Source organism: Poecile atricapillus, chromosome 1 (genome assembly GCF_030490865.1).
Source record: "Poecile atricapillus isolate bPoeAtr1 chromosome 1, bPoeAtr1.hap1, whole genome shotgun sequence".
Lineage (NCBI taxonomy): Eukaryota > Metazoa > Chordata > Aves > Passeriformes > Paridae > Poecile > Poecile atricapillus.
In genome coordinates this window covers 78,657,609-78,728,654 of record NC_081249.1, presented here as the reverse complement: position 1 = coordinate 78,728,654, position 71,046 = coordinate 78,657,609, and the positions used below count along the sequence as shown (strand labels likewise).

Genomic DNA, 71,046 nt, shown 5'->3' with positions numbered 1-71,046 from the left:
CAGCAAGATGGCAGCTGAGAGGTACCAGTGCCTGATAAGTGTGGTGGGATGGCTCAGCCACACTTTTCTTCCCTGTGGAGACAGGGCCCCATCCATCTTTTTCTTGGCCTCATTTCCTAGAGAGATGGTACTGGTGTGATGGTGTCCTTCCATTGCTATCTGCCCATTCCTCCCAGGAGTGCCCTGAATTAGGGTTGTGACAGCATCAAATTACAAAAAATTCCTACAAATAATGACAAAGAAAATCATAAGCTGAGTAGTGATGACCAGCTGCTAGTGTGGTGGGTCTCATGAGACTGAAAACAGCTCCATTGCTGCCATTTGGGGTTGGGGTTTGCCTCAGACAGTGCTAGGGAAAATCCTTGTCACCTCCTTTTCAGCATCTTCCAACAGAGGCAAAAACTTGTTGCATCACAGCACTTTTATATGCTTCCTTAATAAATTAAAGGTTGCTGATACTGCAAGGGCTCTATTCCCTTCCAAATCCATGTAATCCAGAAGGATTGCCTTGGAATGTGTATCTGACTGTAACTTCCAGCCTGTAACTCCCAGCCATGGAGGAGCTGGGATGAGGGAACAAGGGCCAGCAGGCCTGCCCACTCCCTTCACTTGCCAGGACCTGATGGCTGGCCACATAAAGCCAAGACACACATCCTCGATGGATGTCCTTGTGAAACATCACCCCACACAGAAGTAAAACACCATCCCTTCAAGTGTCATGATGGATTAGGAATTTCTAAGTGTTGGTCATGCTGATAACAGAATTTAAAAGGTCCGAGTGTTGGTGGCCTTTTGATGCAATGGGGAGGCTTGTTGATGTGATAAGTTGAATGGAGTCAGCAACTCTTTGGTCCAAGTTCCCTGAGAGCCATGTGGGTTTTTCCTCAATATTTTTTAATCTTTTTTTTTCCCCCTGAAATACTGACAGGATTTTCTTCTGCTGAGGTGAGCTTCTCAGCAGCTGGCTATGGTCTGGCAGCATTACAGATGCTCAGTGTGTTTTGGTTATTCCCTAGAGAGAGCAGCAGGAGGCATTACAAGCAGATCTTTGATGCTGCGGATCAGAGATGGACCCTGGTGAAAACTGGAAGCTGGATGAAACAAACTGGTTGTCTCATGGTGGGATCCACCCCTTTTCCAATGTGAAAGGAGGTAGGATATGATTGCTGGCTCTTAATCCACCCAGTGAAAGTGCTGAGAGCCTTTCCAGTGTGCTGCTGCCGTTCACTGTGCTTGCAGTGGTCGCAGGGGTTTTGCTGGGCTATGTCCACAGCCAGACAGTACTTGGTGTGAAGCTGGGAAAGGTCAGATCCAAGCTGTCACACTGACACAGCCACTTGGTCTGCGGCTGGTTTTCATTCTTTAGGGTGGACTAGAGAAAAACAAAACCAAAAACCAAAAAGAAAGAAAAGAAAGAATAAAAGGCCCCATCACCCATCTTTTGGCCAGTTAATGTGCCACTTGTGCTAGATATAACCACCCTCATTCTCCACAAGTAGGACTCTGCAGATGACCATGGCTGGAAAGCAGTGATAGGAAAACTGATAAAATATTCTCTTCCATCGTACCTGTGTGGGACAATTTAGGCTGGCTGCAGGGATGCATGATGTCCTGGCAATGACAGGGGGGCTGCCTCAACTGGAGGTCCCTGTGCAAGGACTGTTCAAGGCTTCAGCCCCCCTTAGCCAGACACAAGACATCCCACTCAAGGCTAGGGTTCATTGCTGTCTAGAAATTCCAGGAAAGCACTTGGTGCAGATACAATGAGCAGTAGCCAGCAGTCCTATTTCCTCTATCAATTCATCTCTACCTAATTTCCAGTCAGCTGCTCTTACTTGCTTTTTAATCCCCATTTGAACATTTGGCAGGAGCAGCCACAAGTGCTCCTTGCTTAGCCCCAGGTCATCTTTTTTACCAGAGGTCCCTGTCCCCTGGGCCAGCACAAGCTGTCCCTCCCTGGGCAAAGTTCCTTCTTTGTCTGGGATGTGCTGTGCCCCAGACTGAAACCAAAATAAACCCACAGCCTTCCAGATGGCAGCACCTTGGGAACGGAAACACTTTGCTTTGGTAAAGCGCTCGCTTATCTCCATCTGTTTCCCTTGGCTTCCCGCTGATAGCCCAGATGCTGGGGGAAGGGAAAGGGACAAACCAAGATGCAGCATCGCCTCCTTTTCTGTGAGAGCTGACTTACATAAGTAGTTTTATGCTTTTGAGCCCTGGGTTCAATATCCCCAGCAAAGTACAACTGGGCAACATCCTTGTGATAGAACATCTGTTGCTTCTGCAGGTACCCAGCCCAGGGTGGCTCCAGGGGAACTGCACAGGGATGCTTGCTGCAGTCCACTCCTTTTCCCCATTAGAGCAATCTCTGCTTCTATTGTTTCTTAAAAGTCTTTGCTATGTTCATGGTCTGTGTTATTGTTTATAACTGTATTGGTTAAATACCTGTAGACTTCAGGACTGCACCATGCTTGTGTCTGTAAAATAGAGGATGGCAGAGTCACTGCCATCAGGAGTTCATAGAAATCCAAACCAGTTCAACAATTGAGTGTGGATATACATTGGCTTTTGATTTTGTGTGCAGCCCATTGCTATCCTAAACTTGTGTCTCACAACTTTTTCTAACCATTGAGCCTAAGAGCATTTCACAACAGGGGACCAGATCTCCTAGGAAGGGCACAGTTATGGGATTGCTGTAGGGCATCATGCACCTGCCCTTCTCAAACGTCCCCCTGGAACCCCTAGGAATACAGGGATCTACAGATTCCAGACCAAAAGTTTTTGAAGTGAAGCCCATTCATTAAAAAAATGCCATGAATCGTAAAGGCAAAAAAAACCACCACAAAACCCCCCACCCTCTGCAATTTTATTTTTTTTTTTTTTAAATTTGCATTGGGTTTTTCAATTTAGCAGAACTTTTGACATTGGGAGAAATGTTTGAAAATAGCAAAATCCCCATGAACTACAAGGTACAAATGGAATTCAACACTTGGTCACATGTTCCTATGCGGTCATGGATCTTACTGGCAGTGAAAGGTCTGTGTGTGTTGTGCTCTGCAGCTGGGAGCAGACAAGACTGGGTGGGCTCATTTATGGGATGCAAAATAAACCCCTACAAGTTTTTGGTGAGAGATGCCACCAGCTCAGGGATTTCCAGAGCCCATGGTCTCACTTGTCACAGGCACTAAGTTACTGCAGTGTTGTTATCAGGTGACTCAAAGGTTTGGTCAGCATCTGAATAATTCTTGCTCCTGCTGGTTAAACCTTCTCCAGCTGCTGTTATTGGAGGAGACTGTAGCATACAAGAAAGCTTTGCTGCAGGCAGGGTGCTCCTGGCCATGCCCTGAGCACCAAGTAAATTGAAGAAAGGGAGTGAAGAGCTGTGGTGTGGACAAAAAGGTGAGCACTGCTGGGGATCCCAGGGAGGGTACAGATGGGGCAGTGGAGCTTCTGCTCTTCAGGGTTCATCCTGACAAATCTGTCTTGAGCTGGTTCTGAGGTTTTTCGGTAACAGCTGAATTAAAAGAAAACATGCAACATGCACATAAAAGCTGTCAGGGTGAACTGGAAGCAAGCTGAGCAGGGGCTTATCTGCAGTGTGATTAAAACAGCGTTGTCACTCCATCTGTTCTCATCTACCTCTCCAGCTGACTTCCCTAGCATTTGTTCTTCTTCCCTCAGACAATGAGCTCTCCGAAGGTGCCCCAGCCCTCTTTGCTCTGGATCAGCTGGGTAAGTCTGTGCATGACACATTTTCCTCTGCCTGGCTTTTTTTTAATGTTGAGTAATTAGGAGAGGACTTAAACGACAGGGCAGCTGCTAAATGTTTTTAAATTTATCAGCACCAGTGCCTCCTTTCTGTGCTCTTTTTGAATGCCATCCATCAGAGGGATGGAATAGCTTGATACTAGAAGTGTTTGATAGCTTTCTGTGTTAAACTGATGCAGGGTTTTTTCCCCTGAGAGAAAAGCTGTTACCTTTCTGGTGCAGAACACTATAGGATGCTGTTGTTTCTTGGCAGGGGGTTTGAGGCTTAGCCAGCAGCTGGTACTGGAGTTTCTCTGACTTTCTGGCACCTTGCAAAATGATGAGGGATTTTTCTCCACCTGGGAGGCAGAAGTAGAGGTGTGTAAAGCAGGAGAGGAGTAAAACACTTGGAGAGAAAACAACCTCAAATGAGGAAGGGAAGCTGAAGGCTTCAGAGACTGAACCAATGGGGAAACCTCATCTGGCAGTGATCTTCCTTTAATCCCAGGGCCAAGGTCAAAAGATGTGTGATCCTCAGGATGAGTTAGAGGTGTTCTAGGTAAGGTGTGGTGGAGACTTGGGCTGCAGGATGGGAAGCTTCTGGCCACCCAGCGCTGGAGTTCTGATGTGCATGGAAAGGGAAAAATCACAGAATCACAAAATGGGTCAGGCTGGAGGGACCACAGTGGGGTCATCTGGTCCAACCTCCCTGCTCAAGTGCCATCAGTTGCACAGAGTTGCATCCAGATAGTTACAAAATATCTCCAGTGAGAGAGATCCCCCAATCTCTCTGGGCAGTCTGTTCCAGTGCTTGGTCATGCACACAGTAAAGAAGTTTTTCCTCATATTCAGGTGGAACTTCCTGTGCATCAGTTTCTGCCTGTTGCAGCTTGTCCTATTGCTTGGCTCTACCGAGAAGAGCCTGGCTTCATCCTTTTGGCAGCCTCCCTTCAGAGACTCATAGACATTGATAAGGTCACCTCTCACTCATCTCTTCACGAGGCTGAACAGGCCCTCAGCCAATCTTTGTAAGAGACGTGTCCCAGTCCCTTAATCCTCTTCGGAGCCCTCCACAGTATCTGCCCCAGGAGCTCCATGTCTCTCTCATACTCAGGAGCCCAGAACTGACCATCTCCCAGCCCCTCCTGAGAAGAGCATGCTGGAAAGTGTGAAATAAGGTGTGCTGGGAGATATGCCAGTCTCAGGACTAGGCACCCTGCTCTGCTCTTTGGCAGCATGGTGGGACTCCTCTGTCACTCTGCGATGTACATCACCTTGGCATGACCGAGCACCGACCCCTCCACGCCAGGAGAAGGCACCTTCCTCTCCATTTTCAGGGGAAGAAATTCTCCATATTTGGAAATACTCCAAAGTTCTTTAGACATGGACCTGGGAAATAGGCTGTAGGTGGCCCTGCTTGAGCAGGGGATTGGACCAGATGAATTTTGGATGTCCCTGCTAAACTGAACCTTTCCGTGGTTCTGTGACTACCCTGCCACTCTTGAAACCCACCTTGACCCCAGTAAAGATGATCCACATGCACCCCCTGGATACTCACCACATATAGCACTGGTAGAAACTTGGGATAGGAGGGTAAAACTGCAGGAGCCCAGAGAGTGGTTTTTATCATATATAACTATCTCCAATGTATATTTCTGCTGCTAGGAGACAGGTTATTGAAAAAAATTCCTAGAAAGACAAAAATACTTAAAAACTGCATGGTGCCTCACTGGTTCTAGAATGGATGGCACATTGAGTGGTTGTCCTCACTGCCAGTGAGGATATACTTGATTACATTTTAAAGTAGTCCATGTGAGCTCTCTCCACTTGGTGTCAGAATAGAGACTGCTCTGACATGCATTCACCCACAGGAGTGTCTTAACAGGGAATGGGAATAAAGCCAAGAGCCTTCCTTTGGTTGCCTCATTCATTACCTGATTGTGGTTAAAACAGGTCAAATAACTTTTAAAATGCATATTCTGTGATAGAACTTAGACCAGCTCCTTTTATCCTCTCGGTGTTCCTTCTTTAATTCCTTGCAGTCTTTCCTCAGTGGCATATGCCCACTTCTAACCTTGGCAAACCCTCTAGATCTCAGTATTTAGTGACAAAGAAAAAGCTCCCTATCCCAAATAACAAGTTGTGGTCGATTTTAAGAGGAGCTCCTCGGACACCACTTTCCTCTGCACAAGAATTTAGACATCCCTCAGTCTGGAAAAGATTATCCAAATCAGTGCTTATATCACCTTACAATTCCACTCTACTTTCCAAACATAGCACAAGATATGATTACTCCATCCAAGGTAGGCAAGACAAAGGATATGAGATAGCAGAACAAGTAATGGAAATATGATTTCTCCTCTTGCCTTCCTCCCAGCTGGTGCGTTTTCAGCTGGATCAGTCTCCTGACCTAAGTCAGGCATAGCTGTCTGGTTTGCAGTGCCAGGTAAGACAGTCAGTAAAACCAAGCACAGGCTGGAGAGGTAGGGGACAAGACAATCCCAGCAGCACCTTGGATTTGTGCTGTGAAATGACTGTGTAACCAAAGAATACCAGGTCAAAAATACTCAGCCCTGGTTAAGCCAGCCACCTGAGCAGCAGGAGTTATTAGCAGAGGAGCAGCAGATAAAGGAGTATTATAAGAACAACATGCTGAGACAAAACATTGATATATTAATGAAGCATCAAATCACAGAAAGGCAGGTCTGAGCAAGACTTCAGGAAGATAGATTCACCCCACTTCTGCCTGGAGGCAGGGATAGTGGTTCCTGTTCACCCATCACCCTGTGTGCTGGACCAACTCATCCTAACAGCCTTCCCAGGCAGCTCATCCCAGTGCTTTGCTGCCCTGGAAGGGTTTCCTCAGCTCCTAATTAAGTTTCTGTAACTTAAGCCAAAGGCAGGAAACAGGCCTTCCATGGGTCAGACTGAGAGTTTCTTTCCCACTCTGAAGGGGGCATCCAAAGGAGGATCAGTGGAATGTATCCCTTTTTTCCTGCTCATCATGTCTTCCCTGACCTCTAGTCCTGTGTCCAGATTTCTGTCAGCTTGTCCCAGCTTGCTGTCAACTGCAAAAGTAAAAAGCTGTACTTGGATTTTGCGTTATTTGTGGAAACACTGATCGGGACCCGAGGTTTTTTGAGGATCATATCATGAGTAACTAACCTCTAAGAAAAGTTTGGACCTGTCATGTATCCATCTTTTCATATTGTATTGTAGGGTGGGTGTTCCTATCTTGCGTGTAGTGACACCATATGACACAATACCAGAAATCACACTTATACACCAACACATACAGCATCTGCACCTTCTTGTTCATCTACCAGGTGTATCACCTCATTGCAGCAGGTCAGATGAGTCTGACAGCTCTGTTCTTGCTGAATCTGTGCTGGATGTTACTCAAACTCTCCTTTTCTACATGGTTGCAAAAATTTTAATGATTCCACAGCTTCCTAGAATTAATAATGAATGGGAAATTCCTTCCTAGCTCTTCTTTCTCTTGTTGTCTTAAAGACCTGTGCTCTTCTTTGCCATGCCTGACCTTTGAAAACCTGTCTTTGGTCTGCTGCTTTGTTAGTCAGTGCATGGCTCACCTGTACCTTGTGCAGTAAGAACATTTCTGATGTTCCCTGGAGAAGTACCCAGCAGGGGAGGCAAAAGTGACTAAAGGAGAGAACAGCTTCCATGAAAGCAGGCTCTGAGTAAACTACAGCTGACTTAGGTGGAAAAGAGATGCTTGAAGGAAGGTACAGTAACAGTACAAGAATTATGAATGGCATAGAAGTAAATAAGTGCAAGAGAGACACGGACATAGCGGACGTATTCCAGCAAAGAGCCACAAGGGTGATGAAGGGACTGTGGCATTTCTCCTGTGAGCAAAGGCTGAGAGAGCTAGGTCTCATCAACACAGAGAAGGAATGGTTCTGGGGGATCTCATCAATATGTATAAATACCTGTAGAGAGGTTGTAAAGAGGTTGCAATCAGACTTTTTCAGTCTGTGAACTAGACTGTGCCTGGTGTCAGGACCAGAGGCAATGGGCACAAACAGAAACACAAGAGGTTTCCTCTGAATATCAGGAAATAGTTTTTTTCTGTGATGGTGACCAAGCACTGGCACATATTTCTCAGGGAGGCTGTGGACTTTCCATCCTTGGAGTTATTCCAAAGCCATCTGGACATGGTCCTGGGAAACAGGCTCTAGGTGGTCCTGCCTGAGCAGGGTGGTTAGACCAGATGGCCTGCAGAGCCCCTTCTGACCTCCACCAGTCTGAGATTCTGTGAAAGAAGAAAAGGCTTAAAGCAGCCCAAAGGAAGTATGTCTTCACTCAGCACACAATTCCATTGCGCAGCTTGCTGCCACAGAATGTCCAGGGTGCCAAAAGTATAAATGGGCTCAAAAAGTGATTAGAAAACATCATGGGAGAAAGGTCTCTCAAACTTGAAGGGCTCTCAATCTTGATGATGCAGCTAAAACTTCTGGCTCAGGAAGGGAAATGGGATCATGTACTAGAGGAAACAGCACTTGTAATGTTCTATGTATTTTCACTGCAGTTATCTACCGGAGAGGACACCAGGAGCTCTTAAAATTTGCTATAATCCAGTGTGGTTCTTCTTGTCTTAGGTCAACAGTGACTAAACAGAAGGAAAAAAAAAACCACCACCCTTTCCTTTCTTCACCTCCTCTCCTACAGCTTTAGCTGCTGGATTTCAGCAGATATGAATCAGATGGTGACTGTTGTGTTCCTTTTGTTCTGTAAATGATTAAAACAGAACATTTCACACTTGCTTTGTGGCCCAGCAGAGAAATGCTACATTTTCGCCTTGGCAAATCCTGAGGTGGAATTTCTGGCTATGGAGAAAATGAGATCAGGGAGAGAAAAACTATCCCAACAGAGGAACATATGCAGACTGCTTTTCTGTCTCTCCCGTGCTTGGCATATCTTCTCCCCATTTTCCATTTCCTCATCCCTCCTCTCTTTTCTGTCTCCTTCCCACCCCACTGGCATTTTTTCTGCTTGCTGCTTAAAGATGATTTAATTGAATATCAGAATAAAAGGAAGCAGACTGAATAAAAAATGCAAGGTGAAAGCCCCCAGCACAGAAATCCCTGGGTAGAGTAATGAGAATGTGATGAAATGGAAAAATAAAGTGGGAGTGGGGGGTATGTACCTCACTCTGCCAGAATCAAGATGAATATGTATGGGAGATGCAATATATCAGTGGAAACCCCTAGGCCCTGTGCCTCACATTTCCCGACAGCCGACCAGAGGAGGAATTAGCTGGCTGTGCTATTTATAAGTGCACCCTGGGCATGGTCAGCTGCTGGAGGAGGTTCCCCATGACAGCAGCTTGCAGGAAATACTGCTTTGGTGATACTGTCTGCCTGGGGAATAAACACGCCCAGAAACAAAATCCCATTGGATATAAAAGGGAAGGAAAGAAAAAGCCCTGGTCCCTGCCCTGCTTCTTCCCACTGCTTTATAACCATCCAGCTGTTTTGTTTTTTTTTCTTTGTTGTCCTGACCTCATCCCATACTGGAGCGAATCCAGAGAGCGAGTGCTCTGCTTAGCTGTCTTCTGCCAGAAACCAAAGAGGTCAAGTTATTAGAGAAAAATGAAAGCTCTTTGGCAGAACTGGAAAAACAGATGTGCAGACATACTCCTGCTGCCTCCAAATACAATGCTGCCTATGAAATGTGTATCAGAGGCAATCTGATAAATACGCACTGTTGTTGTGGTAGAAATCTTAACACTGACTAATTATTTATTTAGGTTTCTTTGGGGCTCCAGGTTTACTGGAGCTGAGTTTACTGGCTGCCAGGTTACAAGGTTACTTAAAAACCTTCCGCAGATGTGATTTAGAAAGGGGTGCTCCAATGCTGCAAGAGGATCTGCCTCTTTCCAGTAGCTAGAAGTCTCTGCAGGGCAGGTTAAGCCTGTGACTATCAAGAAGAGAGAGAGGGTATTCTCCACTTGAGGTATGGTAAGGACATCTTTTATGTCAAATGCTTTGTCCACCAAATTTGCCTGGGTGTAAGTTTCTATGCAGTGTATTCTGATTTCTTGATTCAGCTCTTGCTGTGATCTCTGCATTGCAGGGCAGCTATTTGTGCCATCCCCAGAGGTGGTGTTAATGGGGCTGGAACCCTCTGCCTGCCCATCAGCCACTGTTAAAAGCAGCAGCGACAGCAAGAAGTGGAATTGTGTGCAGGCATTTGGGGTTGCTCTGCAGTGTCAGGCAGAGCAGGACAATTATTTGTTTGCTTGCAGCATTTGGAATCTGTGGGATTACACGCATGGTTGGCTGCAAATGTAACAAGCATCAATACCCGGGTGCACTTGTGGTTTGGGATGGCTACATCCCTGCTGCAGGGCCTCAGGGGTCCAGCCCCAGGTCTGTCAGTAGCAATTGCTCAGAGCTCCCCAGCAAGCAGGTGTTTGGGATGGTGCAGGGATGCTGAGTGATGCAGGGGGTGCTAAGGGGTGTCACCTGGAAATGCCTCTCCCTTCCTATGTAGCTCACCAAAATACTTGGGGTATCTATGAGAAGTGTTTCTTTTCCCTAGCAGGGTATAAGAGACATGGGATGTGTGGATAATGTGGGTCTCCTGAATCCATGGCTACCAGGGAGAAGTAGGAGGGAGGCAGTGAAAAGAGATATCACAGTCATATCATAATTGCTGAGCTTACAACTGGAGTTCTGGTGGCACTTGGTCCTGGTTGAGCAGGTTAGAACCAAAAGGGGTGAAAAATTAACTTCTTTATTTCCCCAAATTCCTTAGAAGAATGACATAAAACAAACACACTAAGAAATATTAAAATATTGGAACTATCCCCAAATTAAGGGAACAATATATTTTAATAAAATAAATAAATAAATTACTAGGTACATATGGAATTTATTATATTGAAATTCAAATATTGAAGCTGCAAAAGGGAGAAGCTTGAGTGGCAGTTGCCTTGCCCTCCTGGGCAGTTACAGCTCCCCAGAGGTTATCAGATGTATTGAACCATAAGGGGTTAGAGAACTCCCTCTCCAGCCTGCCATCCTTTGTGGCCACTCACCAGTTTATCAAATCAAAATGAAATTGAACAGGAAAAAGATTTTGAAAATCATGTGGAAAGACACCAGAAAATGAATAACATGAGAGAAAAAGGAAAAAAATACTTCTACTTCAGCTGAAAAAAGAGTTTTTTCCTTGGGAACACAACAGCGTGGTTCACCAGGTCCTTGTAATTCTACTGAAAGACAAGATGGCAGATAATGTATTTTCTTGATATATTTGTTCTTATAGCACCAAAATCACCACTGACCACCATGCAGCAGTAGGTGAAAGGTGAGCACAAACCCTGCGGTCAGAATGAGAAACCAAATAAGCCTTTGAACAGGCTGGATCTGCTTGGCCAAGGGCAGTACAGCCAGATTGCCCCCAGGCCCCCATGACACAGACTGGGAAGCAGAATAACCAAAATAATGTCTCCCATTTTGCCCAACCAAATGATAAAGTTGGAACATGACAAAAAGCAGTGCTTGAATTGCCACTTTGTACTGGACTCAGTGGACTCATTGGACAGCAGTGCCCTCGTGCCACTTCATCTGCCATGCTGAACAGACGCTTAACGAGCAAGGGCAAAATTTCACCTTCATTTTACAGCTGAGCTGTGCATGGTTCACTTGTGCTTATAAGCAAAGCTAATCTCTCTGGGGAGGTAGGAAAATCTGACAAATCCAAGGCAAATTCTAACTCTATTGTCAAGGTTCCCCATGACTTTGTAGAGGATTTAGGCATTCAAAAACCCGAATTTGGGCTTAATCTTCTCTCATATACTCAGGGTATCCACAGATGACAAAGGAACTGAACATCTATCTTTAATCCAAGTCTGGTACCCTAAGAACTGGCCTGTAGTTTATCTCCTGAAGAGGTCAAGGATATGATGGTGCCCCTTACCCCCCACCTAAAAAACCAGCATATTTGCAATTTGCTTCTCCCCTGTTTGAGCATTACCCCAGCCTGTATTAGGTGACTTCAGGGAGACAGGTAAAAGATACTTCACTTTAAAGTTTCAGAGAGACATTGCAGGGACAGCCCCTGACTGGCACCTCACCTTGCACAGAGGCATAGTGGGAAGGGCACCTCTGAGGATGCCCTCATGACAAACATCGTTCTGAGGTAACTTCTATTGTGGGAGATGCACAGATGCAGGAATTGAGAAACCTGATTTCACCAAGTATTTTTTCCTTCTTTGTCTGTTCCCATATCCTATAGCTTGCCTGTGTCTTGCATCTGAGCAAAACCCAAACTTTGAGCAAAGCTGGTTTTTTTTTATGATGCAAAAGCACAATGCCTCAGACTGCTGTGAACCACAGCACTCTCCCAAGTGCCTGGAGCTTCTGGGAGTCCTGTCTGCATCCATCCGGTCCTATGGCCATGGCGCTGGGCCAGCTCCTGTCTTGCTGTGCCCCTTTATGGCGCTGTGGTGACAGCAAGTGGTTTCTTCTTCAGCCTGTTGCTGCATTTCTTCCTACCTGCCTTTATCCATTTGGCACAGTATTGAGGAGGGAGAAGCCACCATCAGTCCCTGGGGGAAAGAAGTACAAATACAATGGACAATCCTGCCATCACTGGGTAGCTTGCTGGACTGAAGGAGGTTGAAGCATGAGATGGGGAAGCCCAAGCAGTGCCACTCATCCCAAAAGATACCTAACCTACAGGGCAGCACGGGGAATAGAGTGTGTTGGGGCTGCCCAGCCCAGTCTGTGCCCACATGGCTGCAAGGATCGGGATGAAGACCTGTGCAAAAACCAGAGGAGCTCCTCTGCCATGTCCCCTCTGTTGAGCCTCTGGCAGCAGGGCTGGAGTGGTCTGGGGAGACGGAGCAGTGGGTCACGCCAGCCCTAAAGAACACTCATTAATCCGTGGAGCTGGTGTGCCAAACAACAAAGACGTGGAGCAGGTGGGCAGCAGGGCAAGGGGCTGCGCTCAGGGATGGGGCGCTGAGTTAAGGAACGAAATAATCACCCAGACAACCCCCGAACAGCCGGGTTCTTCTGAACCCTCCATACATGAATCGGCTCTTCCATACACAAGGAGAAGCTGGAGCTCTGGGAGACGAGGAGGATGCCCGGGGTTAATTCATGGGCTTGGCACTCGGTGTAACCCCCACCAACTGTCCCTCAAGGGACCAGGGAGCCTGTGCCGGTACCTAGGTCGGAATTTAGACCCCGAGCATCCCCAGACATGAGCCGGGGCAGCCGTGCAGCCACACAGGCTCGCCCCGGGCGTACCCAGCTGTCTTCAGTGGCTGCGGGTGGGTGTGCCAGGCTCCCCCGACCGTGCCTCACCCACATCCCCAACAGGAGCGGCGGGAGGGGCGCGCAGCGGCCGCCCCGCGCCGGGAGGTGCCCGGTCCGCCCCTGGAGCCGCCCCTTCGGCTGTCCCCGCCCCGGTGTCCCCGCCCCGGTGTCCCCGCCCCGGCCCGGCCCGCGGCGGCCGGCGGAGCGCGCCCGGCGGCGGCGGGGAGCGGCGCGGATGGCAGCGGTGCTGCCGGGGACGGCGGGGCGCGGAGCCGGAGGTAATGGCGGGGGAAGGAGACGGTGTCCGTGTGTCCCCGCACGGGTGTGTGTCCGTGCGTGCATGTTTGTTCACACGTGTGCCTGTGCGTGGGGGGGTACTGGTGTCCGTGTCCACGTGTGTGCGGGGTGCCGCTGCGGGATGTCGCTGCTCATGCCCACCCGTGAGTGCTGCCGCGCTCCGCCGCTCTCCCGGGAGGACGCGGGAAGGCCTGGGCAGCCTTCCGCCGGCTCCCGCAGCCAGCGCACCCCGCGGCTCCCCTGGGCTGCGTGGAAGCCGCGGGCGGTGCGGGAACGGGGCCGAGTCCGTGCCGAGCCGGCCCCACGCTCCGTGAGACCCCAGGGCCGCCGCTGCTCCCGCTCCTCCGCTCCCGGAGTCCTCCCCGGGAATCTTCCCCGCTCCGGGGAGGCAGAGCGGCGCGGGGCGAGCCCCGAGGCTGCCCCGGTCAGAGGGGGTGTCCGCAGGATATTCTGAAGGAGGAGCGCGCCGGGGGTCCGCCGCCTCGGCGCTCCCGGGAGGAGCGAAGCGGGAGCGCGGGGAAGGTTGCCCCGATTCCGCAGCGTCCCGGCGGGTCCCCAGCGCCGGGCTGTCACCCGGAGCACCCAGCGGGGACAGCGGCCCCGTCCCGTCCCGTCCCGCGGGTGCGTGGGGCGGCAGCGCCGGCCGCAGGGGACGCGCAGGAGGGGCCTCCCACGCCGGGGAAGCGCTTTCTCACGTTGTTGTTGCAGGGGGGTGGTGAGAGGGAACTTTTTTATATTTAACCTTCCTACCCATGCAGGGAACAAAGATAAACTCTGTTTTAAAGAAAAAAAGTCAGTATTGAAAGAAAAAAAAAAAAAAAAAAGCCCACGACATGAATTTAACCCGAATCTTCCTGCCAGGTTTTGTGATTCATAGCTTTAAGTACAGGAAGGTCGCTGCTTGGGCTTTTTCCTCTTTCGATGGAAAGAGGTGTTTTTTTTTTCTCTTTCCTGGTGCTGTGCGAGCATCCCGGGAGCTGTGGGCAGCTACTGCCGGAGACGGGGATCTGGTGGCTGAGGGTCTGCAAGGCCCTTCTCGTGCATCCACTCAGGTTCAGGTTATGTCTTTTTATGTACAGAAATAAGCCTAAAAGCTTGCCGAGAGAAGGGTGGCAGTGAACATGAGTCCTATGAATTTTTCTGAGCATAGCTAGCTGGCAGAGCCATTCCTGCTAACAGGTGTGCGTGTATATAGTTATATATAGATATTAAATATATATAAAAATATATGTAAATATGTGTTTATTTATTTTTATGTATTTACACATGTGTATATAGACATATGTGGCTGCATGTATTATATATAAATAAAATATAGACCATGGATATATGTTTACTTTTATACATATATATGTGTATATATACATAGTCATTTCTAATGACCAGAAAGCTTTTCCAAGGGTTCTATAAATACCTTATCAAGAAATGTCTGAGTGGTGAGGGCAGGGAGTATTGGGTGGGCAAGAGCTCATAGCAAAACCCTCTCTGGGGCTATTCTGGGTGCATGTTATAGCTCTGCATGGAGGGTCTGTGTCCTGCCTGGCCTCCCTCATCCCCAGCCACGACTGGAGCAGTGGTGTGAGAGGATGAATTTGGGGAGGCTGGTTTTACGTTGTTAAATAGGGGAGGTGTGTGCCCCACAGCATTGCTGTGGCTGGGCTTCCCAGTTTCCCCAGGTTGTGTGGGGCCAGTGGGACCCCCTCAATCACCTGCATGTCCATTCTCATCTGTCCTGATGTCCCCTTTTCTCTCTGTCAGCTTTTGGCAGGGGAATCTTCGCTTTCTCTTTTCTTTTGGAAAGCACTCAGCTGCTGGAGGAGGGCAGCTTCAATCCAAAGGGGCACGTGTGGCCTCTCCGAAGTCCAAATATCTGCAGGATTGGTGACAGGCATGAGGACAGTTTCCAAGTCTTGGCCTCCCACGGCAATCTGGATCAAACGCTCTGCACATTAGTCCCTGGATAGAGGGATGGATACAAGGATACAGCTCTGGTGCTCCTTGCAAGATCTCCTCTGTGAGGAAATGCCAGCACAGAGCCAAAGGCTTTGGTTTGCATTTCTCCAGCAAAGACACACCTAAGGGGGCTGGAAAAGATCCCAGCAGCAGTCCCGGGAGGGTCAGACACAACCAGACTCTGTGGACACGAGCGTTTCAGGATTGTGGGGAGATGTTGCTGCTGACCATTGCAGCTTTCCTTCAGGAAGTGAAAGCCTGAGTCCACAGAGCCTTTATTTCTTACTGATAGGCGTGTAACTTTCATTAAAGGCCAGATCTGGTATAAATGATATTTGGTGCTAAGGCAGGAGTGTGTGCCCTGTGCAGCCTTCTTGTCCTGGAAACCATTAGGAGGACGGCTGCATACTTGGATTTTCACACACAGACTATCTGCTAATGTAATAGTCCCAGTGGAAAGTTTAGTGCTCGGGAATATTTTGTGGATTTGAGAAAAATCCCAGGAGGATTTTTGGTTTCATACAGCAATTGCTTTTTGGCAGCTTTGGGATAGATGTAATCTGGTCCCCATTTGTGTCCTGAATTTCTAAATGGAACAGCCTGCCTTCCACTCAGGACAGAAGTAGAAATAGATGGAAGTAGAAAATAATAATAACAAGAACAACATCACTTCTAAAAAAAATAAATTCTTAGGGCAGCTTTTCTGTTCAAATGTTGCATTTAGGAAAGGTCTATGTCCATTTTTGGTCCTTTTAGTGACTTTTTGAGTAGGTGAGATGCTACTGTGGGTGTAAATTTCAAGTAAATCTGTAGAAGCAGGTGAAAACTACTCCAGATTTGGATTGGTGCATGTGAGAGCAGAATTTTGTCCACACAATAAGGTGTACCCCATTAGCAGTGGGAGGTCCTGCAGCGTTTGCTGGCTTTCAGTGGCTTTGTCCAGGTCAGGTGTGTCCCACCACAGTGTGTGGCTGTGGTTTTCCTGATGCACATCTGTCCCACATCTTGAAGTCGTAGCACGTCATGTTTGTGCAAACCAGGCAATGATAGCCAGCACATGTCAAGGCAGCAGCAGCCGAGGAGAGGGGTGATCTACAGGGGCATGGCACATCTCAAAGACATGTAGCATGGGGTTAAATAATGGAGCAGCACCTGGGATTATCTGCTCTGACCATGTTGGCTAACAAAAATATAAATGTGCTTTAGACAACTTTAGTAACTCCAGTGGTCAAGTCTCAGGCTGGAAAATAATGACGTATTTAATTTAATGAAGGAATTAATGATTAAAAATGCTTTTAGTGAAATTCCTCCCTGTGATGGCTACCTGGGATGGACAGAGGGTCCCTGCTAGTGACATGTCCCATCCCTCTGCTTGTGACCAGAGCACCATTTTGAGGCTGGTTTTGATATGATGGCTCCACACCAGTGGCTGTTGCTGTGGTTTTCTGTGTTCTAAATGTGAGCTGAGCCATCTGGGAGCAAGAACTACAGGCAATTATCTTGTTAGCACGTCTACATAGAATACCTTTATTAAATTTCTAGATTTTAAAAGTGGTTGAATATAAATAGCGTGTAATACTGGAAGGATCATAATTGTAATATATATTCTGGTGGGAAGAAGGTTTAATTTCTTTTTGCATTAAGTTATGACACTTAAGAATTGTGCAAGGACTCTGCTTAGTGTAGGGTTATTGCAAGCAGTTCTTCACACAGATCAAGTAAAGAACTGTGGATCCTTTGGATGGTTTGTTGCTTGTGTTAAGAAAAATGAAAAAACTCTAGAAATCCATACAATAGAGTTCAATGCCCGCCTTTTCAGTTAGAGAGTACTGTACAGCCTTTGTACTATTTTTGTGCTGTCCTTATCCCAGGCTCCTTTGTACGCTGCGAGTTTGTGGGAATGACTCAGGGGGAAAGCTATTTAACCTAAAGGACACCACTGGCAAAAAAAAAAATAGATGGATAAAGAGCAATGTCTGTGACTGTGAGTGGGGACCAAGAGGAATATTTGTGTCTGAGGAAGAGCGATCCCAAAACCTCCTCCAAATGGGGTGAAAAAAATTCCTCTTCTTCAAGATGCTGTTTATTCAGTTCAAGATGGGAATTTTATAACATAGTTGCTTGAAGTAACAAGGAACTAAGACTGAATGATCCACAGACCTAGGTTCTGTTTCACTTCTGGTTAATTAATGGAAGGGCTTAAATATCCAAGTGACACGGATCATGACAGTGCTTTTCTGTAACATGATCATTTTTAAAGGTAATAAGTGCAGCAAAATTTATCATGGCTTAAACTCCTGCTCTACAAGTGTCTTGTCTGTATGCTGTAGCTGACTGATGATTCTGCATTTTTCCCCCAGTGGAAGAAGATTTTCTTCCCTAAGAAATTATGTGATGAATTTTTATCTTGGGTTTTTTTTTTATTGCTTGGAAATCAGAATTTATAGTGTAGTGAAAACGTCTGCAGACAGTTGCTGGGCTGACAAGCGGTGTGGCTGTAGCAGAAGTGTTGTCTCACTTGTGAGCTCCATGTCAGCCTTTGTATTTCATTCTTTTACTGGGAGTTTCTTCCCCTACTTTCAGCTCTAGATAATACTTATCCTTTCATCTCAGAGCAGCAATGCTGACATGAGTCGTCATTGTGCCACTGGCACTTTGATCAAAGCAGGAGTTTCAATTATTGATTCAATTCTTCAAATAAATTTGGGCTGGCTGTATTTGTAGACTCAGTGTTATAGCCGCGAAAGCAAGTGTGTAGCTTATAATACAGAGAGACCTTAAAAATGCACATGTTTTTGCAAAGCCTAGCACAGCTGCCTAAGGAATATGCATCTCTTCCTCCGTCAGATTAATGCCCAGCTAACTTTGGCACCTGGAGGTGAGATGAGAATACTCTGCCTATATCCTGCCTCTCCTCTGGGGTGAGCCTGGGTCAGGGAAAAAACCAGCATGTTATTCTAGCATTATAAAACCTGTTACCATCTGAGATGAAAGAGTGGTGATGGGCACTATTTGCCCCTACACGCCAGCACACCTGATTTCCATCGGGAAGGCGGAGAAGTGCGGGCATCCGAGGGGATCTCCCAGGGAGGCAGGCTTGGCTCCACTCTTTCCTGTATCCATCTGATCTCATGCCAGGTTCGGGAGCTGCTTTCAAAGTACATTTGCTTTGCTTCTCTCATAGGATTTCTTTTCTCCCCTGCCTTGTGTTTTGCTGAAGGGAAGCATATATGAAAATAAGCATGAGAGGCTGAAGTTTCACGGAGAATGTTCATCCTTGTAGGCAGTTAAATCTGGACATGTTAGCGCAATTCTTTGGGAGAGATGGGGTTTGGCTGCCTCCGTTGCCTATACCCATTAGTCTTGCTCGTGCTTTCTTGGACTTTCTGGAGAGTGAAATGACAGTACCGAGGATAGGTGACTCCAGGAACTCTTCTTGAGTGAGGAAGTAGCACAACGTGGATCCTGGAGCTGATACAGGGATGAGGATTTCTTTCCCCAGAGCGGTGAGTTGCAGAGGTGTAGCTCAGTCTGATAATCCTGCCAGGCACAGGGGGGGTGCAGCTTCTCTCGCTTTCATGTGGGAAATGAGAGGTGCTGCTCGCTCACATCTGGTGTGCATTATGTGTGTTGGATTTTTGTCCTGCAAGATATTGCTCTGCTCCTGTGAAAATAATACTAGTGATCCTTGTTCAGTCCTCGCAGGGCTCAGGAGCCCTGGCAGCAGATGTGAGGTTCACAAGCAGAATTATGGGGTGTGAGGATGAGTCAGCCACCCCAGAATTGACCTAGAAAACTTGTGCATTGACTGGGGAGCTGCTGATGGGAAACAATCACCAGTGGCTGCCGAGCCCCTGAACTTCATCGAAGCTGTGGCTGCAAAAGAATCCCTGTGCTGCTGGAGGTCCCAAAAGCATCCCTTGTGACATTGTTAGGAGTCTAATTTTTATACCTAAACCAAGAAGCAAGACATGAGTTATTTTTTTCTGTGCCAAAGGAAATTTAAATCTTCCTCCCAGCTTTGGGAGAGTGGCATGGCTGTGTGGCTAGGGTGTGGCAATCCCCGCTCTCAAGGCTGGGGCAATGCTTAGGAGAGAATGTAGGGTTCGTGGGCCAGGATACACATAGAGGGGTGTCCAGCCTCAGAGGGTCACTGTGACCTACTGCAGGGACTGATTGGTCCACCCTGGCCAATTCATGGCACAGCCTTTGTGCAGCCCCTGGGATCTTGGAGTGCTTTACTGTCCTTTTGTTATTTCCCTTATATAATTCTCTTCCCTTTTTGACCTGAAATTTTTATGCAGCAACAGGACAGAGAAAATATTTTAAATGTGGAATAAGGTATTTGTACTCCTTTTTGGAATGGCTGTGATACAGAAGGGCAGATGTGGGCTTGGAAATGATGTAATTTTCATTCTGTCATTTTTGGACTTCCTTTACATACTGTGGCAGGGTTTATAGGAAAGTGCAAAGCCACCTTACTTACTTTTTAATTTTGGGTGATTGCTTAGGATGATATTTGAAACACCTCCGTCTCTTTTGAACCACTTGGTCAGTAGGGTACAGATGGAAAGGGGAATTTTTGGAGGTCAGCTCTGTGGTTTTGTTTGGCTGGATGGGTTTTGGGTGGTAGAGGAGGAGTCATACGTGCCAGCAGCGTGGGCTGTGCTGTGGGCAGCCACATTATGTCACCTGGGTGGGCAGTGGGGTGTGATGCAGAAACTCATTACCTGGGCTCTGCCTTGAGGTGTTGCCTCTAAATAGCAGCAAGCTGTGTTTTCACAACTGGCATCTTTTTGGTGTTTTAGTGAAGACGAGAGTAGTAGTACAGTTTGGCTGTAAGAAAACCATCTTCTCTGACTGTTTTTGTAAATTTGTTTCTTGGATATGCTGTTATTGCTCTAAAAACATGGTTTTCCTCGCATGTGACAGCAATGAGCTTCCTATGTGGTTTGCTTTAGATCCTTTCTAAAACCAGACTGAAGCCACATCAGAAACAGGAAATATTTAAATGTTGCTCCACTGTCTCTGGGTCCTGGCTGACTGTCTGGTGTTAATCTTAGCAGCTGATTCATTTAAATAGTTCTGAATCTTCAAATGAATTTCACTGCTGTGCAGTAAACTCCAGGATAATATGTCTGCTTCTGTACGGTGGAATGTGTGCTTATCTAAAAGAAAAGGAAAACAAATGAGCTGGTGTCAGGCAGTCACTTCGATGCGGGAGGGTTGGTAGAGATGCAGAAATGAACGCCTAGAGCAGCTACCCAGTTTAGCAAGGACTGAAGTGAAGGCCAGAAATATGGTCATGTCTTACAGAAATGGCTATAAGAGACACTAGATACATGGCAATTGAAGGCATGATGTCTATGGACTGGGCTGCATCTTGGCATTCTGGGGCTGAGGGGGCTGGGCTGGCTTTGGGAAGGGGAGAGGGGAGGGCACAGGACAGCTGGCAGCTGCCCACAGGCACCTACAGACATGATGAGGTTGGTTCTAGGCAGTGGCTGTCACAAAAAATGGGGCAGCAGCTGTGGTTTGTAGCTTGTTTGGGTAAGATAGAAAGCCATTCCCTTGGGACGCGCCCCTGGCAGGGTGATGATCTGCATCCCAAGTTGCCCTCAACTGGCTTCTTACTCCTGGCTGCTGGGCACCACTGCTATGGCACCAGGAATCAGTTATAGGGATGAAAATGGCTCTTCTGGCGAGCATTGTAGAGGAATGAGGAGGTCTGGGAAAGGAACAAGTGCCTGACCATTGGATGGGCACTTTGCACCATGTCAGAGCTGGATTGTAATGAAGCATTTTCCTTTAGAGAAGGGAGCTGGGATTTGGGAGGCTCCAGTGACAGCAAGGGGAGAAAGAAATAAGGCTTGTGCCTTGCTCCAAATGGCTTGTGAGGTTCCACTAAGCTTTCAAGTGGTGCCTTATTGCCCATGATCTGGATTGTGGCTGTGTGCCAAGCACTGATCTCTTGGCAGCTGTTTTCTGTGTTACACAGAAACTGGTTTTCTGTGTCAGTTACAGCTGACATTTTATTAAAACCTACTGTGAATGAACATAAAATATTGTTACATCATTTTTAGCATCATAAAACATCATGACATCATTTTATGGTCATAAAACATCAACATGGGTACAGCACGGTCCAGTAGTTTCTGCCTGGATTGGGGCTACTTGATTTTGACTCTGATATAACTGAGATCAGAAACTGAGCAGTTTGGCAGATGCTGGCATTTACCAGTCCTGATTTTAGTAGAATATTGCTCTGCCACAACAACCAAGGACAAGTGGATAGGTAAGAATTTCTGCTCTTGTTAAAGAAAAAACCACAACTTTGTTCTCCATCTTGTAAAATTTGAAACCCTGACCCAAGGGTGCCTGCAGACTCAAAATGCAGAAGGTGAGGATACAGTTTTACTAACAGTTTATTTCCTTTGAATTCTCTTTGATGAGTGGTGGGGCCAAACCAGTATCTGCTGGCTGCCCAGGTTGTCTGTAATGCTTGAAGCTGCTTATCTTCTTCTTTGGGTGTGCAGGTTTTCTTTGCTTCACCCCACTCTACTTTTTATTCATAAATCAAGCTTAGGTTTGAAATGCACTGCTTACATACAGGATTCCAAATTCCAAGGCAGGACTGTTTGTGTGGAGGAGCAACAGAGGGTGTCTTTAATCCTGTTCTCTACCAGAATAGGCCAATAATTTTGGAAATTAGTGTACTTGAGATTTTTCTTGGATCTGTGTCAGCATCAGCACAATTTACAGACCAGTCTCCTATGCTTGTTTTCACAAACATATATGGCTTAGTTCTACTCCAGCAAGCAATCTTTCCCTCTTGCTCTCTAAATATAGATAACTGCCATACACATTCATGCATAATATGAATGGTAAAGTGATGAATTCATTAACATTTTGCAGAAATGCCTATTTCCTCTCCTCTCGGCACAGGAGAAAATAGTATCTTTGTGCCTGTAGAAATGACAGGCTGGATCCTACCCCTGCTGCCTTGCTCCATGCAGTTGCATGGGGTTAGCAATGACCTGTGTGAAATATGCAGGGAGCAGGCAGTTAGCTGACACAAACCAAGCAGGCAGGATTAATTAATCCAGGTCATTTGTGGGTGACTGTTTTTCCTGCCGAGTGGGGTGCTGTGGATCCCTGTGCTTGTGGGCTTCGTGCCCCACAGGGATTGCTGGATGCATCACTGGTGCTACTTTGAGCACTCTGCCTCCTGCTCAAGCAAGTCCTTGGCAGTGGCTGTTGCTAGAGATTGATGACAATTCCCTTAGCCTAAAACCTGTGACAGCCAATGGGATGAGTGGAGAGTGAGCCTGCTGTGTGCCTGTTGTGCCGGGGTACTTGCAGCCAGGAGATGCTCATTTCCAAGGCTTGAACCTCAAAGAGCCTCTCTTTACAAAAATTACTAAGTTCTCAGAAAAACGAGAAAGTAAAAAGTCATATAAATGTAGATCAGACCAGGTTGGAAGGGATCTCACAGATCATCTGGTCTAACCTTTTGAGGGAAGGAGACAATTTAGATGAGATTATCTAGGACAATGTCTCATCGCATACTGAAATCCTCCAGTGATGGGGACTCTACCACATCCCTGGGGAGGTTGTTCAGTGAGTGTTTTCATTGTAAAAAGTTTCATCCTTATGTCAAGATAAAACATCTCTTAGTGCAACTTGTGCTTGCTGCCCCTTCTCACTGTAGCTCCTTGTGAAGAGAGAGCTTCTTTCCTCTTTGTAGCCTCCCTTTAAATGCTGCAAGACTGTAATGGGAGCTCCCTCACAGCCTTCTCTTCTCTGGGGAGAAAGGACCTAACTCCTTCAGCCTTTCCTCACAGAACAGGTTCTACAGTCCACTGATGGTCTTTGCAGCCCTCCTTTGGACCCTGTACAGTCTGTCTTTCTTGAATTGTAGGATTATGCCAATGTTGCTTGTGGTTTGAAATATAGGGTCAAGCCAATGTCATTCCTGGCTTAACACTGCTGTGATGCATTTTGTATCAGCTTGTTAAAACAAGCACTCCTGAGAACAGATTTAGGATGAGCCTTGTTGTTTGCCAAGTTGCAAGCTGAAAAGGCCTTAATGCTTCTGCTCAGCAGAGACTAAAACATCCCTGTGTTATCAACAATGTTTCCAGCACAAATCCAAAACATAGCTACTGAGAAGAAAATTAACTCTGTCCTAGCCAAAACCAGCGCAGTCCAGCCATCAGCTTCTGTGGGATGCTGGGGCTGGGGCATGCAGCTCCCATGCAGTTGGTCTGCCAGACAAATTCCCATGGCCCTCCAGCTACATCCGCTTCTTACCATATTAAGACCATCTGGACAAAGTGACTTATAAACTCTCTCCCTTGATAGCAGTGGTTGTATTTTATGTCTCAGCAATTTTCTGTATTGCTAAACTATTACTCATGAGCAGATTTTGTGGTAAGGCCTTTCCCAGACTATAGCCATATTTTATGCGTGGCTGTGTCCTCACTTTTCCTTCTTTTTACCCACACCCTAGTTCAGTATTACGCTGGCTCTGTTGGTTTCATGTCCTGGGGCTATGCCTTGATTAGTGAGCTTGTGACTTATCACTGTTAGCTCTTACAAACCTTCCTTTGTACGTGGACTGAGGACCTTGTAGGCCAGGCTGGGTCAGTGCATGAAACAGTACTGGTGACTCCATGTTTTGCCTCTAGTTCTTCAGAGCTAATGCATTATTTGGGAACTGCAGTCTGAAGGTGGTTTGCTCACCAGCCTCAGAAGGGCTTCTCAGCACCTAGCCATGCTCAACAAATTTTTTTGGACTACTATCGTAAGTCATGGCTTTGTATTTTGTCATTCATGCGGTTTCTTTACTGGCATTCCATTCTTCTTTCTTACAGGCTCCACAACTGTTTGTTACAAGCCTACCAGCCCAGTCCAGGTACTGGAAGAGGCTGGCTTCCTTTACCAGGATCACCAGTTGTTTGCTGGCAGGCATGAAGTGTCCCCGATAACGGCTGAAGTGGTCAGTGCCAAAGAAAAAGCTGGTGAGTGCATGGCCACACTTCTGTATGAACCCACTGCATTTACTTCCAGTTTTTTCACAAAGTATAATTTGAGCAGTTTAAACCATCTACAAGTATTACTTAGTGAGTTGAAGGCCAGCTTCTCATTCTTTATAGAGTCAAAGTTACCTTTGACTTGTGTATTGTGACCCACTGCCACTTGTCACCTCTATTTGTGGAGGGTGCATCATTTCCACTTGTCCTTCAGGACACGGTTGCTTTTCGCTGCACAGCTGGACCAATTTCCATGGCTCTTTTGCTGATGGAGCAGGACCATGGGCACAGTGAAAAGTTCACTGTGGTCAATCCTTCTGGACTTCAGTAACAGGCAATGTAAAGTACACCTCCCAGATATAAGGATGATAACATGACTAGCACAGAAGTGGAAATCCTGATGTGTTATAAAGAACTGCTTTGTGTGATGATGGCTTTATCCCTCAGGCTTTTCTCCAGCGTTGTCTAACAACCTAGACTGTAAACTTTCTGGTGTGTTAGGGAGACGTTATTGCTTGTCTGCAAAAATGTCCAATGTGATGAGGCTTCTGTGTGCTGTGGTAACATGAACAAAGCAGCAAGAGTTTGCTGTAACTGCAGGGACATATAAAGCAGCTGGATACTTGGCTTCAGCTGCAGGAGATGCACTGTGTGTCTGTGCATCTTCCTGTCTCAAACACCATCCCGAGGAGCTGACAGACCCTCAGATAGCTGGTGGCCAAGCCACAACCCCAGCAGGTGAGGCTGGCAGGCAGATAACATTGTTTCAGGGAAAGCAGGAGAGGTGAATCTCCTAGGGCAGGTGTGGAGTGAGACAGCCTGGGAATCTTCTCTCCCTCTTGAGCTCCACAATCATCTTTAAGGCTTTGCCATGGAAATGTTAAGGGAAATGACCTTTTATCATTGTTAAGAATCAAAGGCTTTTCTTTCCCTCTGGAATCTAGGTTGTATATAAGTTATCCCACAGCATGTGCTGTAACTGATGAAACCTCAGGGAAATGACCCGACCTCAAGAGAAAGTTTGCTTTTAAACTGCTTTCAAATGCTAAAAAAACAAATATAAGTCCTGACAAACTCCTCTGAGAATTGGGAACAGCAGGAGAGAGAAAGTTGCCAAGAGTGACCTCAAGAAACCAAACTGCAGAAAACACCTCCTTCTTGACTAGGGACATTGGAAGACTCTTTTCAATCTTGTCTGCACTGGAGTCTTTCAAGAACATTCCTCTGAGCTCAGACAGTTTTCAGATAGACATCTTATAGCACTTCTGGGATGGAAGGAGGGCTTCAGGAGGGAGGGATTCCAAAGGTCTCAGCCATGGTTAAGTCATGGAATATGCTGAGTTGAAAGGCACCCATTGAGATCATCAAGTCCAACTCCTGGCCCTACAAAGGACACCCCAAGAGTCACACCATGTGCCTGAGAGCATTGTCCAAATGCTTCTAGATGCTTAGCTCCAGGCAAGCTCCACTGCATATATAGTGCAAAGATGTTGCCATTGACTCTGAATGACTTCCAGTAGCCTGTGTTAGAGTTGTGTAGCTAATCTGTCTGTGCTTTTTTTTTTTAAATGCTGTCATTTCATCTATGACCGTAACGCCTTCCTTGTGTTGACCTAGTGGAATTACAATGGTTATTATTGACTCACTCAGAAATAGTGTTTTCAGCCAGAAGGGAAATTGCAATTTTAGAGGAAGATGCCAGAGCACAGGTTATTCTTAGACTTTTAGGACCATTTAATTTTTAGTTCCATTTCAGTTTTTCTGTGACACGTTTTACATTTTATCTTGTCATGGCACACAGTACATTTACACCTTTGGCCATCAAAAATATAGCAGCTGGTATTGCCATGCAGGCTGCCTCTGTAAGTTGTGCAAGCCATCTCCAGGGAGAGGTCAAACACTGGAACAGGCTTCCTAGAGAGGTGGTCAATGCCCCAAGCCTGTCTCTGTTTAAAGAGGCGTTTGGACAAGGCCTTTAATAAAATGCTTTAACTTTTTGTGAGCTTTGAATTGGTCAGGCAGTGGGATAAGGTAACCATTGTAGGCTCCTTTCCTGTCCTGTCCAATCCATGTTAGAAAATACCGAATTTCCCTGTGACATGGAATGTCCCTTGTTGACTTAAAGGGAGGTTCAGAGCTGTGGGTATGGAGCGCATGGAATATTATGGAAGGGGAGGCCAGGAATGGGACTAGAATGTGTTCCTGGGGGTCACTGCCAAACAGAAGTAGAGTTTAGGGGTGGAGGATGAGCAGGGAGCAGTGCTCTGACTCCTTTGTTGGCTTCCAGCCATGTCCCCTGTGCTGCCAGGAAAATCCTGGCAGGACACTGCCCATGGGGTGCATCCTGGGCACGGGGTCACCATTGTGGGATGTAGGAAAGGAAGAAACAGCAGGGGGATTTAGACCTGCTGGACAGCAGAGCTAATGGCCACCTCTCTCTCCCTGCCCAGCCGAGGAGACCCTCTGCACCCTGCGCCCGCCCAGCTTCCGCCGTGTGCCAGAGGCGGAGATGCGAGGGGCGGAGGAGGTGGCAGCCGGCACCGTCCTGCAGCGCCTGATCCAGGAGCGGCTGAGGTATGGCAACCCCAGCGAGAACATGAACCTGCTGGCCATACAGCACCAGGCGACGGGCAGCGTCGGCCCCTCCAACAGCACTGCCAGCACTCTCTCTTCCGCAGAAAACCTTGCTCCTGAAGACCTGCCAATGGTCCAGCCGTCAGGGCGGCAGGAACCACAGGGGCAGGAGCACCAGGGGGACGGTGCTGCCATGGAGAAGCAGCCTCGGGCCCCGCAGCCCCCGCACAGCTCCGAGGAGCTCCCCACCTATGAGGAGGCCAAGGCCCAGTCTCAGTTTTTCCGTGGCCAGCCCGCACCACCAGCCACGGCCGCCACACCGGGTTTTTATGGCTCCTCCAGCCAGAAGGCCAGGACGGAGGGGAGGCCAACAGTGAACCGGGCCAACAGCGGGCAGGCGCATAAGGATGAGGCGCTGAAGGAGCTGAAGCAGGGCCACGTCCGCTCGCTGAGCGAGAGGATCATGCAGCTCTCGCTGGAGAGGAACGGGGCCAAGCAGCACCCTCCAGCCCCAGGAGGTGGGAAGGGTTTCAAGGCAGCCCCACAACCCAGCAAGGCTACGGACCCACGGGGCCCACCTCCCGAGTACCCCTACAAAGGCAAGGCAGCATCCCCAGGCAGCAAGGCACAGGAGCACGGGCTCTTCTACGGCGAGCAATCATCACAAGATGTCCTCAAGGCCGCCTACGCCGCCCCCCAGCCCGCCCGGGCAGAGCTGGCCCTCGTCCGCTACCAGCCGCCCCCAGAGTACGGGGTCAGCAGGTAATGGCCATTGGGGGTGGGTCTGCAGGACCGCCTGGTCCTGCCCGTGCTGGAGGAGCCGGTGTCTGGGGCTTGGGCCTTGTGCAGACACGGCCAGAGTGAGCTGTAGCTCCAGGCACATGGTGGGGACATTGCACCCTTCAGTGGGAACATAATATCCTGTGGCCAGGATGGCAGGCCTGGCTGGTGGAGGCACCTGCATTCCCAGAGGACTCTATAATGCTTATATTCCACTTATGTGCTACTTAAATCTTGCCAGAGAGCTCACGTGGGGCTTTCACGGTACTGGGCCCCTCATGCCAGGTCTCCCCGTGAGCACAGGTTTATTCCAAGCGCATTAAAAGTAATCCACTCTTCGCTGGCTGTGCGCTGATCCCTGTGAGTGGTGCGGGACCTGCCTTCAGAGAGGTGGTGGTGTGTTAAGGGCTCTTTTTCCTTGCTGTACCCAAATGCAAGTGTTTCTCTGTCTCATCATCCCTGTCTCTTTGGCCTCTCAGACAGTTACTTTGTTGGGTTTCGAAGTCTGAAGTTGTTTGGTGTGAATGTGAGCAGTTTCCATGTTGCAAGCTGCCTCACTGTGTCTTTATTGATGCCAGAATCACCAAAAGTTTTGTTGGCATCACCTTAAGTTACACACGGTTATTTTACCACAGTACAGACACAAAGAAAAGGTGGTGCAACTGACCTGGCTCTTTCTGCCCAAAATGCATAAGGCATGAAATGCAGGAGGGAATGTTCTGCTTTTCCATGTTTGCAGAAAGGATGGGTTTTGTGTCGAGACAGGTAGAAACTCAAAATGTAGTTTTGGTGACGGGGGCAAGGTGGCTGTGACAAGAGGCAGGCCAGTGCTGGGTCTTTCTACAGCTACATGTATGACCATTGTGAAGAGTTTATGCTGTTTTTTCAGAGCAAGATGGTGTTTTTAAGACCTCAGCAAAACTGCCTGTTTATGCAAAGATCTATATGGATGTGAGGGCAGCTGGGGCCATGCTTTCCTGCAGTTGTTTGTGGTGCTAACAAACATCTCCAGCACCAAGCGGATTCATCCCCACAGGAAAGGAGTATTTGGGTATTTTTATCACCCTTGGGAAATGGTGGTTCAATAGCCACAGAGTGTTCTGAGTCTGTGCAAGTGAGTGGAGCTGGGTGCTGCATCGTTTCAGTTAACTGGGAGCCTCAGTGGGGTCAAGTGGGAAACCCTTTGGGGCCACTCCCAGAGCTTTTTTCCCAGTTGCCTGATCAACAAGTTTAATGCTGAGAAACCCCCTTGATTAAGTGCAGATTTCCATGCCTGTCTTCAGCAAATGCTGGATCACCCCAGCAGCTGTGGGAAGAAATCCACTGGCTCGTGATGGTGGGCACTGCTTGTTCTTGGCAAGGCAGCATCGTTTACCCCAAAATCACACTGCAGGAGGGATGTCTGCTACCCCTGTGTGCTGTTTTCTTTGCATGATGCTGGAGAAATCTCCCTCCTGTCAGGTACAGGGGCACCAAGGGGAGGGATATGCAGTGCAGCAGAGGACTGGCAGCGTGACACAGCAGAGCTGCCAAGTTTTGCACGCTTACTAAAAAAAATCTTCAGTGTTATCTTTCTTGCAACTCAGCAAGAGCCTTAATACTTCTCAGTCTTTGTATAACCCTGCTGGCTATGCCAGCAAGCTTGTAGAGACGTAGGTTAGGGGGTTGGCATGGCTGGGGGTAGTTTCACCAAGGCTAGGTTTGCTCTAAGGTGTGTGGTGTCTCTTAAGCTTTATTCAAGGCACTTCTGGATCCTGATATACATGTGGTTATTTTCAGGTCCTTCTTGGCTCCCTTCAAATGGTGCCTGGATTTTGGGGATTTCCTTTCAGTGAATGGGGGAACATTTGGCTGTGTTCAGATGTCAGACAGTGAGCCTCTGGGTCTCAGCAAAGTGATGGTCTTCATCCTCATCTCAGGCTTCTCTATATTTTTTAACACAGGGATGTCAACCTTTCACTTTGCTTCGGCACACTGAAATATTCACTACCTGGGCTTTTTCTCAATTATTATGAACTGCTGTCACTAAAAACCAGGAAATAAACTCAGTTTATTCTGTGTTTATCCCAGTTTATAACTGGTCTCATGGTTTGTAGGATCCCTGTATGGTCCTGTCACCCAGGAAGATTTGGTTGACAAAAGCATTTAGGAGGTGACTGTAGTCCCTGTGTGCTTATTCATCACTTGTCATTTCTCTATCTGCAGCAGCTGTGCTCCAGTGCATCCTTGCATACACCTTGGGCTGCAATGACAGGATGGGCTTGCCCACGTCTGGGATGGTTAAAATGCAAGTTCATAAAGTGGTCTCTGCGCCAAATATTTAAATCTTTGGAGAGGATAGAGGCAGGTTGCCTGTTCAGGGATGTCAGCCCTCTTTTTACTAGAGGATTTGTCTGGGCGCCAGTCACTGTCTGGAAGTGTGGGGTACGGGGTGTGCTGTGTTACACTCCTGGGTTGCTCCCAAGCACAAACCTTCCTGTGGCTGCACTTGCTTACTGCTTCTCCCCTTACCTGGGCTCTGGGGAGGCTCACTGCCAGGCATCTGGCTGGGATGGAGAACCTTGACAGAAGAGGTTGAGATTGGGGACTGCCTGGTTTTTTCATAAGGTTAACAGTAGGGGTAGGGTTTGGAAAGGCTGGTTTTTCTGTTAGAGAAACTAGTGAGGTGAGGAATTTCAGCTTTCATCTCATCAGTGTCTGGGAAAGAAGCTGATGGAAACAGAACTTTGCTCATGGTCAATTGGGAATCTCATACACCCCAGCATCTCCTTCCCTCTGTCTTGGTCATATCAGTTCCGCAGCCCATCCATCCTGGCATCCTCTGGACAGGGACCGTGCAAAAGGCTTCTGTGTTCCAGAAAAGAGAAGAAACAGAGTGCATCGATCCAGAAAAAGCACTCACAGATACCAGGGATGAAAAATACCTTAAGGGTCACTGAGCCCCCACTTCCCCACAGTCATTCTTTGACAAGGGAAATGTGGCTGGAAATGGACCAGTGCTGGCAGGGAACTGATGAAGGATAATGGAATAACTGTAGCTGCTGCTTAACTTCCTTATTTGGTTTGACTTTTTCTTTTGCATATGACTGGTTTTAAAGGGAACATCGCTTTTATAATCATCAGGGTGAAATATTGAAAATCATTGTAAATTTCAAGATAATTTGTGTTGTACTGAAGAATTCCTAGAATTATATGATGTAGGGGTAGTCTCAGCATTTATATAAATTAGATTTAGTGACTTCTGTTTCATAGACATCGCAATTGCAGAGCAGAGTTTGAACATTGAAGCTTAAAGGACAAAACAGCCAGAAGGCAAATAAAAATGAACTAGTATTTTTTCCTTTTAAAATATCAGTATTTTTAAGCCAGTTGCTTGATACTTGGGGTCCTGACTCACAACTTCTGAATGCTTTAAGTTGGCCAAGTATAATAATCTTTAGAAAATATTTCCTTTCCTAGATGTGCAGCTATTCCTGAATGGTGTCTTTGCTAGCTTTCCTTAGGTGCAGGTTCAGAAAGTCACAGCTTGTTAGGTAAAAGGGCTTGGAACTAATCTAATTTAGATTTTTGCACAATGCCGTGAATTAATTCCAGTTTGTGAAATGTTCAGTCCTGGTGAGTATAACAATCTCCATCTGGAGAATCCATCACAGCCCTTACAGCCTTGTTCCACTAGCTAATTGCCATCTCTGGCATAAATCTCCATTTTAGTTTCAGCCTGTATTTTCTAGTTACCAGGGATTTTTCAAAATCTTCATCAGATACAGTGGGGAGACCTGTGCTATCAGTCCTTTAATGCATTTAACAGATGGAGCCCAGAGCCCTGTACTTATTTCACTCTTGTCAAAAGCCCTTTTTTTCGCTGTGGAAAGCCAACCTGAACGCTGGTTCAGTACCATCTGGACCAGAGGCTAATCAGGTGAAGTAACACCTCCGATTTGACTCAGTGTTCCTTGTTTGCATAGCTCATTAACACTTGCAGTTGGCACCCTGGGATCTCCCCATACAGCTCCTTATCCAGTCAGGCATGTGAGGGTTGTCACAGCCCAGGATAGTATTTTTCACCCTTTTACTTTAGCTTGCTGTGTTTATTCCTAGCTGGATGAATTTGGACCAGCTCAAGTCGATACTGTTTCTTCATGTTCTGCTTTAGCAATGATCCAGATCGCTCGGTGCAATGAATCCCCTTCATTGATCCCAGTGGCTCTTGTCAGATCCTGGTATCTTTTATTCAGGATGATTTCTTTCTCTGCACTATTAATAAAAAGTGTGTATAATGCAAATGAAGCCTTGAACTGGAAACTCTGCTTCTTACTGAGTGGAATTAATTTTTGGTACATGCAGAAGACAATCATGCAGGCACCTTTTCATTCTGATTTAATCCATGCGTTTTGAAAGTTAGCATGCAGAATCAATGAAAAGAATAAATCTGGGCTGTTTTTTAACTACATCCCATTTTTTATGTGCCTCATAAAATTCTAGCCTGCCAGGATGTAGAAGTCTGTAATTAACTGCTGAAATAGTGTGCTTCTTCTCCAGTTGTTTGTGTATTTATCCCCCCCCACATATTACTGCTGTTTTCAGACAACCTATTGATATTTACTGATTCAGCCATGTCTGTGGCTGCTGACAGGACACAAGGAGCTTGTTTTCTTCCCTGACACAGCCCAGGCAGGCGGGTTTGCTGGCACTGTGGACAAGCTGAAGGGTGTTACACCCAAAGTGACTTGTCCTGGCTTTTCTCTGCAAGGATAGCCTAAGCGTGAGCGTGGGCTGGAGGCTGCACTTCTATGTGAATGCTGGCAGCCCTGCAGAGGAGCTTTGCTTTCTGTCCTCTCCTTCTGGTCTAATATGCCTTACATTAAAATAAATGAAAGAGAAATGAAGCTGTTTCCACAGCTTGGGTGATGCCCTGTCATTTCTCCTTACCCTTCTCTATTATTATCCCAGCTGGTTCCTCTAGAAGTGCAGAGATTGAGGATGGCACCTTTTCCTTATGCTGAGAATCTGTTCTGAGTGTGAATCTCTGTGAGGAAATACAATGTCCTGTTCCTTTCTTAACTACCAAGGATATATTTGATACAGCATATGTCTTTCTAGATTATAATTTTGCCCTGCAAAATCTTTACATAATCGTGCCAAAGAAGCTGGGCCAAGTCTTTCAAGAACTAACAAATGTCACCAACAAAACAGTGAATTCAAGAGATCTGAATTCAGGTATACAGAATGTTTTTTGAAACAAACACTTGTGTTTACGAGGTGCTGCAACTATTGCTGATTCTATAAGACAGAGAATACCATGAGGGCTGTGTCTGGGCTTTGGCAAATGTTCTCCCATTTCTTTCTGTATCACCAGTTAGTGATGGATCTATAATTGTGTTTCCTTGCACCATGACCATCAGGCTGGGGTTCCTGACTTTGCCAGGATCCTGTTTTATTTTCCTGCATGGTCATAATACTGTTTCTTCCATGTTATTTGCAGACAGACAGAAGAGTGTTTGAAGTCTGCTTCATGACTGCAGAAATCATAATGAAATCAGGTAGACACCTGGTCTGAGGTTAGCATCCAGACTGAAGGCTCCCAGTCAATGGGCAGGAATAAGCACATTTCACACGCTTTTTTACTCTCATTATAAGGTAAAAGCCGAAGGCAACTTCAAAGAACTGCACCGCAAAAACGTCTTATTCTTATTGCTGCCTCAGCCAGACCATCCACAGAAGATGCATGAAGTTGTGAATTAAAGTTCCTTGGGAGGGTCTTTGGAAGACGAAATAGGCCAGTCTGCCCTAAAGACAAAGGAAGGCAGAGTATTCAGAGAAAGATGAGCTAAATAGATTAGAGGAGGTCATTTTAATTATGAATTAATGCTATGGTGTGTTGGAAACAAAGTCCTTCTTCCACTGGCCCCTTTCCATCCCTGGACAGAGGAGACCTTCACTGTATCTGTAGCAAGGCTGAGGTGGAATTTCCTTTCAAGAACATTTACAGGCATTTTCATTTTATTATTAATACTGTGCTGCTTTATCCAACAACAGATCTATTGTATTTATGATTTTCTGGTCATCAACAGCAAGTGGACTTTATCATTAATTTTTCTTTCCATGTTTCTTATTCCTGCATAAAGTTACAAATTCTCCCCAAATTCCTCTGTCTTGGTAATTCTTTCTCCCAGGTGGTCCAATATAAGAGGAGTACTGAAACCATGCCTAAATTTGGGCTCTTGGACAACCCCAACATCTTGAGGGATTTCTTACGAAAGTGAGGTCCATTGTCAGGTATTTTGCTGAAGATATCCTGTTGTGAGCTATAGGTAGTAAGCTATTATGTATGTATCACAAGCTGTATCTGTGGAAAGAAAGAGTAATTGGTGACCCCAGCACAGTAGCCCTTGAAAGCCTCACTGCCTGCTGGTGTTCTTTATTCAAAAAGCTGTTTTCTTTAATTTTTTTCTTTTTCCTTCTTTACAATACGTTGCAGAAGCTTATGGGGGTCCTCCTTCTACAATAATATCAACAACAAAAAAATGTTTTTAATAGAAATATAGCTGAAATGTTGCAGAGATAGTCAAAACTCATAATGTTCCACTGTCACATGCTTTTAAGAAGGATGACTTTCAACTAGAATGTGTTTGGCTGAAAGATTTTAACCTGCCCTAATGCAGAGTAAGATCAACATTTAAAATACAGTAGAAGCATTGTGAGAATGTCATTCTTTACTAAGCCCAAAGGACCTCTGGATAATCCTGGTTGCTGTGTTTCTTTGGAGCTTTACATGAGAATTCAGATAGGAACTAAGCTGATGTTATAACATTCCTATTTTTGCAAATGCTGATTTGTTAATGTGAATTGCTGTGTTTATTTTATTGCATATGTACTCAGAGATTTTGCAGTTGGCTAAGTCAGAACTAAATTAGGACAGATGAAACAAGTAAAAAGAAAGGTAGAAACATTAATTTTGTTTTACAGCTGTGCTTCAAGAGGGATAAAGTCAGTTGTACCTGTTCAGTTTCGAAGCTGGAAAGCACTGGAGAATCTCTCTTGTGGCCGTGGCTGCTGAGACTCTAGTGGCTGGCAGCTGCTATGGGGTGTAAATCTTAAGTAGCTCAAAAAGTCATTTGCAGTTCAAGAAAACGGAGATCTCTGTGGTCTTTCCTTCCTCTGTAGTGTAAAGCTAGATAGACTAAAGGGACAAGAAAAGATTAAATTGATGAAAGTCTAAGATTTCCCAAAAGTACAGTGTCAAAAGTTCATGCAAGGATCTAAAGGATGTATCTATGGGCAAAGATTGCTCTGCTTCATAATGAAAAATTGCTGTATCTCCACTGGTTTAGATTCAGAGATCAATTTTATTCTGTTGCTCTACACTATTCCCATAAAGAAGTGAAAAAATCTGTACTGCAGCAAATCTTCCAAATTTTCTACTTTCTACTAAGTAGGGGTAGTAACTGTGTCCAGACATTTGGGCTTTCACTTGCATAAGGCCAGTGGTGCCTTTTCTTTTGGTAAAGAGGAACAAGCTCACACTTAACTGAATTAATTGCTGTGGTAAAATACGTGAGCACAGACTGTCAGCAGCATGGAGGAGATGTCGTATGTTTGCTTGTCTGAGTCCGCATTCGCTTGTGGAGCATCTTTTGCGCTATGAGTGATATCCCTCACTCATGATGTTATTTATTGGTCAGAATTTTGACCAGTAAGAGTATCCAAGTCCCACGATGGGCATCAGGCCCCTTGCCAGGTTTGCATACTGGAGCACCAGAAAGAAAGGGGAGCTGTGGGGATGGTGTGAGAACTGTGCCCTTGATCAGAGGGCTGGAGCACCTCTTCTATGCAAACATACTGAGAGTTGGAGTTGTTCAGCTCAGAGAGGAGAAGGCTCCAGAGAGATCTTACTGCAGCCCTCTAATTCTTAAAGGGGGCTTATAAGGAAGCTGGAGCAGGACATTCTACCAAGGCCTGTAGAGACGGGACAAAAGGAAATAGCTTTAACTGGAAGAGGGTAGATTTAGATAAGATATAAGGAAGAAATTTTTTTATGCTGAGGGAGGTGAAGTGCTGCAACAGGTTGCCCAGAGAAGTTCTGGATGCTCCGTCATAGGAAGCGTTAAAGGCCAGGTTGGTTGGAGCCCTGAGAAGCCTCATCGAGTGGAAGGTGTTCGAGCCTGTGACATGGTGACTGGACTAGATGGTGTCTAAAGATCGCTTCCAGCCCAAGCCATTCTGTGATTCTATGAATTCCTGTGTTTTGTTGTGAAGTGTCATACAGCACCTCCCTGGCTTCATCTCTTTTGGAAAGTTTTATCCACTTTTAGCTCCTTAGTTATTAGCCTGCACCTCTGCCAGAGGACTAATATGCCTGGGACTGAGAACAGCACTTCTGTCCCTGGGAGCTGCCCAGGGGCAATGGCCCCTCTCCTGTGCTGCCTCTGTGGGTGTTTAATTTACAGCCTTTTAGAACATGTGTCTCAAGGCCAGGCTGAGCTCAGCACAGCTTTCCTCAGTGCTGGCTGCATGAAGCTCTGCTGGGATCTTCTTCCCGGGGACACTGGTCTGTATTTCTGACCAGGTTAGCAGTGTACTTGTGTTCGGTGTTTCCTCCATTTCAGTACCTTTCTGTGTCAGAGTGGATGCATTGGGCAAAGCTGGGATGAGAGTGTGGGACTGTGTATGTGCTCTCTCTGGGGCCCTGCAGAGCCAATTTGCTTTCTCTCTAGTTTGGACAGAAGATTAAGGCTGCATTGTCATCTTTCTTTGCTGTTGTGGCAATGACAAGTTTGTTAGAGCAGTGCTTTTCATTTTCTAGGGCAGGATTTTAAAATTGCCTTCACTTTTCAGCTTTGATCTGCTGCAGTTGAAGGAAGTGATGGGTTATTGTCAGTAGAATTAGGTCAACACTGAAGGCTTTTGAAAACCTCTTTTTGAGAAGCAGTGTAGGTGCTGAAGACAACAGTAACCATAATTACTATGTATTTATACAGCACGAAATTGTCTGTCTAAGAAAAAATACTCATGGATATTTGAGGCCTAGTGGGATAAATACTATTGTTCGTTATGTCTTGTGCCTTGTTTTGGGTACAGAAATAAAGGTGATGATATCAGCAGCAAGCCTAATAGCTTGTAGTTATGTTAAAATACAAATCCCAGGAGGTGCTTGACTGCAGACTTCAGTTGGGGTCCAGCAGCCAGCTTGTTTTCCAGCCAAACTGGGCCCTGACACTGAGGTACCAAGTGGTCTGGGTTGAGTTTCTTTAACAAGATCCGTGTAGAAATTTCAGAATTTAGGCATCAGGGCTGAGGAGTGGCTCAGCCTGTGCACAGTGAGATTTTACCTGGGGCTGCTTGCCCTGGCCAAGGCTTCAGGGGCTGCCTGTGCAGTGGATGGAGGGATGGAGATGGGTTGGGTGAGGGACTCTGATCCCATCTGGCTGTTGGCTGCAAGTTTACCCTCACTGCTCAGATATCCTCCTGGATTATCTTCCAGCCATTGCAAATTATGATTCAGGTGTATTAAAGTGCTGCTTGCTGACAGTAAGCCTAGTTCACAAGCAGATCTACTACCATCTCACTTCCTATTCTTCCCTGATATGAGTCTGGTAAGTGGTTGACGCCCTTAATCGGGGAGTGACACAATGAGGTTTCCCACTGGAAGATGGCTTTCATGGCTCACTGTGAATGAATGGGGCTGTGCCTCCAGCAGTCCTGCAGCAGCACTTTCCTCTTCCACTTGCTAAAGGCACTCAGGGATGCTGCTTTGCTCACATCACTTCCTCTTGCCTCCCAACTCAGCTGATCCGCTGGTCTTGTTCTGGGCAGGGAGTGGTGTTCAAAGGGTGAGTAATGCATCTCTTGTGTTTTCTTCAAGCCTGCCAGCTTATGCTTCTCAGCTATGGCTGAGAAGTGGGAAGGGGAGTCAGAGAGAGGCTGGCTGCTGCTGAAGTATTAGCTGCACACCTTGGCAAAAATGCTGGTTTTGGTCAGTGCTTCCTTTATCCGTTCATACCAGATGTGTACATCACTGTCAAGAGCAGGAAGGAGACAATTTACCCAGTCTCTGCTGCGATTGTTGGTATTTAGGAGTTGTGACTGTCCAGTTATAACACTATTAATAAACCGTGCAGTCATTAGGTGAAAGCTCCCGTAAGCATTTCGAGGGTGTGTGGCTCTAACTCTTCCCCCATGTGTGCTTTCCCACAGCCGACAATGCCAGCCGCCCTTCCCGCCGCCGGCGGCCCAACAGCACAGCCCCATGTCCTCGCAGGCCACCGCTGGCCCTCTGCTCCCAGGCTCCCTGCCCCCGCTGCCGGCCCCTGTGGCTGCCCAGACCCCAACGCTGCCAGGCCAGCAGCTGACACCCGACGCCTTTGCCATCGTGGAGCGGGCGCAGCAGATGGTAGAGATGCTTTCCGAGGAGAACCACGTGCTGCGGCAGGAGCTGGAGGGGTACTACGAGAAGGCAGACAAGCTGCAGAAGGTAGGTGTAGAGACTGGCAGGGGGCCCGGCCAGGATAACCATCTCGGTGCTTCTATCTTTGGGCAGCTGTTCTTCATAGCTGTGTCTGCAACGGAGATGCACCACTGGCTGTCTCTAACCACTCCTTCTCCGTGGTGGTCTCACAGAAGAGTAATCCTGTGCCTTGTGGGCTCCACTGCCTCAGGACAAAACAGGGCAGCCCATCAGATATCTCTCAGCTGGATATTTTCCCCTTCCATCCTTCCATGCTGGCCTCACTGGAGCTTTCCCTGGAAGTCTTTCATGGGCAGTATGTTCCTGTGTAGCAGGGTCCTGCATCATCTACACAGGGGTTAGAGATACAGGTGAGAACTACATGAAGAGCACATTCTCATCTGTCCCAAGCAGTCTTGTCCAGCACAATAAGCTCATGTGGTGCTCTACACTCTTTGGAATTGTAACAGCCACCAGTGGGGCTGTCCATTGTTTGGAAATGGATTAACTGGGTTGTCTTAGAGGCTTTCAGTTATTGCTCCTTGAGTTTCTAAGAACTGATGTTAGACATCCATTTGAACATGTTGGTTCTAAAAGCACTGCCCCCTTATCTGGAAGAACCATTTGATAAAGATTTTTATCAAAAAGATTTTTAAAGAATTTGCTAAAAACCCATTTTTCTAAGAGATCCTGCATCCTCTTTTCTGTAAGCAAGCAGGTGTTTCAGTGGAGAAGGGTGTGATGTCTTGTGCACTGCCTGGGGTGAGAAGATGAAGAGTTGTATCGAATGAAGTAGAAATTGCTTAAAACTGAGGCTCACTGAAGGCAAATCAGAGATGCTCCCCAGAGCTGCTGGTTTTGGATCCCAAGGGCTTGGACCAAAGTACTTATTTAGGGCCCTTCATTACTATTTCATTTATGTCTTCCCACCACTTATACACAAATGAGCTTAGACTGCAGGTCTTTTCTATCTGAGTTTAGGAGTCCATATAGGAGCTCATTTTTTTTGTATGTTGTGTGGATAAGGGTGTTCTTGAAGACATCCTTCATAGAAGAAGCAGCTCTGAGAGACCATGTCCCAGCCTCAGCTTTGGGAAAAGTTTGTGATGATTTGTTCAGACACATTTGAAGAAAGACCAAGTGTTTTGTAGCTGCTGTCTTTTCTGCCTCCTTCTCTGCAGCAAGATGAGTTGAGTTTATACACAGAATTTCCTAAACTTAGTTAAAAAAATGTTTGCAGCAACATTAACTATTCGTGAAGAAATCTGCAAAAACTTTAATACTGACTTCTCTGTGGCCTTTGTGGGCAAAAGGAAATATTCCAGCTGTTAATTTCACAAAAGCTGTGTTGTTCAGTAAAAGGTATTTAAGTGTAATGCCCTATAAATATGCCAGGTTTTTTTCACTCTTGGAAATGGTTCTCTCTTTATCTTGGATGCCCTGCAAGTCTATTGCATCAGACACCAACAGAAAGGTATTCAAGCATGGCTTGAAGTCTCACTTCAGTCAGTAAAGTGTGGACTTGAGTCCCATTGAGTTTGGGGGAATGTAAGCGGAGTATTAAAGTGAAACACGTACTCAAGTGCATTTTTTCTTCAGGAAACCAAATCTCTAACACATGGTATCCCTCCCATGCTGCTTTTGCTGTGTTTGAACCCAAGGTCAGGGCAGGTCTTCCTCAGTTCCCACAAACATTGCCTCTGAAAATGTGATTGAGTTAAATTATGTACTCTGGATGTGAAAACTCTTCCCTCTTGTTGCAAGTGGAAAGGTCAAGAAGAAGTACTTCTTGATTGTTGGTAGCAAATTTATTCTAGGCAGGACCACCTTCCCATCACTTTTATTTGTTACAGAATAGGAGAAGTTAGAGAAAGTTAGCCTGACTTGTAGGACTCCCTGGGCATTTGTATAAACAGATGAGTTCTGAGGGTTGTCACATTTTCAGTTGTGTGTGAACAGACTTTTTTTGTAGAGAGGTACAAGGTGGTGATGAATCCCTGTGCTGTTTGATGAGTTGCCTCATTTTCTTACCTAAAAAGAAGAGGAATAGTGTGCATTTAATTTTGAACTTTTTGCATGATTTTCCCTTTTCTGAGCAGTGTTACTTTGCTGAAGTTTAATTGCCAGACTGGGCTGGCTCTTCCCCGTGCCACATGTGTGGGTTGTTTGAGTGGGTTGGCTCCAGAAGCTACCAGGCAGAGAAAAGGCTGAATTGTTTTTTTTTCCTCCTGCATGGAAGAAGGAGAAGGAAATCCCAGAGCTGTAGAGAAACGCCAACACAATTTATGGCTGTTCTGCTCTCCTTGAATTTTGTTCAATGCTGATGGAGCACTTGCTACAGCAAGTTCTCTGCCTCCAGGGCTGTGGGCTGTGTGGTGATGTGTTTAGGAAAATACCAGCATATAGAGGAGGAAGCAGAGCCCTTGTGGTAACCAGCAGCATTGGGCCAAACTCTTAAGCTGTGGAAACCCACTTTTGTGTTGGCAAATCTGCTTTGCTGTGGTAGGAGCTCTCTGGAGAAAGCATCTTCTGCAGATAGTGGCTTCCCAAATTCCTGAACAATTTGGAGTGAATCAAATTAAAGCATCTTGATAAGGGCATTGTTCAAATGCCTTTAAAGCACTGATGCTTGGGGCATCGACCACCTCTCTAGGAAACCTGCTTCAGGGTTTTACCACCCACTCAGTAAAGAAACACTTTTTCATGTCTAGTCTGAATCTCCCCAGTTGTTTCAGCTTTTGTGCTTCTGAACAAGCTGGAAGCAGAAATTGGGGAAGGAAATCTGGCTTCCCCATCATGGGTCTGGTAGGCTTTCCTTGGTGCATGGTTTGGAGGTGCTGCCTGCCCATGGGCTGAATCTTGACAGAGTGGCTCCAGTATTGTGGGAGGTGCAGGTCCAGGCTGCTGGAGCCTGGTTTCAGGTTCCTACACACACAGTGGGGTTCCTACACACACACTTCAGCAACCTTGGAGCTTTTATTCTGCAAGAGCTGCAGCTGGAAAATCATTCCTGAAGCTTACTGAGAGGGACCTAACTCCTCAGCAAGTGGAGGTGAGCTCACACCCTGGCTTCAAAAATCTTGAATCTGTCCCACCCATGACTCAAGGGGCCAAAAAAGCGCCAGATTTAGAAAGGTGTGTGGGAGGCTGTATATGTGTTTTGGTTTTCCAGCCTGTGCACATTATCAAGCCTTTCTCTACAAACAAAAGGGCCAGGCATGCAGGAACAGATGCCCACATCAGTGTTCACCATCTCTGCAGCAATGATTTTTCCAAAGCCGTATCACTTGACATTATCTTGTTAAAAGTTGGATGGATTGAGCTGAACATCAAAACTACACCATGGACTGTTCTTCTGTCAGTTGGACTCTGGTCTTAAGATGTGAGTTCACCACTAAGTGTTTCTTCTGCTTACCCTGCCTGCAGTTTGCCAGATTTCAAGGAGATGAAGTTAAGAAGATTGAAAACCTGAAACAATTGGTTCTGTCTGTTAAAGAGAGTCTCTCTTGTATAAAGCAATCTTCAGTCAAGGATGGAAAGGAATGGATCACAGTAGCTTAAAAGCAACATGAGGCCAGAGCTGAGCCTAAAATACTTTTGGAGGCATTTGGAGCTCAGAGACAAGTTTTGGATCAGGGATCTGTTGAGTATTAAATGTTGCCTTCTGCACCCTTTCTAGGAGAGAATATAGCCCACATAAGTACACCATTTCCTGGTTTTTCTCCTCTTGGATGGCATTCAAGCAGTCATCACGGTCATAGACTAGAGGCAACCAAGCAGTTCCATCAAGTCTAGCCCACCTCAAGCTTTTTTGGGAGCTGCAAATGGGGTGTTCTGAGCTGTTGTGACATGGTGAGCTGCCCCACAAGGTGTTTACAGGGGATCTCCACTGCGGGAGCCACCAGCGTTGCTCCCATCCTCTGCCAGGGAGATTGGTCATTGCAGAGTTGGTGACTGGCGTGACATGGGACACGAGCATTGCCCTGACCCCTTGTGTCTTATTGGAATGTGCTGGGCAAACACTGGGAGCGGACACATTCCTGCAGGGCTTTAACAGGAACTCTCTCTCCTTTTAGTTTGAAATAGAGATTCAGAGGATTTCAGAAGCTTATGAGGGTTTGGTCAAGACCACCACTAAGAGGGAGTCTCTGGACAAAGCAATGAGAAACAAACTTGAAGGAGAAATCAGGAGACTTCATGACTTCAACAGGGATCTCCGTGGTACGTTACAGTTGCTTGTAGTTTTTTTTCCCCTCCGGTTGACATGGTATTTCCCTTACAAGCTCCAGAGCAGCAGGCTTTAGAGGAGTGGCTTTGTACAGTATTTAGATATCACGATAGATTTAGATATCATGATAATATCATGACATTAGGGCATCATGAGATGCCCTGCTCATTGGCATTAGACAAAACTGCTGTCACACCCCAGTGGCAAAAAAACCTTCTGGCAAAGTGTAGGAATTGGCTCCAGATGGTGCCTTTGTGTTCAGCATTTAGAAATATGGATTTGACATCAAGGCCACCAGTCACAGTGTCCTGTCCACTCCTGAAGAGCTGAAGAGCAAATTGTAATGTAGAGCAATGCTGTGCTACCCGTAAATCTCCAAGGTCAGTGCCTTCACAGACCAGTAGCAAGTATCAAAGGGTGTCTCTTTTTAAAAAAACTTACAATTGAGGGTGTATCCTTTTGAGAAAGGAAATGGAGGATATGTTGGGTAACTGTTGCCCATCCAGGTTCCTAATGGGGGGTACTTTGATACTCACTGCTTATGCAGTCAGTGAGCTGACTTACAGTTTTTGCAGTGGTGCAAGGTGGGCCACGTGGTCTTTTTGAAGGGGGGAGGTTTCTGAAGGCAGGAGGTTCCCAGGGGAAGCAGTCCTTGGCTGCAGAAAATGCCTTCTTTCCCAGGGCAAGGAGTGGTCACTGGGCTGGGGGCTGCCTGTCCCCAGGATGTCTTGCTGCACCAGGGGCAGCTCTTCACTGCAGGAGAGCAGCCATCCCTTTGCAGAGCTGGGTAATTCAGATTGCAGATGCCTTGTGCATTTTGAGTAGTGTGAGAGATGATTGCCTGGGCATGTCAGCTGTGAATGGCAGAGGCTTTCCTCCCAGTTTCTGTGAATCTGAATAACACAGCTTCATGGAAGAGGTCAAAGGCTTCATCTTTTATGTATGTGTCAGCCTCCATTTTAATATCCTCCTTCAGAGAGTCTATTTATATTGCTCTGCTGGCATGCATCTTATTTTCTTGGTTGGCCTACAATTTTATATACATATATTTATACTTGAAGTATTTCCTGTTTTTTGCAGAACGACTGGAGACAGCCAATAGGCAGCTGGCCAGCAGAGACTTCGATGGGCACGAGGATAAGGCAACAGAGGGCCTTTATGCCACTCAGAGTGAGTACTGTGCTTATCTGTTTGGAAGATGCAGATATATATATATATGCATATATACATGGACATATATATATGGGGAAGGTGAATACTTTGCTTTTAATTGTGGCTTGGTTTTACTCAGCTAATTCATCACGTACTCTTGTTTAAGCTGCAGACGGGATTGTTTAGGGTAGGGTTTTTTCTCTGTGAGCACCAGAACCAAGCAGTGGGAGTTAATGGTAACACAACTTAGCTTATTTTTGATAAATATTTATCTGAAGTTGTGAAGTGTTGCTTGCAGAGATAATCTCTAAGGATTGCATGCTTTTTAGAGAAGCCAGAATCTTCTCTTGGCTGGGAAAAGCTCAGAATGAGCTCTGCTGACTAGTTGTCAGTGCCATGGTTTGACTAACAACAGAAAGAGCAGAGCTCAACCATGCTTTTTACAAAGGACTGAAGTGACATAGATTTTACAGCTTCTATCGCTATGGAAGCATCCATTCCCAATACATAGTAGGATCCCAAAATGACTGGCTGTAGTGCTGCTGATTTCCTTGCCATGCATTGATGTGTGTGTGACCATCCAACCCGAGCAGCTGGATGCTGTGTGGCAGTTTGTGGCTTCTTTTGTATCCTAAGCATCTTCAGCATGCTTCCAGAAGGGTTTGGCCACCTGGAGGCTGTGCAGTGTCTTGTGAGCTTAAATCCCGGTGAAGCTCATGGCTGTGTACAGCTCATCCTTTTGTTTTATCGCACCAAGAGCTTCCTTGGAAGATGAGCTGCAACTGCAGTGGAGAGCCATCCACCTCCATTAGCATTGCGGAGTTTGGAATTATTCAGCATGCCTCATCACCAGCCCTGTAATGTCCAGCAGCTGCTTCAAATGCTAGAGAGCCTTCTCCTGGCTCCCACCAGCAGCAAGGATGCCAGCATGGCTGACTGATACATGTGTGCAACAAACCAGAAAATAATCCAGTGATCTTTTCCATGACGTGTTAGCTTTGCCATATTAGCAAATGGCATAAAGATGTGTAGATAGTGCTACAAATCCAACAGGATGATCTCTGAAGGAAATGGCATTGCTGTATAAATTTTGTCATCCTCAGGAGGAGTTCAAATGGGGTAAGCTGCTCAGTGGAAACTGGAGACTGGGATCTGCTCTCTTCATGTAGAGACAGCCTGGCAGTGTTGTTTTATGCTGTTAGCTACAAGGAGAAGTTAAACCCCCAGAATGGACCCAATTTGAGTTCTTTCCCAGTACATAAACATTCTCTGTGCTTCTACTGATAAATAGCTAGCGGTGAAACTTTGTGCTGTGCACTCATCATATTGCTGCAATCAATTCACAGCTTACAAACAAATATAGCTTTTTGGATCCTATCACATAAGAAGGTCTGGATGCTTGGAGTGTCTCCTGGCTAGGCCAGAGAGCTAAATGTTACTAATGCAATGCAGAGTGCTTCCAAGAATAGAAAAATGGGCACATGTAAAGCAGGTCCTCTTCAGTTGTGTTCTTTGGGCTGCTGGGACACGCACAGTACTGACCTCGATGTCAGGGCATCTACCTTAAACATCCCTCTCAGAGTCCATAAAAGGTTCTGCTTGGAAATCCTGTGTTGCTGACTGCATTTGTACACTGATGTCTGTGTGTTTCTGAGTCTTCCAGAGGGGCAGACCGTGACTCGGGTTTGCTTGTACCTCACTGCTGACCTGGGGGGTTTTGCAAGGACAGTTGTATCTTCCTCATGTCATTTAATGGGATGCACAGGCAGAAGACTGAGAAGAAGGAAACTGAGTTTTAGCTGCTTTATATACACTGAGATTGAAATAGTAATTTTTAGAAGAGGAGAAAAATGTTCGTTGTGGAAGTGATGTTTTGTTTTTTTCCTAAGAGTAACAGGTTATTAAGTAAAAGCAGGTTAGTAAATGCAAATTTTAATTTTCATTAGGAAAGCAAAAGCAAATTTCTGTGTTTGTGGAAGACAGACAGGAAACATGACCCAAGTTATATAAGAAGACTCCAACATCAGCAGTTTCCTAAAAGTTGTCATTTTTAAGCCACTCTGGTGATGAGCTGAAGAAACAAAGATAAGATTCTTGAGGCTGGTAATACTGCATACCAATTTTTCTATGATAAAACTCCAGTAATGGGAAAAACTCCCTGAGAAAGAAATCTGGGAAGGCAGGATGTTAAAGGATCATTACTCAGTTCCTTGCAGAGCTTTCCATTAGCAGTGCAACGGTGCAGAGCAGTCATGCGCTCCGAGATGGAGACTGCAGGTGACAAAAAAGTCTTATTGTTTCCAGTAATAATAGACAAAGCCAGGCCACATGCCTCTAAGGATTGAGTGCTAGGCATTTGTGCCTAGGAGAAACACTACTGTTCTATCAGGGGCTGGAAAATACTCACACTGTATTAGTTTGAAGATAATTATGTGATGTTTTTCTAGGGAAAAGGGTTATTTTTAAGGAAAGGCATGAAGCAGTGACTGATGAAGGCATATGGACACATACAGGCAGGAGAGGAGACACTTAGGAGGAGGCTAAGAGATGCTGTGGGAAGGAAGAGGCAGGAAGATTGAGGATGGTTTCAAGGGCATAGGGCTGAGAGACAGCTTAAATTTTGTATCTTGGGAAAAATATGTTCTGGTGGAGTGTGAGAATTTTGTGTCGTTTTTGTGGGGGGTTTCTGAACTGTGGGAGCACTGTTTATTCAGGTGTCTGGGACAGACTGAGGTCTGTGCCCATCCACATGGCTCTGCATCTGTTAGTGGGGATGTGTGGACAGTTTTAGCAGTGTGTTGATAGAGCCTTATGTTTTGTGAGGGTGTTCAGTTCATGTGCCGTGAACTTGTGCATATATCTCTGTCCCAAATATCCCAGGCAAAGAAATGTTCCCATTTCCAGACCGGAAATAATCAGGAAATAATCTACATTGCTGCTCCAGGCCTCCCTTGGCCCAGCTTTGTCAGCATCAAACCACAGCTGCAGAGGACTGAGTGAGGCTTGGACAGATGGACAGTAGCTCTACTGCTCCTCTGGAGGGAAACCTCAATATCTGGGCCTGGCAACCTGGCCCTATTTAATGTGCAGAGAATTTAGTAAAGCTGAACGGTCTTTAGAGCAGGCAACAAGGTCTTGTCCTCATTTCAGATTCCTTCTGACAGTCAGTCTGGGGAGACTGTCAGAGCATGAGGACCCATCCTGTCTGTCTGTGCTGTCTCACAGCTGTGGCTGTTAGGGAAGGTTGGGCCACTGGAGTTCGCTGGGACACAGCTTGATCTAGGTGAGCAGGAGAAGTGGCTCTTGTGCCCCATCCGGGTACATCAGCTGGTCCGAGGGTGACTGGAGCAGCTGCCGTGGCATACACCTGTGACCAGAGACAGTGGATGGCAGAGCTCCTCCACACATGTGCCATGTCAGGAGCTGCAAGACTGACGAGAGGCTGAAGAAGTCCCTCAGGTTTCACTGAGGAAAGACATGGTCCCTGGAAAGCATCTGTGGAATTAGCAGCTGTGAGTGAAGAGCCACCATTGGGAAATGAAAACCTGCATAAGAGAAATTATTGGAAGTGCTGCAAGGGATGTGGTATGGGAGCCACTCTTGTTTGCAGGAAATCTCCTGCAGCCAAATTAGTCTCAGGCTGCCGTAATTTGATATATTTTCTTCTGCCAGCAGTGGTCATTTTGTAGTAGCAAGGACTGTCTTTAAAATATGTCCATGTTGCCACTCTGCAACATCAGAGCAAGGCAAAAATCAGCTTGGGATGTATTGAGATGGTCATTAAATTGGTCAAATAAGTTGATGCTCGGATGTAACGTGTGCTAAGATGGGAGTCACATCTGAGTTACACTAAATCTGTCATCTCATACCTGTATCTTTTTGTCTAAAGTTTCCATTTCAAAGCAGATTCAAGACTTGTCTATTTTTGATGTGCTTACCCAGCCTGACAAGTCAGAAAGCCTGTTGGAGAAGTACTGAAGCAGCCTCCTTGTTTTTTCCCCTTTCTTCTACCCAGCCAGAATACAGGTGTAATATCCACAGTGTGTGGAGGTACAGTAGTCAGAGGCAGGCTGTAGAAAGTTGTGAGATTACAAAAGTAAAGTACTTTTAAAATGTACCTCCAGGGTTTTACAGGATGAAGCTGATGCAGAGAGGTGTTGAGAGCTGTTCAGGAAATTTTTCTTGCCAGCTTTTTAGTGGTGATTATTTTGTGAATTTGTGTATGATTTCTTTTGGTGGGATAGAAAGTTCAATCCAACAGGGTATGCTGAGGGCTTCAGCTTCTGTGAGTGGATGTTGAAAATGAAGATTCCAAGTCCTGTTTCACTATGTGTTATCCCCATGTGTAACGTGAAACATGGGTTTCAAATCCAGAGCAGAGCATGTGTGGTCCCAGCATGAGGTGGTGGAGTGGAGGGCTGAAATAGCATACATCTTCCAGCTTCCTCACCCTCTAATGACATTAGCACCCTGATAATTTGCTCAGATTTACACTTTTCTACAATAGATATTGCTGTTCCTTCTGGCTAATCTGATTGAAATAAATATTTTTGCATTGAAGGAAGAGGTCTGCATGTTTAATGTAAAATCTTTTGCCAACAAGGGAAGAGGAAGGCCCCCATCATACCAAGAAGGCTAATGGTGCGGTGTCCACAGCACTCACTGGGCTTTGCTTGTGGGCTTTGCAGTGACCAGCATGATGGTGTTGCTGCCAGCATTTTTTATGAGGTGCTCTGAGTTCCTCCTTTTAGGACAGATGAGAAGACAGCTGAGTGGGCTCACCTCATCCACTTTTGCCTTGTTCCACATGGCTCAGCTTGTGTACGTCTCACCTCGCTGCAGGCACCTGCAGATTGTGCATGAATTAAACCTGTTCTCATCCCACTTGACATTAAGGACGAATGTGGCCCTGCTTGGGGGAAGGTGGATGGTTGGGTTTCCAGCTTGAGTGGTCACATTTGGGTGGCTTGAACTGGATGTTTGGGGCAGATTTCCCATGTTTCAGTGTTTTTGAATCAACTTTTCACTTCAGTTAAAAAATGATAAATTATGTAATGCTATGTTTTAAAAATCAAAAATCAAAACAACATTTAATTGATGCCAAATTAATTTTTGGAGGAAATTTTCCTTCCTGGAGGCTTCCTAAGTATCTTATTTTTGTTGTCATTCAGAATGAAGGCCAGATTTTGAAATTTCAGATGTCACTGAATGAAACCTCAATCCCCTGCTCACTCCAGTCATTTAACTATTTGTGTTCTGACATCAGGGATCCAGTGATTGGCCCGTGACACTCGTATTCCCAGAAATGGCTTCTCAGCATTGTCAGGGCAGAAGCAGATGAAGCCAAGCATTTCCCCAGGCAGCTTGCCAGCAAAGTCAATGGTGGGCCTGCAATTTGTTGCTGAAGACAAAGATGTGAGCAGAGCTGACCGCATTTAGCCAGTTGTTTATTTTTTAATGTTGTTTTAAATCTTACCCAAAAAAGGGATGATTTTTCAGCCCAGAGGTTATCTACATGCTTTAGTCTCACTTGCGATGCTTAACGGAAGGGGAGCACTGGTCACTGGGTCCTTAAGTCCTGCAGATCTGGAAGGTCACCCAGGACCCCCATAAGCCTGAAATGTCTCCCACAGCCTCCCTTTTCTCTGCATGGTCAGAGAAAGCGTGTACAGAGGCCTTCTATCAAATTCTTCATTACTGTTCTCCCCTCTCTCCATTTTCAGGCTGTCCAGCACAGATTTCTGTTTACTATTTGGCTTCTTCAGATTTTCTCATGATAAAAAGCATGAGGCACAGCACAGCCCACATCCATGGGGCCGAGGTTTCTTGCCCATTACAGAAGGCAGCAGCATTGAAGCTGGCAGCTACAAGCAGCTCTTGATGTATGGTGTTCTGTAAAAAAGGGCTAGCTGGTGCAAGCCAAAATTTTGCTGGGGGATGTGCTAGCAGTTCAGCAGAATGGAAAGCTGCAAGGCAGTGCTGGGGGGCACAAGTTCTGCCAGTGCAGCTGCAGTCCAAGCTGCTGCTCGTCTCTGCTGCTGGTGTAAGGCTGGGCACTGAGGGGCTAAGCCCTGGCAGCAGAAGCTCCTTGCCTGCTGTGTCTCAGTACTGCGTTGTAAAGGCCCTACTCGCTGCTGCTTTTCATAATTTTTGTTTTTCTAGGGGGGGTGACAGCTTACCTCTGGTTTGTGGCCTGGGGCCTGTGAGCTGTCCTCATGGAGTGGCTCTTATTCTTGTCTTTCTTTCAGACAAAGAGCACTTGAAGGAGAAGGAAAAGTTGGAGATGGAGCTGGCAGCTGTACGTTCAGCCAACGAGGATCAGCGGAGGCACATTGAAATCCTTGACCAAGCCCTAAGCAATGCACAAGCCAAGGTTATCAAGCTGGAAGAGGAGGTGAGGCATGGACAATATTTCTGTGCTCTAAGGATAGACATGTCTCATGGTTAGTCCTTTCTCCACCCAAGTCCTGATTCTCTTCTACCCACAAAGTACTAGGTCTTCCTCTTTCCCTTGCACTTGCCCTTTTATAGAGAAAATGTGTGGTTACAAATACTGAGCCAAACAAGCAAGCAAAGGAGACCATAGATGTGTCAGAAAGCAAAGCCTTAAAGTGTAGCCAGGAACGAGATCAAATTCAGCTAGATGGTGGCTAAAGTAATGATAGTATTTAACAGAAAAATTGAATGAAAAACTGGCTACTCACTAGCCTTTGACTGTGATAGAGACATGTGATGTTAGTGCATCCCATTTCTCACCAAAAAGTACCAGAAAGCTTTTGAGACATGCACAGCAACACAGCAGTGCAGGGCTTGGTGACTTCACATCTAAAAATATCTGTCTGGAAGCAGACTGACTGAGCAGGATTTAGATTGACAGGTTTTATCTGAGAGCTGAAGAGAGCCTATCATATTGTGGGACCCAAGAAGTGCAAAACTCCCAAGAGGTCTTTAAGCAGTAATCGTATAAGCCTGATAGTGAAAATAGGTATTCAGATGGGAAGAGAAATTCCAGGCAGAGGGGGCTCTTTAAACTGACAGAACAATACCTGCTATTAGTTGGAAGTCAAAGCTAGACAAATTCAAAGTGGAAATAATGCTCAGTTTTAACTGTAACTAAGAGTGACATTTTCAGTTCTCCATTACTGGTGAAGAAAGTCTCCATTTATTGTGTTCCTTAAGGACCTTCAAATCAGGAGGCGTGGATCTAGTAACTATTTGAAAGTCTCTACATTCTAGCAGATCGGGCAAAATTGTCAGAACAGGCCTTTTTGACCTTTTAGACCCCTAAAATCTTTGTCCCTGGGACCAACAGAGGGAGAATGTTTTATGGGAAGTAAAAGAGCATGGTCTTTACTATCTAAGTGGCCAGGTCACTGGTGATGGGAAGGCCGCTGATAAACCTCTGCCCTGGCAGGTTTGGTAGAGGTTCAGGCTCTGGCACAGACTGTTGGTGTGATTTTGGGCAGCTCTGTTCGCCTTCAGAGCTTCATTTTCTACCTTTGCCCTCCCCAGGGCTGGACAGAGGAGTGAAGGATGCAAGGGGTATTGTGGGGAGCAGAGAAGGCCTTTCCCAAATACCTGCAATTAACTTAAGTGCCATTCATTGTCTTGGAAAGATGAAGGGAGAATTGACCTGTGATTTTTTAGATGTTTTTAATTAACAATAAAATGACAATGACAGACTCCCTGTTAGGCTAGCCAATGGTTACTTAGAGTCTGGAAAATTTGAAGTACTATATGTGAGTGCTGAAGGCATTGCTGGCTTGTACCTGACCATTGGCCCATTCTGACTCCCTGTTTAGAAACATTTTAAAAACTCCATTTCCTCAGATGGATGGACTCAGCAGCAAGAAGAGGATTGCATTAAGTTTAACTGCTCCTTTGTTAGTTAGACGAAAGCCTGCTCACCATCCAGGTGTATTTGGAGCAGTCCCTTTGGGGGACTTTGGGGCCAGCATATCTTTAATCTGTACATAATTCACTTGACGCTCCCTGGCTGAAAGGCAACCTGAGGTTTTCTATTTGCATTTCATTACAAAGGGCTGAATAAAGGAATGTTTTAGGTGGAAATGCCTGCTTCTACATTCATGGCATCATGCAGGGGATGGGAAGAAATAGTGTTTAGCTTGTGTCTGTCACAGACTGTCAGTGTGGTACTGGCAGGTAACATTGGCTTGCTGAGTAGAGACTAATGAAGGCAGAAGTATATACAGTGATTTCCTGGCAGGTGGTTCAAGAACCTGCCTTGTGCCTGCTGTGTTGTAGTAAGTTTGTTTGCAGCCTTTGGGCTCTAAGAGCCTGGCAGTAGTCAGGTTTTTGTCTAGTCATCCAACAGAAATGTGCCTCTGCTGGATCTTGGACTGTGGACTGGTAGAGCTGAGGGGAGGTTAGATGTTCCCCTCTGAGGAACTCTTAACCTGCTCAGGGCATAGCAGGTGTTATGGAGGTGGTAAATTCCTGCCTGAGGCACTTTAGGTGTTAGAGAGGTGGTAATCTCCTGCCTTGGGCATGGTAGATCTCAGAGGTGACATATATATGAAAGTGATGCCATAGTATTTGCCAGAGTAAATCAGAGTCCTCAGCCTGACAAACCCATGTTGATCTGGTACCTTTAAACTTATTTTTTTCATTCTAGGGGCAGTTCAAATTAATTTTAGCCCAGCTGCTGTGTTTAAATTGTTCAAGGCAATGTCAGGTAGCTTGGGTGAAGTGCAGTTAATCTGGGGTTGCCAGCATGTGCCCAAGCTCCAGCACTCACTTTCCCTTTTGTCCTGTTTCATGGCTGAATCAGAGCACCTTTTCAACAGTCTCCAGTGTTTCTGGATCTTAATTAGACACATGCAGAAGATAAGTTGTAGTGTTAAACCTTCATTTTAAACCAGGGATATTTTCTATAATTTGGAATATATTGAGGAAAACATAAATTCAGTCAAATCAAAATGACTGTTATTATTGTTAACAGAGCTCTAGCTCATGCACTGCTTTGTAAATCTGCCCAGATTTCTTCTACCACCAGCATGTAATTAACAACGTTTTAAATCAAGCCTTGAGAAATAAGCAGTAGCTATTAAGTTGAATTAACATAAGATAGTGTTCTATGTAAATCTGCGTTATCCTGAGTGCCTGCTAGTAGAAGGATTTAATTCAAAATGCGTAGGTGGTATTATCACCACATGTCATTTAGCAGACTGCTGCTGGAATCACGTGTCTGTTCCAGTCTTTGAATAGAAAACTGAATAATTGGAGAGGGGTCAGAAAGCAGCTGTACAATTTATTTGGGGTCCAGAATCTGATCTTTGCTGGGAAGAATTAAAGTGAAAAGTTGTCTGAGCTTCGGTCTGTGCACATGAACATGAATCGCTGAATGGGTAAAATTAGAAGGGAGGCAGTGGGTCATCCGGTCCAGCCTTCCTGCTCAAGCATCCTAGAGCACATGGCACAGGACTGTGTCCAGATGGTTCTTGGTTATCTACAGTGAGGGAGACTCTGCAACCTCTCTGGTCAATCTGTTCCAGTGCTCAGTCACCCACATAGTAAAGAACCCCCAGGCCCTTTTCTGCAGAGCTGCTTTCCAGCAGGTCAGCCCCCGCCCTGTACTGGAGTATGGGGTTATTTCTCCCCAGGTGCAGGGCTCTGCGTTTGCCCCTGTTGAATTTCAGATGGTTCCTCTCTGCTCATCTCTCCAGCCTGCTGAGGTCCTTCTGGAGGGCTGCACAGCCCTCTGGGGTATCGGCAACTCCTCCCAGCTTTGTGTGTGTAGGGAACTTGCTGAGGAGGCCTCTGCCCCTTCACTTAAGTCATTGATTAATAGGTTTAACAATGCTGGGCCCGATATTGAACCTTGGGGGACACCACTACTGACAAGCCTCCAACCCTCTGCCACCCTCTGGGATCTGCTGATCTGGGATTTTAGTCCTCCTCACTGTCCATTCATCCATGGTTCCTGAGTTTACCCATGAGGATGTTGTGAGAGACAGTATTGAAAGCCTTGCTGAAGTTGAAGTAGAAGATATCCACTGACAGGGATAGATGAAGAAGGGATTGCTGTCAGAGAGATTAAACATTGCTATTTAACATAAGAGGAAATAATGAGATGCAGTGTTTGGAGGCTGAAGCTGAGCAAATCAGGCTGAAAATAAAGAGTTAAGAGTAATTAACACTGAAACAATCTTCTTAGTGGATTCTCCATCTCTTACAGTCTTTCATTCAAATCTCATATCTATAAAAATCAATTGTTCCAACTGGAGTTACATTTCTAGCATGGATATTTTTCCAAGACCCACTCATCTTTACTCAGATTTATTTGCTTGGATGATGCCCTTTTAGCCGTAGCTCTTCACATTTATTTTCCTAATCCCTGGGACAAGGGCAGTGTTGAGGCAAGTTTACTGATCAAGTGAAGTAGTGAATTCTTTAATTAAATGCTTCTTGCTCTAGATCACAGTTTGGAAACAGAACAAGAAGTAATTTGGTTAAATTGCACAGGAGAAGGCCAGATTAGGCATTAGGGTAAAAGTTTTCGGGCAGTAAAGGAAAATAAGCTGTGAAGTAGTTTGCAGGGATAGATTGTGTAATTCCTACCCCTGGGTGGTTTTGTAAACACCATATACAGATATGTGCCAGGTTTTTTGTACAGTTGATCCTACCATGCAGCAGGAGGATGGATTGGTACCTCCCCAGTTGTCATCCAGTTTTGGGGGATTTTTGAGTCTGTGTGTCTGTGAGGTGTTGGAGCCTGGTGTCACATGTCTCTGCTTGTAGTCACTCCTCCCTTATGGAGCCATGCTTCACTGGCAACCCAAGTTAATTTTAATTGCAGCATTTTATACTTTGTGTTTTAAATGCATTTGTGATCTTTTTGTTGTGGTTTATGAATCTACAAGCAGAATAGAAAAGCCAGAATTGGCTTGAGAACCTACCTATAAATTTATGAATGTGAGAAGTGCATTGTTGTGTATCTCCTGCAAAATTGTTTTTGAAGGCGGTGGGCATGTGAGCATCATCTCACCCACAAGGGCAGAGGTCTGTGAGTGAGCCCTGGGGCCTAGAGGGCTGCTCCAAAGCCAAGTTGTGGCTGCTGTGGTAAACATGGACCCTGCAGCATTTGGCAGGACATGGGGAGAGCAGATGAGGTCTGCTGCCAGAGAGACCCTGGGTGAGCTCCCTAACCTTCTCTATCCATGCTGGTGTGGCTGGAGGTAATACAAACACCTTCCTACTGCCAAAATAGCACATTCAGCAAGAAGCCTCTGCTGTGTGGGTTTTGCCAAGTTGTGAGCTCCTGAGGAATGCAGTCTTCATGCTGCTGCCAGAGACTAGTGGGATTATAATCTCATTAATTTTCAGGGAAAGCCCAGGGAGCTGTAAGCATTAGCCTAGATTGCAGCAGGGCTAAGGAGGTCACTCTGCCTGTTGTTGGTGCCAGGAGTTAGGGAGGTTTGTTTAGACCAAGCTATGCTTTTGCTGTGAGCAAGCCTGTGTTTCACTTCACCTGTGACATGGATGGATTTAGGGTGACAGAAGAGGAATTCGTACCTCTTTTGGGGTATGCTGCATGGGCAATCTCTGGCTGTAAAACCCTGCATTGCATTGTCATGTTTAGCTCTTCAGTAATTGCATTATAGATGTAAAGAGGGCCTGGCTTTAGCTGCCAGGACATCCCATCTACAGATCAGCATGGACAAGCCTGTGAGCAGGACAGAGTAGGTGGAGCACTTCTGACTGCTGGCACTCCGCTTGTTCCACCAGTGTTGAGCAAATATGCAGGAGTGAGGGAAGAACCCCTCTGTTTGGGAGCAGGCAGTGTGCCAAGGGTCAGCAGTCAATAAAACCCATGGGAATTCCTCTTAACTGGGTCTGTCCTGTGTGTTTGCCCAAAGAGTATCCGCCAACATGACAGCTCTTGCTCAGAAATGATCTGGGGGGTTGATGGTTAATAGATCCTCAGTGGGTGGAAGATCTGGGGCAGCATTCCTTCCAAAAAGGGTAGCTCTGCCCCAGCAGTGCCTGCTGTGCACATTCCCTGCCTGTCAAAGAGACACCATCCTTTTCCTAGAGAAACTCTTGAAAGCAAATGACCAAAGCCATGCTCCAGCCCACTGCATGCCTACAAGTGCCAGGGGTCCCAGCGGCCCAGAGTGGGGTACAGTGCCCTCCAGACTGCTGACCCCCTGTACCCACAGCTGCGCAGGAAGCAGGCCTACGTGGAGAAGGTGGAAAAGCTGCAGCAGGCGCTGACACAGCTGCAGGCAGCCTGTGAGAAGAGGGAGCAGATGGAGCGGCGGCTGCGCACACGCCTGGAGCGAGAGCTGGACTCGCTGAGGATGCAGCAGGTGAGGACAGGGTGATATGGGCAGGACCCCAGCACGGGGCCTTTGGTGTTGATTTTAACAGAGATGGTCACTTGCAGCCCTGCCAGGTGACACCTTGCCTTTGGATTTGGGTTGTTGGGCCTTCCTCTATTCCTTTGGATAGGGTTGTGGATCATTGGAAGTGTTCAAGCTCATATTTTGGAAGGGGCTTTGACCTTGTGAAGTTGAATTTAGATGATCTTTGAAAGTCCCTTCCAGCCCAAAACACTCTATGATTCTTATTCCTGACGTTCAGCAGAGGATGGGGCCATTCTGCTGTGGGGCTCTGGATACAGTTGAGGCCTGCCTGCTGTTGGGCTGAGATGTCCTGCCTCCCCTGCCCAAGGGCAGGCAGGGCAAAATGTTCTTCCAGGTTTCTCTCTCTAGCAATGACAGATTGTGAAAAAACCAGCTCCACACAGAAGGAGGAGAGGAAAGGTGCAGTACACATGAGATTCACCCCAAAAATTTTAGCCAATGTTTCATTGAAAAGGCCAAGTAGTATGATGTGGGATCTGGTAGGAGTAAGACCTACGCCCGTATTTGTTCTGTGCCAAGCTTGATGGATGTGGTTCACAGAAACTTCGATCCATAACAGATCTGGAGCCAAGTGATGTCATCTTCAGACAATAAATTGTTTATATATCAGTCCAGTCCAGAATGGGCTAGGAGTATAGATTTGAATTTCTGTGTGTGACCCCTTGTTTTTCGGCAGGCCTGTGTCTTTAGAGGGGTATTGTTATGCTTGAATTTTATGCACAGTTACTCCTTTGTTGCAACACCTTCATCCCTAAGTCACAAAGGCCAGTCATCTTGAAAAGAGAAAAAAAAAAAAAAGAGAAGAAAAGATAAGGTTACAGGGAGAATTTCCAGGCTGTAGCCTGCACCAAATGCCAAATACATGGGCATTGGCTCTGGAGGAGAGTGAGCAGATATGCTAAATGTATCAAACTACAGCTTGGGGAAAAACCAGCAACATAAGCAAAGCATGATGCTCTTGGAACTCCTGAAGGGCTCACTCATATCTGTCATCACATGCATCTGCTACTATAACCTTTACTTATTTATAAGCCATTAGTGGACACCAAAGCAGCTGTTACACAGAGCTTGTGCTGCCAGAAAGCAGAGGGGCTGATCCCGCTGGCAGCATGCCATTGGGAAATAGCTCTACGGTCAGGGTCAGTGGTTTGCAGAGTCATGAGGCAGCCAGACCTGAGAGCATCCCCTTCCTTCTGGCAGGGCCCCCAGCACTCTTCCCAAGGTATCGCTCTGCTGCTGCTCCCTGCAGACCCTTCTCATTCATCTGTACTCCTTCCTGCTGCTATAGAAGTGTTTTAAGTCTTTTCTTGCCCAGTTCACCTTGGGCTTGGTGTTCAAGTTCTCTCAGTTCCCTCTTTTCCAGCTCTCTTCCAATTTAGCAAAGGAATTAAATGGAATATGATATGCTAATGCCATCTGAGAAAAATACAATTAAAATTTAAGTGAAGGTAAAACTGGAACTAAGAAAGGCTGGGATACAGAGACAAATTGATACATTAAGTAACAGGGATGGACTGTTACTGAAATCCTTGTCTTGGGAGTTCATGCTATGTCTGTTCATTTTCACAGAAAATTCCTCTGTAACTTAGATTGTTTAATTTAATTTTTTTTTTGGTACTGTAATTAGCAATTGGCTTTTGGGTTGACATAGTTTTCAAATGCCTGCACCCATTCCATCTAGTAAGTTTTAAGAGGAAATACTCTTAACTTCTTGTCTTACATATCAGCTTTGAGAGAAAACTTCAGGGTATTTTTGCTATTGTTATCTATACAGTTTGTTTATGATCCACAATGCTGCAGAGACTCATGTGGCATCAAAATACCCCAGCTTTTCACTTCAGAGCTGTCTTCTCTGAGTAATCAAAGTTACAGCTACCGAAACATTTTTTCATTGCAGAGAAAAAAAAGGAGATTTTCTTTTCTTATTTTTACTAGAGTCAGCAGAAGAGACCCAGCACATAAAGAGACAGAGAGAATCTCTTCTGTCCCTGGCTTGCTGGTAGTTGAGTCCAAATGGCAAATCTTCCTTATCACTGACGCACAACTTGGGACCAATAAATAAACTCTTTCAGTCAGCACTGCAGGCTCAGTGTGCAGAACTGGCAGATGTTTTGACTCAGAAGATAATAGGCACCCATCATGTCTCAAGATACCATTTGTAGATCAGGACCACAATTCCAAAATACTGCCTTCCTGACAGAGATTTGACAATATTTTTGCAGGAGCAGAGTCACAGCCATTGTTCCCAAGGGCCTCTCCATACTGCATTCCCAGAAAGTATCTTCCAAACATGCTGTTACTGCACCAGAGGCAAAAGCTTCAGCCCTTCCCTGGTACCTCTGGTTTCAGTAGTACAGCTTTGCCAGTGGAACTTCAAGGTGCAGCATGAATGAGAAGCCAGTGCTCCTGAGAAATGGTTTCCTCTTCAGCACAATACTGTTCACCATGAAGTATAACAAATCTCTTGCATTTTTTATTTAAAAATTAATTTATTTCTACTGAGTTCTTCCAGAGCTTCATGCTTCTCCCTTCAATGTGCACTCATCCCTCTACTGAGCCAAGAACTGGATCTCCCTCTGCTCTCTACCAGCAGTGAGAGGAGCTCAGGGTAACTGCCAATGCTGCTTAGGTGACTTAATTAAGTGCTGTAACTGGGTGGAATAAATCCTGCCTGGACAAGCACTTTTCTTGCAGCATAGATGGAAAGTGTTGCACACCCATTGCTGCTTGTCAGTGTCCCATGGGAGCCACCCCACAGGTGCCTGGGGATCTTCTGTCCCTCTAGTTAGAAAGTTAGCTGTTACACCACAGATAGCATCCCCTGAGGGCACAAGACAACTGATGTGCCAGAAGAGACAAGCTTAAATGCATGGCTGGGATATTTTCCCAGCTGCTGCTTTAAACAGGGTACATTTAACTAGGTCACAAGGTACTTTTTTTTTCAGCTTTAATATATAAACCCTCTGGTAATACTGCCTGTTCCATACTAAACATGGCCCAGCCATGGGCATGAGGTCCCAGCAAGAAGATCTTTTAAAACTTTATTGCTTCTTTTCTACCAACTTTTTTTCCTACTTTTGTCCTTGGCTTGGGGTATCCCAGGAAATCTCTGCACATCCAGGGTTTGCAGCCAAATCCCTGCTTCAGTCAGCATGGTCTGGAGAAGCATGTGCTAGGGTTGCACATACAGTCAACTCACTTGTTCTCCTGCAAGCTAAGGGGTTTAGCCTGGGATTTCCACCTGCCTCTGTCAAAAGACATGGGGATGTCCTTGTATGTGCCAGAAAACTGAGGAAAAAAGGGTCAGCTCACCATGCTTGGCAGGGTGTGAACATCTGTCACTGTTTCCACTGGCAGAGGCAGGGCAACTACCAGGCAAGCAGCCTTCCGGAGCATAATGCCCCAGCCCTCATGGAGTTGGTGCGGGAGAAGGAGGAGAGGATCCTGGCCTTGGAAGCTGACATGACCAAGTGGGAGCAGAAGTATCTGGAGGAGAGTACCATCCGGCACTTTGCCATGAATGCTGCAGCTACAGCTGCAACAGAGAGGTAAGGTGATCTTGCTGCAAGCAGGCAGCTCTGTCCACTATGGAAAGCATGGTAAAATAATACATAAATGGGTGTTTTCTTAAGGCTGGATGTTTCTTGCCTTTCCCTGCTGAGTTGTACTGCCAGGGTTAATGCACTTCTCCAGGGTGTCATGCCAGTGAAATAGAATAGTTGGTTGAGACAGAATTTGTCCTTCTGACCAGGTGTGAAAGTTTATCAAATCTAGGCATCAGGTTGAAGCAATGGCTTCTGCCAGTCTCAAGGTGCCAAATTACACAGCACAGGTAAGGCAGCTCCTCCCAGTACCCTGGCAGAGTGAACAGGGACTTGGTATATGGCTGCAGCGAGGTTGTTTAACCTAGTTTTAAAAGCCTGTAATAAGGGAAATTTTGTTACCTAAGTACCCTTTTTCACCATTTCATTAATCTTCAAACTAAAATGTTTTTCCTGATAGATAAGCTAAGCTTCTTTAGTGCAAATTACCTTGACTGATTCTTGTCCTTTCCAGGAATACAGGATGAACAGACTACTGTTGATGTTCAAACAGCCTTGTAAATATTGGAAGACAGATATCCCCTGTTGCATTTTCCCTGGTCTGAACTAGCTTCCTCCCCTCAGCCATTCCTGACGTGCCCTAGTGTAAACCCTTTCCCATTCACATTGCCTATGTCTGGACTATCTGTCTCCAGTTTGTCTGTGTCAAAGCGAGGCGACCAAATGCACCAAAGGCAGTCATACTTCCCACCCATCAGGAGGATGGGGTAGTTAACTTCTCACCCCAGTTTCTTAGGAACCAAATCCCCAGAAAACATCCTAAAATGAGTTTTCCCTTTGAAATGCATTTAGGTGTGTGACTCAGGATGGACTTTCCTTTTGCACTCCAGTCTAGGCAGAAATTCCTGTGCTGTTTTTCAACTTTCAAAGAGCAGAGCTCTTGTTACTGGTTCATGATGTAGTCTTGTTGACTTGGGATCTGGTGAGTCGGTCCCTCTGATATCTGACCCTATCCTTCTGGGTGGCTGTTAGTCCTGTGGATCACCCATGGTTCCAGCATGCTCTCTGTTACTTTAACCCAGTTAAATGAGTGGCATTAATGATCCAGCCCAAGACAAGAGAAGCCTGCAACAGGATGCCCTGATGCCAGGTAGGCATCGCTTGACAGACAGCCATTGCTGGCTTGCTCTTTGAGCAGGGGTTTGGGGTTTTCTTTACAAGTTTCAATCTCACTTGCAAAAGCCACCCTCACAGTCTCAGGAGCCTGACTCACCATAGTGAACCTCTTTTCCAGGGATGCCTCGGCCCCGAGCCACTCACACAACGGCAGCTACGGCGAGATGGCGCTGGAGGTGCGGGGCTGGCAGGAGGAGGAGGAGATCGTGCAAGCCAACCGCCGCTGCCAGGACATGGAGTACACGTAAGAGATACCGTGCCATTCCTGCTTGTTGTGGTGTTGGGGCTGGATTCACATAAACCAGGATGCCCTTCTGTTCCTTCCTACATGCCTGGAAAGGATGGGCATGGCTTCACTTTGACTTAGTTTTGCTCTTTAGCATTCAAACAGGGATTAAAGACTTGTCATTAGATAACTTCCTCTTTACCTTCCTGTTAAGCCTTCTGTGGCAAACTCAACATTTTTACAAAGCAGAGGCTGTTCCACTATTAAAAGTAGTCTGGCATCCAAGGACACAGAATTGCAGACACTTTTATAAAAAAGGTGTATTTGTTGCTTGTGGAAAATACTGGTGATTATTTTTACTGGGTTGGGTTTTGTTTTTCACTCACAGATGCAAGTTAATCCTGCTTCCAGGGAAGCAGTGGAGTTTGCCACTGCCTTCATAAATATAAATTAGCATCTTGTGTTTACACTGCTAATTAAATGTATAAAACTAATGCTTTTACTGCTTCACAAAATGCACCTGCATTGTATTATATATTGTACAGCACAGTCAGGCTAGTCATTTGACTATCAAAGTCTACAAATTTTTTGAGAAATATAGTTTTGTATCTGCTCAGTATGATTTGTTGTTAATAATTTCTGAAGAACAGTTCAGACAACCACATTTTTTTAGTGATTTGAGAGTTTTCAGGGTTTGTATGAGAGAAGAAGTGAGCTTTTCTCAGCTCTGAACACTATGTGCTGATTGTTTTTGCAGCAGTGAGGGTGAAGGAAGAGCCCAGACCACCTCTAAGAGAAACCAAAAGGAACTCACTTCAGCAGGTCTTTACTCCAGCTGACAACAGACCTGAGTCCTGGGGTTAACTCAGTCTGCCAAAGCATAGTGTTCAGATTTAGCCCTGATGTATTACAGGAGTGAAAATTGCCTACGTACTTGTATTGTAAAGGTAGCAATGTGCAGCCTGGTCAGGATACTGCCCACTGGTTCTGCTGTGTTAGTAAAATCATAGCATAGATGGGTTCAGTTAACCTTGCACGAAAGTTTTAGCTTAATAGGTAGAAATACTGTCTGTTTTGAAGTGCATGGTTATCTTTGGAGGAACTTCTGGGAGCTGTCTTGTCCAAGTATCCATAACCAGAGAGGACAGAGCAGCAGGGCATCTGCTTGGGGACCTCCCTGCTGCCTCCAGGTGTGGAGACCTGCCCATATGAATGCTTTTTCCATTCCTGTAAGCAGAACATTCATATTTTGGCAGAATAAAGAATCTCCATGCCAAAATAATTGAGAAGGATGCCATGATCAAGGTCCTTCAGCAGCGGTCACGCAAGGACCCTGGGAAAGCTGACAGCGCCAGCCTGCGACCGGCTCGGTCCGTGCCGTCCATTGCCGCTGCTACAGGCGTGCATTCGCGCCAGACCTCGCTCACCAGCAACCAGATAGCTGAGGAGAGGAAGGAAGAAAAGCTCTGGAAGGGAAGCATAGGTGAGTTCAGCTTTTGCTTAAGCTTTGTGTCGTGGTTTTAAACCAGTAATTAACAAAAAGGGGAAAAAAGGAATTATTTATTTCTTGCTGTGAGATATGGATTAAAATAAGAGCAAACCAGGCATAAAACTTAAAAGGAATAAAGAAGAGTTTATTGACAAACTACAAGAATAAGAACACCAGAATAAACTTTTAGAAAAACCTTTTCATTTCTCACTGCTCACTATTCTTTTGTTTACATGACAACAGAGACAAAAACTGTATAATTTTGATGGTTTAAACAGTTCTAATTCTTTCCATAGTCTTTTCCTCAGTTTCTGTAGAGAAACAGAAGTTCCTTTCTGTTAATTTATGGAGTTTGTCACAAGAAAACTATTTTTGTTATAGTTTCTCGTTTCTCTGATATCAGCTGCTCAGAGCTACTGTTATTAAAGCCCACCCCTCCCATTCTACATCACTCTGAAAATGTGTTATGGGTCATGAGTTTGAAGATAGCATTTTTAAGGATAAGTTAGTCAAAGGCAAAAAAAGTATTCTTCATCTGCTTCTGTGAGCTTCACTAAGAAACAGTTTTTCTCATTGCCTCTCAAGGCTTCAAATTTCTCAGCACTTCACTATACCACAATTACTTCACTTATTACTTAAATTTACACTTTGAACACCTTATTCCTCTCCATACTCTATTATGAATTAAAGGGGTTTTTCTCAAGACTTCATTGTCCATTTCCATAGTTTTAACAGAAAGATATTTCAGCTTAATTAAAGCATCTCCTTAATTCTCTACCTTTCTTGAAGTCTCTTTTCTTTCTTGCCACTAGTAGTTTATAAAGTCTCTTTTCATGTTGATCACTCTCCTTTTCTCTCTCTGGATGAAAAGATTAATCCGCAAGTCTCATCTGGATAAGAAAGAGTTAAAATCTTGCCCAAGCTTTTGTAGATGGTTCGGTGATCTCTGCTGAACAGGAGCTGGAGCCGTCTGCGCTGGAAAGTTCTTCATAGCTGCTTTTAGAGAGCGTGGTCTCTGTCTTTGCTTGCTGCAGGCTCAGAGTTCCTTTCCTCTTTCACTCAGCAGTTTTCTAGTGAATGTAGTTACAGCAAAACCTCCAGCTGAACCAGAGATCGGGCCGAGCCCGGCCCAGCCCGACCTAGCTCGGGGCAAGCCTCATCTCCCGGCCGGGAGACGAGAGACGCGGCGGGCCCGGCCCGGCCCCTGCCCGGCCACATGGCTTGGGCAGGGAACCGGAGGCCAGCCGGAGCTCCGCCACGCTTCACAGTCAGGAAAACAAAAAAGCACTACAGACTTCTGGGTGTACACTTTAAGGTGGGGTTCACGAGTTGATTCTACTTTTCAATGGCTAAAACTGCTGTCAATTCTCAGCAATGACCGATAATTGGTCAAGAGAAAAGACTCCCAGGAGACCCCAGCAACTTTAACTTTCTTAAAGGTAAAGGAACTTTATGACACTTTGGTTCATCCATCACTTCATCCTTAATCCTTCTGCCTAAGCTTAGCAAAAGTGCCTTGGCACGCATTGCCCTGACAGCTCATTTCCAGAGCACTTTCCATGGGCAGAATGTGTGTCCTTGTGCTTAAGTGAAAAAACAGACATTCTTTAACCTCACATTATATCTTAATTACATTTTTAATCCTATTAAATAATTCTGCACTGATTATAGAAAGCCATAGTTGAGGGAAGTTCTCCCAGATAAAAGCACATAATCTTTGCAACTTTATGGGAATAAATAACGAAGTTGGGCTATAAATAAAGCCTGAGTAAAATTAATCAAAAGGGTGAGCATCCTGTTGGATAGGGCAGCATGATGTGATGTGGCAGTTGAATGGGAAAATCAGTGCAGGACTGCCCGTTGTTTGGGGCCACGTGGGATGGGGGTGTGGAAGTGTGCAAGGCTGTGTTGTGATTAAGTGCCACGGGGATGGGTGTGTAGAGGGGGAGGCAGGGGGGGGAAGCTGCTTTCAAAAAGCTGTTTTAAAGGAAAGTACCATATGGATGCCAGAAAAAGGGGAAAAACTAAGCTGAACTGAATGACTGGAGCCATACCCAGCATCTTGTAGCTCCGGGGTGGGACGGGGGACATCACATACATTTGAGCCAAGATGTAACTGATCTCTATGTGTTTTCAGGGCTGCTCTTGGGAAAGGAGCACCATGACCACCCATCAGGCCCCTCACTGCCTCCGCCTCTGCCCTCCTTGTCTTGCCTGCCTGTCCCAGTGCCGGCAGCCTCCCACGCAAAGACAGGCAGCAAAGACAGCAGCACCCAGACAGACAAAACCGCTGAGCTCTTCTGGCCCGCCACTGCCTCCTTCCCTGGCCGGGGACGCCTGGGTACCACCCCGTCACACAGCCCAGCCCCACGGCCCCTGGGGACACGAGTGGCCAGCGAGAAACTGGGTGAGCTCTGCCAGATCCCCCATCAGTGCAACATGTCAGCACCCCTGGGGCTATTAACAATCCCCAGAGACACATCATAAATGGGGGCAAGGTGTGGGTATGTGGTGCTGCCACAGTTTGTAAGGTATGGTGGAGGTTTCTTCAGGGAAACTGAAACTCTAAAGAGAGAACTTTCTAAGGCTGTCCAGAGTGGTTTTGCAGAGCTTTGTGCTTGGCAGCTTCTGTAAAGCTCCATTAGTTTGTGGCAGGCAGAATTTGCAATTATTCATGCTGCCAGGTATAAAATTGTAGTTTCACACCTTGAAAACACTCCACACCTGCTCACAGACTCTTCACCTTTTTTTCCACTGAAAACATGATTAGTTAAAGCACCATCTTCTCCCTAATTATTAAAGGAAAGCTGGGGGAAATAGTAAGGGGAAAGTGGAGATATTTTTGGGGGGGGGGATGATGAAGTACAATTTTAGTTATTTTTGAAAGGTGTAAACTGCTGGTTTGCAGCCCCAGCAAAGGAGACATTTATTTTGTGCACATTATTTTGAAAAAGCCTGTTTCTTTCCTCTTTCCTCTCAAAAGCAAGTTTTCCCTCTAAAATCATGCTATGTATCATTAAAAGGGCTGACTATCACAGAACTAGGTGGTCTTTAGCATCCCTTCCAACTCAGACCATTCTGTGATTTTAGCTAATGAGGTTCTTTGGTCTGTACCTCTTAAATACCAACTCTGTGCCTGTTCACAGCATCTGTGCACACCGGCACACCTGCTGTCATTGTGCAGGGAATTCAGCATCACACGTTCTTAGTGTCCTGAACAAATTTGGCTTTCAGTGTGTAGGATCTACAGGCAATACATGCCCCACCTTCAGGGAATGAGTTGATATTTTCTTTGAACAAATTGCTGTTGAATTTGGACTGAAGATGGACTTTCCCTTCTTTCCTTTGCAGAGAACTCCAGCCATGGGAAGCTGCCTGACAGCAAAGGCAGAGTGAGCAGCCTGCTCCACAAACCTGAGTTTCCAGATACAGACATGATGGAAGTCCTCATCTGAGCAGAGGACAGCATCTCTGGGATTTTGTGTGTGTACAGCCAGCCCAAGATGGTCCTCAGCGTGCCAACCTTGAAAAGTAACCTTGAGTGTCTGAAAAAAGACAAAGTTTATTCCCAAATTGAAGCTAGAGCCTGGTATGTTGGGACTTTTGACCAGGCGAGAAGTCGAGAGCACTGAAGAAGAGTGATGATTTTCTGAAATTGAGATTTTCTGAACAGAAAGGGTTGTTGAAAATGGAAAGTGGTGTGAGAAGGGGAGTGTTGAGGAAGAAGGATACTGTGTTTTCTGGCATAAAGAGAAAATAGTGAAGTTACAGACTGGTTGCATGCTGCTGTTTTCCTGCCTCTGCAACCAGGACAGGGAGTGAAATCCTGTCTCTCTGGAGGCCAGAGAGAGTTTCTGAGTAATCCAGGAAAAACTTGCATCTTCCTCAGTATCAATGCATTTCTCAAAAGTTTTAGTCTCAAAAATTTCACTTCTTAAATTTTTGTGAATAACTGGTCTGTAGATGTTCATGGCAGGTTCTTGTAAGTATTTGTTTGAAGTGGCATTGGTGTGGCTTTCCTGGGCAGGCAGGTCAGGTGCCTCTTTCCTGGCTGGACAAGTGTTTCTCTTGGAGCCGAATTTACAGTACAAATATTCATGTCTTGCAACCTCAGAGCTTGCTAAGACTTCTTTTTTTGATAGGAGCAGTTGATGCCTTGAATTCTCCTGGTGGATGAATGTAGAAGGAGGAGGGAAGACCTTGCTGAAGCAAATCCTATTGTAAGCATAGGAAAGTTTCAGGAGGGAAAGTTGGGGGAGAATCCCAGCAGCTCCCTAAAGGGCTGTGCATTATAGAGTTCCTTTAGAGGGGAGCTGCATGGGTTTGTTTTTAGAGGAGTTACGCTGGGTTCGCATGTGAGATCAGAAGATAGCTCTTTCTGGGCACTGGTTCATAATATTGGAAGAATCAGTATGTTTGTGGTAAGAACAAGATTTTTCCTTACTTTCAATTATTATAGCCAAATCCTACCTTCTTTAAGCTTGCAATCCTGCTGTTCAAGCTGATGTGGGACTGGACATTAAGGAGTGCAGGAAGGAGCAGTCTGGGAAGGGTTTAACTGCAAAGCAGTATGCAAGCATCATGTGTTTTCTGTGCTGAGCTGCGGTTTCTTTTCACCTTATTTTACCCAGGGTGGAACATTTCTTATTTTCAGCTCTATCCCTGAACTCAGTAAGAGGCAGCCAACTCACCCACAGTGTTGCTCGTGGCTTTGTGCACTGCACATGCCGATGGGGAAATTTTCCTCAGTGAGGCATTTCTGTATTGGCTTTGCAGTTCCTGAGCCTTGTGGTGCACCATAATGACTTAAAGGAGGTCTTGGCTTTGGGAAAAAGAGCGATGGTATCTAATGTGAAGCTGCCTAGAGTGGAAAAACGATGGGTGCTAGAAGTAATCATGCACTCAGGTCTGGCTCAGGGTCACCTCTTCCCGTAGGTGACAAATCAGAGCCCTTGACTGTTGAGAACACCAGGCATTTTAAACCCTGCTTTCGCCAAAAACTGAAGTCCTTGTGAACTCAAAGCCTTCACAGGCCAGAGCCTTGTGCTCAATACTGCCTAGCTGATACCTTTATTTTAAAAAGAACAAAATGGCTATGTTAAAGCTATGCACTTATTTTTGCGTGTACCTAGAATTAGATGTATGTTGTTGTCACCCACTTTCTGAGTTTTGCACTTGTTAAACAAATTAGTGGTAGGTAGGTTGTGTAGCAAACAAACTGTGTGTTTCAAGTATTAGCAGCTTTGCATTGTGAAACCAAAGGTGTAAAACCCTTGGAAGATGTTATGCAGCTTAATATATGCCTTGTAAGATAATTTTTTTTCCTCTAAAGTTAATTTAAATGTAATTGTTTGCATAAGAGCCAGGACTGCGTGTGACATCACCACTGACCCACTGTCGTGGCCCTTCCTCAAGTGTCTATGGTAGGAATGGGGCAGGAGAAAGACAAATCAAGGGAATACAAGTAAAATGTTGGTGAATTTTTAATTGCATCACTTTTTATCCAAGAAATAAGGATACCCAGGTGCTTGGAAGTCCCTAAGCATTTTGTTACCAGCTGTAATATTTCTTTTGCTGAAACTCTTCAGTAAGTTGTGTGCAGGCAGACAGTGAGGCGTCCAGGAGAAACAGTGCTGGATCAGCATGGATCAGCTCTCAGTTATGTTTGGTAGTGGTTCAGCTCGATTTCTCCAAGTCAGCTAGAGTACAGCACTCCTCCTTGGGGAGACCACAGCCTCTCCAGTTTCTGCTATACAAAGCTGGCTTTACACTTGATGCTGCCCCAGATTCATGGTCACATATAGGAGACTGTTAGAGTGTAGGCAACAGCTCAAATAAACCAAAAGGTTCATTCTCACCAATTGTGTTGAACTCAAGAGATGTTAGTTTTCCTGGAGGGAAAGTCTGGAGGACTGGTGTGTCCCTCTCCAGCCCAAGCACAAACAGGACTTGCACGGAGTACTACTGCCATATATCAGCCCCGCTGAGCAGAGCAGTGCAGCTCCATTTGTGCTAGCTTTCCCAAATCTTTGAACTGTTTTGTGTTTTTGGGAAACTGTGCTGTAGCCATTCCAGGTGATGTCAGTGGTAACTAGTTGTAAAATACTGTTATTTTTTATTGTTGTTGGTTGTATAGAGAAGTTTGTGTACAGTGTTGTACAGCTGGAGGGTTATTTGTACATAGGGGGAAAATGAAGGACGTTTTGTGTCACCCCCAGCAAATGTTGATATTGTTGGTCAGCCAAAGATTTCTTACTCTTTGCTGTTTAAATTTGTGCCTTACTATTGTAGATAATAAATGTATAAACATGTTTATTTTCTCACTTTTCCAGTGTGAATACATTAAGTCCTCCAGAAGAAAGGACTTTAAAAAAATTCTTTCAGCTTTGAAAACAGTGTGCTAAGACTAAGAGGGGATACCTCAGGGACTTTAAAGGTTGCATCTTCTCCATTTTTCACACGTGTTAATGAAAGGCCCCACAGCTGGTGACACCAGTAGGTGTATCTGGGCATGGAATCAGTGGGTCTCCATGGCAGAGGATCAAACTGGGAGCTTGCCCAAGCAAGAAGAGCATGATTTTAGAGATGATCAAGAAGAGATGATTTTAGTGAGAGCATCTTCACTGGAAGGAAATGAGAGGGGAAACTTAATGAGATACTTCGGTGAAGATACAAATATTTTTTAGCTCTATGTTCCTGCTAAGCACAGAACTCCCACTGTTTTTTTTGTATTTTTTTCTGGAGTGTCTGGGACTTCTTTATTTGGTAGATGTTTCCTCGGTGTGAGTGAGGTACCTAAATATCTTTTATATCTAGATGTTCTTGAATTATATACTGTGCTCAGTAAGGAATATAGACCAGATCCCATTACATGCTGTAGTGCTGGCAAGGAGAATGCTCCAGTCTGGTGGAAATATTGTTCCTATGTTTGTTTATGCAACTGAAATAAATGGGGGGAAGGGAGCAAAAGTTAGCCAAGTGTCTGGGTTTGAGCTAGGGAGGTTTGCTCAGCAGGCTCTCACATGCTCTTGAAAGTGTCTGTTAAAAAATTCCTGAATCAGGTCCCAGGGAGCTGCAGGCATGAAAGGCATGAATGCCACTAAGGGCCTCTCTCTTGTATGAGCTCTCCTCTGCCTGTCCCAACCTTCTCTCCCCAGATCCTTGCACACATTGAAAAAAACTAATACTCCTGATCAGGAGTGTGTCAGAAAAGATCCAGAGGAGGTTGCAGAAGCTTGAGGAGAAGTTTGCTTGACCCATATCCCAGCACTGCGTGTTCCCCTGCAAGCACAGGTCAGCCTGACCCATCTGATCACTCCATCTTCAAGACATGGCAGATGGTAGTATTTCTTGTGCCAAGAACAAAAGTTTGGTGATTGTTAAGAGTGTGGCGTTTTGACTTTCTTCAAGTCAAGATTTGACAGTAAAATTTGGCATGTATCTTGTTTTTCAAGGCCATGGAAGAAAAGAAACTGAGAGACGCCAAACCATTATTAGGATGAGAATAGCCTCATGGCCAGCTGTGTTCAGGTGTAACAAAGAGGGGGCTTATTCCATTTTTGGGTTGTGTCTTCACCACAGATGCTCTGGCCAAAAAAAAAAAGTCACTGTAACACTGTCTGCAGGTTAAATATATTTTTCATATTAATGCCAGGAATAAACATGCAAAGAAGCAAACTTCCAGAGTCAATTTGTTTAAACATTAAAATCTGTTATTCCAAAAGTAACAGACCTGCACCATGTAAAGAAAGAGCTCAGAAGAGCTAAAACTATTAGCAAGATTGCCATTTAGAAGCAATCAAAAGAGCTAAAACTATTAGCAAGATTGCCATTTAGAAGCAATCAATAATTTGGTCCCATCCAAAATAACCTTTTCAGGATTCACTTGGATTCAGTGCACTGTGCAGCTGTGGCATCTCTTCTGTGCTGGTTTGTTACCACATTCAGGGCTTTCTCCTCCCAAAGTTTGAGGGGCACGCAAACAAACAGCAGTGAGGTGCATTCTTGGGGAAAAGCTGTGATTTCCAGCAGCTTTAAGTACCTTCTGGGTCTGGGCTTAAGGTACACTGCAGTGAAAAGTTCAGATCTCACTCTCTGGCAGGAAGGATGCTGCCAGGTGTCTGTTTATCATCAGGATCCCCAGCCTGGGGTCTGGATGCAATCCAACAAACCGGGCTGGTCTGAGCACCCCGTGCTGTGTTCCTCCACCGCTCTGGGCCAGGTAAGTCAGCCTGAAGGTAGAAACCCTCCTCTCTGCAAACCAAAGCTAGTGGGGAAAACAGGGCACAATGTCCACGGTGCAGTCCCACCTGAGAGAGGGGTAAAAACATGACCAGCTGTCATCGTGCCAGTGTGATTAATGTTCATCCAGACCTTAAGCTGCGGCTTTGAAGCCTTGTAAAACCAAACACGAGTGCCCAGCATTCCTGAGCTATAAAAGGCACAGGAATTCATTGACTCGAGGTATGAAGACCACAAGCTATTTTCTTTCATACCGGCCACTTCAGCTTTAGATGAACAAAATATCAGTGTGCATATTTTCCAGAGTAACCCTGCATGGCCCTGCTGCAGTCCAGAACTCGGTCCTGTGCCAGTGCCCTCCAGTCTGACACAAAGCAGGGCAGCAATTAAGAGATGAGACCCCCGTCTATGTTGGCCCCCCATCCTGTGAGAGGCTGAAGACATGCAGCAAAGTTTAGTGCTGAAAGGGAACTTTTT

The 71,046-nt window shown here is 45.8% G+C and overlaps 1 protein-coding gene across 1 annotated transcript; it reads left to right on the top strand.

Moving 5' to 3' along the window:
* The first annotated feature begins 13,200 nt into the window (after positions 1 to 13,200).
* On the top strand, positions 13,201 to 68,652 carry AMOTL1 (angiomotin like 1). Its single transcript, XM_058853756.1, has 13 exons — positions 13,201 to 13,321; positions 24,170 to 24,316; positions 26,779 to 27,664; positions 37,877 to 38,153; positions 42,203 to 42,347; positions 43,435 to 43,524; positions 49,755 to 49,900; positions 55,689 to 55,838; positions 59,253 to 59,443; positions 60,732 to 60,857; positions 62,096 to 62,322; positions 64,466 to 64,735; positions 65,680 to 68,652. Exons 1-13 carry the CDS (start codon positions 13,279 to 13,281, stop codon positions 65,781 to 65,783), a joined length of 2,802 nt encoding a protein of 933 aa, XP_058709739.1. The 5' UTR covers positions 13,201 to 13,278; the 3' UTR covers positions 65,784 to 68,652.
* Positions 68,653 to 71,046: the final 2,394 nt, after the last annotated feature.

Bases quoted from the DNA above. Each gene is read 5' to 3' on its own strand.
- AMOTL1 (XM_058853756.1), top strand. From the start codon at position 13,279: ATGGCAGCGGTGCTGCCGGGGACGGCGGGGCGCGGAGCCGGAG. The intron at 24,317-26,778 runs GTGAGTGCATGG...CTCCCTGCCCAG, and splicing joins CAGTGCCAAAGAAAAAGCTG to CCGAGGAGACCCTCTGCACC. The intron at 38,154-42,202 runs GTAGGTGTAGAG...CTCTCCTTTTAG, and splicing joins AGGCAGACAAGCTGCAGAAG to TTTGAAATAGAGATTCAGAG.